General features: G+C 43.1%; 1 protein-coding gene across 1 annotated transcript; it reads right to left on the reverse strand.

Annotated features, from left to right (window-relative positions):
• Nucleotides 1-46,519: 46,519 nt before the first annotated feature.
• LOC147422658 (small ribosomal subunit protein eS4-like) lies at nucleotides 46,520-46,943 on the reverse strand. Its single transcript, XM_086503311.1, has 2 exons — nucleotides 46,918-46,943; nucleotides 46,520-46,748 (listed from the first exon to the last, which is right to left on the reverse strand). Exons 1-2 carry the CDS (start codon nucleotides 46,941-46,943, stop codon nucleotides 46,520-46,522), a joined length of 255 nt encoding a protein of 84 aa, XP_086359437.1.
• Nucleotides 46,944-72,089: the final 25,146 nt, after the last annotated feature.

Raw genomic sequence — 72,089 nt, forward strand, 5'->3', positions numbered from 1 at the left:
GTGTCAAAGTTGGGGTAAAAACTTACAAAATTATAGCTGGAGTAAATAATCTCGATTATTTACATTTGCTTCAAAACTTGATGATTTTGCAAATCTGAGTATACCACAAAGTCAAGCACATCAAGCAGACTTCACAAATCCATTTTGGTGAAATTTGGATCCCAAAAGTGAGACTTAAGCCAGATTCTCAAAATCTGAGTCTACGGACACCAAACAGTTGATACACTTGATCAGATTTTGTCTAAACTTGTTGAAACTTGTCCAGGGACTTGAACAAGTTGTATACTTGCCAAACCACTCAAAAAAGTGCAAAATGTTGACAAAAGTAAATAATCGTGATTATTTATCTCTGCTATCCAGAGACATCAATTTTGACTTTTGAACTTATATAGTGATAGACCAACATAATATAAAGCCACAAGGCAATTTTGGGTTCAATCGGATCAAAATTGATACATGTGCACTTAGTTTTCAGGTTGCAGATCAAACCTTTGATTTTTCGCTAAAGTCGAATTTGAAAGTCAAATTTTTGACTCTCATAGCTCGATTTGAAGTGATACACAGAGACCAATTACGAGAGTTAGCAAAAACTCTACTGTATTTATAGAAGAATAGCTAAGTTGTTCAAATTTGTACAGGAATCAGGTTGCTGACGAGGAATCAGTGGCTTGACAGAAAGTTGCAATTGAATCAAGTGGAAATTGACGACAAGTCAATCTAAAGGTCAGTACTCTATCCAGGGCTTCATAAGTCTATATGAACCTTAGATCTAGTCGTGTACCAGGAAATCAGAGCATACTCGGAGAAACCTCTTGTAGAGTATCCACCTAAGAAAGCGTGAATGAAGGCAATTCCTTGCACACAATTCTTGAAGAAGTCTCAGACACTTTTTCAGATTCAACATCCAAAATGTCTTCTAACTCGACTCACTCGGAAACTGGAACGACTGTCATAACTGTGGTGCTGATGACCATTGGAAAAACGAATGTCTAGAGCCTGACAAAAACCTCAAATCAATTGAAGCCTATTGCATACAATGTTGCAAAAAGGGAGGACACTTTTCGGAAGATTGTCCTGAAAATCCTTTGAACAAGGGTAAAACCATAGTAAACGTAGTCCAAGTGATGCCTAGTAGCTCATCTAAGAGTGAATCGATTGTTCCAATCAAGGTAATCACTAGAGCCTAGGCAAAGAAAAAGAAACACAACTCCTCTGATGATTCGAAAAATACGAAAGTTTCTTCTCAAAGAATAAAAAAGAAGCAGAAGCAAAAGATATGAAATGAGAAAACAAAAACAATGGGTTGAAATCAAGGAGAAAGCAAAGAACCTAGTCCAGGACAAGTTGAAAGAAACTGACAGGGCAGTGAATTCAAGGAAACAACTGTGAAATCTGGGGGATCCATTCTGGTTGATAAAATCTTTGAGCCTATTAATGCCGCCTTGGAAGCCTACCAAGCTGGACTTAAAGCAGGGCAAAGCATGGAAAACAAATGGAAAAATTATCCATCTCCAGATATGGAAGCAGCTAAGCTGGAAGCTTATCAAAATTTGGTAAGAATCACGCAAGAAATGCTGGAAAAACAAAAACCCAAGCTTGAAAGTATTGCAAAACCTGAGGAGCTTGTAATAAAAGAAACGAAAGCAAGATCTGATGTGGTGGCAGAACCCCACCTTGAAACAAACGAACCAGAGCTAATAGTGCCTGACAGTGAAGATGCCTTAGACGGAATTCCATTCGTAGAGGAAGACTGGCTAGGACACTTATGGGAAAAAGTAAGAGAGATCAATGATGGGAGCCTAACTCTAAAGTCAACTCCTATAGAAGAAGTCTGGTTGGATAACCTACCTTCTGATATGAACATGGAGGTACAATCCTTGTATGGGGATTACGGATTGGAAGCTTCAGGAATGTTGAAACCATTGACCTTGAAAACATTACCTTCTTACTTGGGAGATAACGAAGATGAATCCATCGTGTGCAAGACCACTCAATTATAAAGATCTGAACAAACCCTAGAAGTAGACAACATTCATTCAATCATGTCTACACCCATCCAATGCACTCTTACCTTGGGAGAACTGTTAAAACTCAGACCATACTTATGAAATGATTTACGAAAAACCCTAGAGAAGGTGGGGATAACAGGGCTAATCTTGAAGAATTTGGGAAAATTGAAAAAATGAAATGGAAAACAAAGAGATTTGATCAGTTTCCATGAACAAAGTCGGAGAATATTATGAAGGGGAAGAAGAAAACACCACCCTCCCAGTGAAATATAATGACATTGAAACCATGCCAATACTGGATAGTGGAGCTGGCATAGCCATAGCCACTAAAGCAGTATGGGAATCTTGGGGACAGCTAGCCATTAGACAAACTCGAATGAAATTGCAGTTGGCTGATGGACACATTGAGAGACCCTTAGGGCTGCTTGAAAAAGTGATAGTTAATTCCTGTGGAATTGAATATCAACACACTTTTGCCATAGTAGAATTTGGAAAAAAACTCAACTATGAAATCATATTGGAAAGACCTTTCATGCGACAGGTACAACTTATCCAAGATTGGGAAAACAACTATCTTACGTGAAGCAAGTGGGATCTATAACAAGAGTCAATCTAAAAGATCACACTTATAGAGATGTCTTAAAAACACCCATCCAAGAGTTTGATTCTGTCTCTTCGGCTGAAACTAAACTTCTATCCTGGTTAAACAAAGACACTCCTATTTGGATGTGTGGGGCTTCAAAAAACGGAAGCTTAAGACGAGAAGAATGTATCCTAGAAAGGGATTGCACAGACGAAGCCTACGTACCTAAACCCTTTCCAGAGCATTTTTTTGAGCCATTCAAGTGGATTCAAATTTTAGCAACAATGGATGTATATGTGAATACATCTATGCCTACTCAATTTTGCAATGAGGATGGCTATGACAAATTCCCATCCAAATGATTTCACATTGAAAATGAAGATGAGGAACCCAAAGACTCAATGAAAGCTCAACAAGTCTTTTCAGACCTCTATTACGATGCAACTGATGAGTTAGATGAACACTCAACTACCTCAGAAGGTTCGGGGTCAGAAAAAGAGCATATGAGAGCTTAATTACTCTTAAAAGGAGGGGAGGAAACGTTTTTTGACTTCCCAAACCAAAAATCAAGGAGAAAAAAATGGTATAGATGAAAGAGAGACACCGAAATTGTGAAAACACTACCTGTATGATCAGTCTCCAGTAAAACACAATTCCTGATGCAGATAGATGCAAATGATTGTGTCAAGGAAAAAATAACTGGCAGATATCTTTCAAACAAAAATTCAGAAATGTCTTAGACATCGAGAAAAACAAGGAAGGTTACTCAAGAAAAATAACAGGATAAGAAACCACTCATGACCAAAGTCGAGCGGAAAAAGAAATATCAAGAGTTGAAAAAAGCTCTAAAGGAGATATACACAACCGAAATGGAAACCATGAAAGAGGATGGTAAGGATGTAATGCATGTTCCATCCCATTACAAAAAGTATACTTTCCAAGATCGAAAAATCATAGTTGAACAACCTGTTAGGGAACTATGGAAACAAGGCGAGTCTTACGAAGGGCCTGAAAACGCTAAAAGGATAGACTTGGCTGAACCAGGAGAAGAGTCTAGACCTACTTACATTGCGAATGACCTAACAAAAGAAGAAGAAAAGCTTTTTCTGAGCCTGTTAAAAGAATACCGAGATATCTTCGCTTGGTCATACAAGGATCTCAAGGGTGTTGACCCAAAAATCTGTCAACATACCATATCCATGAGAGATGATGCGAAACCAAGTAGACAGAGACCATACACGTATAACGAAACATTTGCCAGGAAGATAAAAGAAGAGATTGAAAAACTAAAGGAAGCCAAATTCATTTACGAAATTGAACACACAGATTGGGTGTCTCCAATAGTGGTAGTACCCAAGAAAAATGGAAAATTACGAGTGTGTGTTAATCTCAAAAAGGTGAATGCAGCTACCATTAGAGACAACTTTCCTCTTTCGATAATTGAGCATGTTTTAGAACGAGTTGCAGGAAAAGAAGCTTAAAGCTTCTTAGACGGCTTTTCGGGATACAATCAACTTTTGGTTGACCCAAAAGATCACCATAAAACTGCTTTTGCAATAGAATGGGGTATATTTGCCTATTGGGTTATGCCGTTTGGGTTAACTAATGCTCCAGCCACGTTTCAAAGGTTGATGAGCCATGCTTTCAAAGAATATCTTCGAAAATTCTTAGAAGTATATATAGATGATCTATGCGTACATTCATCAATCCGGGCTGATCATTTTGAACACCTCAAAAAGGTATTCAAAAAATGTAGACTTCATAGGATTTACTTAAATCCTGAAAAGTGCACATTCATGGGTAGACAAGAAAAAATTATTGGACATATAGTGTCTAAAAATGGCATAGCTATTGATATTGAGAAGATTCATGTCATTGTTGATTTGCTTAGACCAACAACAGTAAAGGGGGTACAAGCCTCCATGGGGCATTGTGGACATTACCAACGGTTCATCTACATGTACGCTATAATTGCAAAACCCATGTATAGCTTGATTACGCACTTTGAATGGACCAAAGCGTGTGAAGAATCCTTCATGAAGCTTAAGCAATCTCTCACCTCAGCTCCAATATTGAAAGCACGAGATTGGGATAAGGTATTCCCTGTACATGTAGATGCTTCTAATTTTGCTATCGGTTGAATACTAGCTCAACCAGGAGATGGGAAAATTGACTTTCCTATTTCTTATGCTAGCCGACAATTGAACATGGTGGAAAAGAATTACACCACCACCGAAAGAGAAGGACTAGGAATGATCTATGCCGTTAAAAAGTATATACATTACCTATTAGCCAACAAGTTTTTGTTCTTTGTGGACCACCAAGCTTTGTTGTATTTGGTTAACAAAACCATGTAGCACAGGGAGAATAGTGAGATGGTTCATCATTATTCTTGAATTTGATTTCACTGTGGTTGTAAAAAAAGGCACTACACATCAACGAGCAGATCATTTGTCAAGGTTTATTTCAAGGGAATTACCTAAAGGGGTAGACGATGATCTACCATATGCCTATTTGTTCTCCGTGGAAATGATACATAGATGGTCGGAAAACATTGTGTCATTAATGACAATAGCTCAAGTGGATTCACAAATACCACTGTTGGGGTATAGGCGTCTGTGCCTTGCCCGGCCGCCCAGAGTCTGGGCGCCCATTGACTTGTATACCTTATACATAGCATAAGTGTATAAGGGGCTGCTCACTCATTGAGTCTCCCCACCCATATCTGTGTCGTGTGTCTCCTTCTCTCGCACACTCTCCATCTGTGGTGCTCCCCGATCCCCTTAAATTGGTATCAGAGCTATGGTGACCGCGGAGAGCACGACGGCTTTGAGAGCTTCGAGGCGATAGCTCGCTCGCTCTCAACGGTAGAGAGATTAAGAAAGCTTGGAAGCTTTGTGAGAATGCAATGGGAGCTTGTGAGCTCAGTTGAGAGTGATGTATGCTCTTGTGGAAGCTCAGAAAGGAGTGTGGAAGATTGCGTGTAAGTGAAGGTGCTGCCCTAAAACTGTGTGCGCAGCAGCACAGTTTTCAGATTCGTTTTTCTCCTTGTAGAATGCAAATCTGAGAATTTTGAATTGTAGGCCCATCCGTTTCGACGTGGTCTACAACTTTGCAGAAGAAACTTTTTGCAAATTCCTCACCGTTTTGCTGATATTCAGCTCAGACTGACTGTATACAGAAATTGCAGATTTTCTGTTGTCGCATTGTGTGCGAGTTTGATGCACTTTTGGAAGCACAGGAGATGCTTGAAGTTGAGTGCATAAATTCTGAGCTGAAGATGCAATTGCAGCTTGTGTTAAGCTTGTGGTTTGAGGGTTTTTGGTAGACTTGGGCAACGAAGTACGGAGGCGTTTACACACCACCGAAGCGGTCTCTTGAGAGACACAGTTTTTTGGAGCACACAGGTGGAGCTTCTTTCACTGGTTTTCACAGGATACTTTGGCAGTGATTTTGTGCTTGGATTCATGGTCTTTACGGATGGTTTGCATATGGTTATGGCGCATGGTTGATGCCCATTATACATGCATTTTGACGAGCACTTTCAAGTGTCGGTAAGCTCTCTTAAGAGCATTGTTTTCGCATTGATCAAGTTTCGGGATTGCAAATCTTTTGGCGTTTGCTTATGCGCAGTCACTCCGTTGATGTACGTTGAGTGCGGATTGCCATTGTATGTGAAAATGTGGAGCCATTTTGGCATTTCTACTCATTGGCATTGAGTAGTGTTATGGTTTATGGTAGAGATTGTACTTGAGTTTTTTGCTCAGTTTTCAGGGGAAATTCTGTCAAATTTTTCCCAAACTCTCGCCATAGTTTGTGATCGAGTGTTTACTCTCACTTTGACAGGTTTTGTCAGTTTGTACACAGTTTTGTGTTTTTGTATCCACTCTCGCAAGAGTGAGGAGTTGTGTATCTTTCTTTGCTTGAGACAGTGGTTTGCTCTCAGGTGGGAGAGTCTTGTGATCTCGAGCATTGTTTGCCATAGTTTTGCAGAGCTTATACATGTATGTTGAGTGGAGTTTGATGCGCATTGATTGCTCATTGTATTGATCTTGCAGGACAATGGTTATTTTGTGTTGACAGCCATTGTGCGTCGAAACTCTGGCCAAATTTTCCAGGAGTTTTATGCGCATCATTTATGCGATCTAGGTAGAGATTGCGGGTTGCACTCAACATTTGCGTGCGGTGTTCTCTGCAGGTGGGAGATTTGTGTGTGTGTATGCACCGATACTGCACAGTGTGATACTACAGCACGCAAGGCTTGGTGATATGTGGATAGTGTTTAAACAAGCTCTCAAGGATGAATATTTTCTTGAGGATAAAGAGCACATTACAAAGAAGAGTTTTTTGAAGTGGGTGCAACAACATAATAATGAGCTATCTGCTCCCAAATTGTTAAGAGAATTTGAAAAGAAATTTTCCCAATTGTCTGCAACCGAACGGACTGCTCTTAATTCAGAGAAAGTGAAACTTTTCTTCCAGGCTGCAGATCCAAAATTGCAAAAAAGCTTAGTGGATCTCCTTGAGGATCCAACAGGGGAGTTGGGGCTGAAATCATATTGGAAAGAAGTGATTGAAGAAATCAATATGGTGGTGAAATGGCAAAAAAGGTTGGATAAGTTAGTTGGAATGAATGCAGATATGGGAGAAAAGGAAGAAGAGGTTCCTGTGCGAAGTGCACTTCCACCTTCTTATGACCACTTAGTCACAATTCTTGAAGAAAAAGAACCAGCACCACCATTTCAAGATTTAATCAACTCAGTCCAAGCAGAAGAAAGAAAGCAAAGAGGTTCACTCACCCCATTAGGAGGAGTTTTCATCGCAACATCTTCAAGGGGAAGATATTCACCATCAACATCAACAAACGGAAGAAAGTGTTATGAATGTGGAAGAATGGGACACGTAGCGAAAGATTGCTACACAAACAAACCTTGCAACAATTGTGGTAGGAAGGGACACCCTCCTTCTCGGTGTGTTAACCCTCGTGGCTCACAAACACCCTATCGCCTACGACGGACGCCGTATTATTTATTTAGTAGAGTTAGGCACCGGGCTTGTCGGTCCAATAGGAAAAGAGTAGAGTGATCGCTGATGAGAGGCGCACTCTAAGTGGAACACGCAAGGGTTAGTTGGCTAAGCATGGGCGCCCAAATGTGAATGGGGCGAGCTCATATAAAAGTCACCTAAACCTAAAATTGACCTATTCTCTCAGTGTGCAATAGAAGAAGTGCTCTTGCCCTATCTCCATCCCCATCTCCATTGTGTGCTCACAGGTGTGTGTGTGTGTGTGTGTGTGTGTGTGTGCGTGCTTGAGGGAGAGAGTGTGTGTCTGATCGAGCATTGTGACGGCACCTGCGGCGGCGAGGCGGTTGAGCGCAGTACGGCGGCGGCTCCCTCTTCTTCGCGGTGAGGAATCCTTCACGGCGATAAGCGCAGGGAGGTGAGTGACACACCCCTGCTCTCTGTGAGCTTGCTAGGCCTGCTAGATATGTGCTTGCAGCCTTCGCGGCTCTCACACGGTGCTCGGCAAGTCCCTAGCTCCGACACGTGCGGCAGACGCGCACATTTTTGGCGCCGCTGCCGGGAAGTTGCCCTGCACCAAGCTCCGGGAAGCACTCTGTGCTGCCCTGTGGAGACACCAAGCTTAAGTAGGAAGGTTGTGCTGTGTCGTGGGTTAGCTCATTTCGTTTTCTGCACAGTTAACTCATTTCTGTTTCTGCACAAAAACAAAGAATATTTGTTCATTTCGTTTTCTGCACAGCTAGTTCATTTCGTTCTCTGCACAGCTAGTCCATTTCGTTTTCTGCACAAAAAAACAGAAAATAAAAAACAAAAATGATAGAAAACATAAAAACAAAAAATAAATTTGATTTATTGGCATGGGAAATATTTTACGTTTGTCCAAAAAGTTAGATCGGGATAGCTTGAGCTTGAGCTTGGGCTTGGTCTTGGTCTTATGATATAAGGTCAATGCTATTCACTATATGTAGGCTAGTGCTCAAGTGAAAGGAGAAAGCATGTGGGGCAAAGCCTTCACCTTTCCCTCCACAAGTCACCCTTTAACTTTCTATTTTAAGCCATGTGCCCAAGTAGAAGCTAGGAGAAATTGACTGTTTTAGGGACTTTCGGAGCTTTCGATAGTCAAACAGTGTTCTGTAAAGTGCGCCTAGATCTCCTAAGCGATATGCTCGTTTTGAGCTATCACACGTCCCAATCCGTTTTTCGAACCTCAAAAAACATCAAAAACAAGAAAAAATCAAGTAGAACACCCACAAAACAAAGCAAGTAACCTTTGAAGGTACTTGCCGACATTTGTAGGGCGCCCAAAGCACATGTATCTACGCTCTGGTCGTGTGCTAGAGTCCGAACAACTAGCTAGTGCTTCGATTTACGGGGGTACTCACTATCCTTCCACGCTAGGGTCTAGGCCCTCGGTGGGGACCCAAGGTAGTGCAGCCCAAGACCCAAATATAGCGGCTAGCGACTCTTCCTTTGACTACGATATTATGGAAGAGCATCTTACACAAAGCCTCGAGGGAACAAATGAAACCATACCTAGCTAGGCCCAACAACCTGGAACTAGTTTTTTAAGCCGTTTGATGGAAACGTTTAGTAGAGCTACGCGCTCTGAACCTGCGGCGGCTAGTGAAGTAAACGAAGGGGGTGGGGAAGTAGAATCACCATTCACATCTCTTGTAGATCCCACACTCCCTCGTAGTGTCCACGTGGACATTCTACCTACCTCATTTAATGAGGGCCCTACCGAGCTACCACCTTCCAAAGTCGCCTCTAAGGTAGCGGTGACTAAAAGTCAAAACACGGGAAGCAACATTGCATCCACCTCATGGCAACCCTCTAGTACACCAAGTTTGGACGGGGTATTTCTCAATGAAAATTGGGAATATGACCTACACACGGATACTTTGACCGACCTATACATGGGCTATACATACCATGTGGGTTGGTTAGAAGTTGTACAATCCACATCTAGTGCCACTAGTCTAGAGGAACAACAACACATGATCTGCAATGTCATCCATAGGATTATCCAGTCCGAGAGGCAAAATCAAGGAATGAACATACCTTCGACGGGTCCTATGTGATTTTTAGACACGCGCAAAGGGAAACAACCCACTCTATCACAAATGGAGACTCCCCAGTGAGTCCCATCGATCCCCCATACGTTGTTTCACCAGGGGTCTCAATGCAATCTGAGCCCACAAGTGATAGATTTACTTTTCCAAGTCTAGCTCATCTTTCCCTGGATGACACCACGGATACCATGCCTACCCCAATGATGGGCATGCCAAGAAACACACCATGGACCTCGTTTGTTAGTAAAGCACCGCTACATGGAAGCTCAATGCCTGCAATAGTACCTACAAGTGCGTACCAATCGTATGCACCTATGGGTCCACGTACTCATGTAGTCCCTACCCCTTCCATTGTTTCAACTACCTATGCTCCACAACCACAATACACAAGTCCTTATTTCCATGGGACTATACCGGCTAGCATTAGCATGTCACATCCGACGTCTGCTATGCCTAGGGCCACTCATATGAACTATGAACCACCACATGGCACAACATCGTACCCAACATGGAACCCAAGGGATTCCTATGTGCCAAGCCCAATGCCAATACCTACTCCACATGTAGTCTCTGGCGCACCTTCACCCACGGTGCCTGCTCACTTAGGTGACTTGGCAACATTTGCTCAAGCTATTGGTCGATCTATTGCTAAGAATATGCGTAACACGCCTGATAGAGAGCCTAGAAGTAAGGCAATACAAATAGCCAAGCTCACACAAAAATTTAGTGGAGACAGGGATGTGAGAAAGCATATCGAAGTGTTTGAACAAATATGCGATTCTCTAGGAGAACACAATGACCTACATAAGAGCAATTCTTTAAGCCTAACCTTAAGTGGAAAGGCTGGGGATTGGTATAGAACCCTAAGGGTGGAAGAAAAAACGATTTACCCTACTCTTAGGAGACTGTTCTTAAAAGAATACATACGAGAGGGAGTGCTTTGGGGTGTAGCCTCTCAGCTCCAGAAAGCCCAACGAGAGGGAGGAGAGTCGGTGAGAGACTTTATAAGTGGCTTGTTGAAACATTTGAATTCTCGTTGTAATACAAATGAGCGCTTCAATAATAACCAATTGCTTGATAGATTCATTAGGGGCTTACGACATGAGGATATCTACAATGGTCTAGTCATTAGAGGTATTACCACTTGGGAAGCAGTCACCACCAATGCGATCCAATTGGAGGATAATTTAATGATTCAAGGAGAAAAAGTGTCTGTTGAGACTAAATCTATTAGCTCGCAAGCATCAGGGCATCAGCCAATGACCCTAAAGCCTATTGCTAAGGAGCCAAAGATATCTGAGATGACTTTAGCAGATGTCACCAAGGCTATTCAAGAGAGTCTTAGAGACAATCGTGCTCCGCAAAACACTCATATGTATCCAAGAAGGGAGCAACAATGGTGCTCAGTATGCTATGGACCGCATAGTATCAGTGAATGCCCTACTTTTAGAATAAAATTCAATGGGAACTGCAATGCATGTGGGAGGTATGGTCATCAAGCTAAGGATTGCATAGTATTTAAGCGTGCAATGGCCAATAGACCAACCTTAGCATGGACAGACCCACCTCGAGTTCCTGCATTGATGCCGGCCCCACCTCTTGAACAAACATCACAACATATGGTCCCTAGGGCCCAAAATATTTTTCAAACAACACCCTTACCACCTCCAGTGCTAGGACTGCAACCACCACATCCGAGAATCACTTCTGTGAATCAAGTGGGTTGTGAATCATCTATTTCTTGTTTGGAAGGCTATGAGGAAGTTATAGATCCTAATATAGCCTATGGGATGGATGTGCTTGAAGAAAGTCCACAATACTACATGGAGGACTATTGGGGACAAGTCAAACCTGTATATCAAGTAGCTGCTCTTGCGGCAAGAGGCCAAAATATCAACTACACTGCTAAGAGACCACCTCTTCAATGCTATGAGTGTGGAGGTCCACATCGTGTAGCCGAGTGTCCTATTAGGCTACAAAAGAACGCCACACTAATGCAAACCAATCAAGCGAGCACGACTACAATGCCGATACTCATGTGTAATCAATGTGGCATAGATCATTTGATTGCCCAATGTCCAAATAATCCAAATGCACCGAAGATCACGCCATTAAACTTGATTGAAGTTACCAAGGAGACATCACCAAGTACACTCGTGGTACCAGTAAACGTACTCACACGATCAATGCTCCAAAAACAAAATTATATTCTTGAGAAAAGAGACACGGCATCAATTGCCCAATCTCAAAAAAAGAAGAAAACACGAAGAAAGAGATCGCAAACAGCAGCGAAGTCAGACCCCAGTTCAAAGACCAACATAGGGACTGGTGATGACCCCGTATATATGAACGACGCTGAAGAAGATTCTGATTCAGGTGAAACCATGGAGACCAAAATGACCACTAACATAGAAACCAACAAGGAAGATCTTCATGAGCCACAATGGCCAGGATCCAAAAAGAAGATAGGAACTTACCCAAACCCTACAGAGGAGATTGAGTGAGTCAAGCAATTAAGGAGTTTGGTAGAAGATACCCAAAGGTATCTAGAACCAGCACCTAGGAAGATCCAGATTATAGACACCATGTTCCCTACGCAACAACAACCTCACCAAGTCCATAGACCCTTGGACATACCTAGTGTCATCCAAGAAGAAAGTGACTTAAAGTCATGGGAAAGTGGGCGTACTCACTTCTTGATGGAAAGAATGTTTACAGAGGGAATACCTGATCCTATCGAAGAAATGGAGATCCCATCTTCCCCACGTCAAGGGACTCAAGGCCAAAAGGTGCCGTTAAACATTGCCAAATTGATGGATTTCATGTCTTCAGAAGTTAGAACCACCATCATGTCCAAACTATATAAAGACCCCGAGCTAGTCTCAGCTCTTCGAGCCTTCCTCAATGGAGAACTAAAGTTTGGGCTACCACAATTTGCACAGATGGATGGAGTTGGGGAGATGCCAATAGAGGAGGATCACTTAGATCCACAACCCAACCTAGATGAGAACCTTGTTATAGAAATACCTGTTAACAATTTGGGACAATACTTTGAGGGTGATGAATCCAATGCGACCATACCAATCACTACTAAGGGATTAGCTGTGAAGGGAATCCTTGAAGGTGGTGCTGGGGTTAGCATTGTGACTAAAAATTGCTGAGAAACTATGGGAAGACCTCACCTTGCGACCACAACCATAGTAGTGAAGATGGCCAATGGGTCTATTGTTAAACCTATTGGGATTCTAGAAGATCTCAAGATCAAGGTCTTTGGACATAAAATAAGGATTACCTTTATTGTTATGGATTTCTCCAAACACATTATGGCATCGGAGATGATCTTAGGACGTCCGTTCATGAGGGAAGCAAAAATGGTGCATGACTGGTCCAAAAACCATGTCTACTTGCAGTTCCAAGATTCTGTCATTCGAGTGGATCTTGTGACGGGTCGAGCACATCCTCTAGGAAACAGGTTTATAATTGATCATAGATCTGACACCACAGTTCACTCAGCCCCATTGCAGCATTGTTACACGTGTAAAGCGGACACTGATGTTGGGGAAGATTCTCCTTATATGGATGTACTACCTGGGATGACTGAGTCGGACAATGTGGATTGGGTCCACCTAGCAGCAACCATAGACACTTGGGGAAATAGGGGGACGACCTGGGTAACACCTGAGGGGGATGAAATACCATCACTTGTACCCTTAAACATGCTAGAATCAAGGCATATAGCTTCTGATGATCTACAAGATGAAAGTTTGAATGGCATTTAAACCAGTAGCGCCTCACAAGACTATAGCCCCCACGATTTGGGGTCAGAATCATTAGTTGAAATTGACTATGAGGATGAAGAATCTGAGTTAAATCTTAGTGCAAATGTGGGGACAAACCATTCAGGGCCCAGTGGTAACCTAGATGACAATCTATCCAAAGGAGCAGAAGACACAAGTAGCGATTCATTTAGTGACTCTTCACTAGAAATCGACCGTAATCAAGAATTAAACAAGAAGATTAAGAGATATAAGAGGCGATGATATCGAGCAAATGTGCGTGCTAGAATAAATGAAAAGAAATCTACCGCAGAATGGCTTAATTATATAGGGGCATGTGATGCTCATCGAAAGTTGGTAGATAACTGGGGTGAATACCTTCAAAGCGTTATGTGGTGTAGTCCACAACCCATTGACATCGCATAACTAGAGGCTACAGAGAAGCCAAGGTTGAGCCGTACCGTAAGAAGACAACAAAATCGAGAGTTAGCTCAACAACAAAGGAATCAGAAGTTAAATCACAGTCCACAGAACAACAGGACCCCACAGACTTACACCTTGCACCTGAACATTTCAAGTCCTATACCACAGAGGAACGTAAGGTTGTGTATACAAAGGCCCAAAGAAAACCTATCGATGGGAGCAATGGAGTCTATGATGGTCTAGCGATAGTTAAGAAAATATAGTTAGCAGACCCAGGAGAAGAGTCTAAACCTGTCTTCATTGCCCAAGATCTGACAGCAACTGAGGAGTGTGTACTTAAAGAACTTCTCAAGGAATTTAGGGATATATTTTCTTGGACATATCATGATATGAAAGGTGTTCCACCTTCCGTGGTGCAGCACACAATCCCCATGAATAGCATGGCTAAACCAGTTTAGCAACGACTCTACCCAATGAATCCTAAATATGCAAAGATCATTCAAGAAGAGATTGAAAAGCTTGTGGAATGCGGATTCATATACCCTATTGAGCACTCAGAATGGGTGTCTCCAATAGTGATTGTGCCAAAAAATAATGGGAAGCTCAGAGTGTGCGTAGATCTCAAGAAGGTCAATGCCGCCACTAGGAGGGACCATTACCCCTTGCCATATTCGGAACATGTGCTTGAAAGAGTTGCAGGGAAGGAAGCTTATAGCTTTTTAGATGGGTACTCTGGCTACAATCAAATCACAATCGCACTAGAGGACCAAGCTAAAACAACCTTTATAACCGAATTTGGAGTGTTTGCATTCCGTGTTATGGCCTTTGGCTTAACCAATGCCCCTGCTACCTTTCAAAGATTAATAAAAAACACTGCTTTTAGAGAATATTTGAGAGAGTTTTGCGAAGATTTCTTAGATGACCTTTGTGTTTATTCCTCTTGGAAAGAACATCAATCATGCTTACGAAAAGTGTTTGAGAAGTGCAGATTGTATCACATCTCCTTAAATCCTTTCAAATGCCAATTTTGGGTTAAACATGGAGTCATTTTAGGGCATATAGTGTCCAAAAATGGGATTTCCACAGATGAGAGCAAAATTAAAGCCATTGCTGAATTGCCACCACCTACAAACTATAAGGGAGTTCAAAGATTCATGGGCCATGTTGGTTATTACCGACGGTTTATTTTAAACTTTGCCGAGATAGCTCGTCCTTTGTACAAGCTTCTTATTGAGTTCCACTGGACTGCGGAGTGTGACTATGCTTATGAGTCATTGAAAAAGACCTTGACTAGCGCTCCTATTCTACGAGTCCTTGATTGGAATGTAATTTTCCATGTGCATATTGATGCATCAAACTTTGCTATTGGGTGTGTTCTAGCTCAACCAGGAGAACATAAATTGGACTACCCCATCAGCTTTTCAAGTCGTCAATTGAATGATGCCGAGAGAAACTACACCACTACAGAGCGAGAAGGTTTAGGTATGATTTATGAAGTGAAGAAATTTTGCTACTACCTTCTGGCCAACAAGTTTGTTTTCTATGTTGATCATCAAGCCTTGTTGTATCTCGTAAAAAAACCTTGTTCCAAGGGAAGAATTACACGATGGTTGCTAATTCTCCTTGAGTTTGATTTTACCATTATGGTGAGACCTGGTAAAAGACATGTCATGGCGGATCATTTGTCTTGCATACCCAATGGTGAAGCCCCTACTGGAGTCGATGATGAATTACCCGATACTTCTCTATTCCTAGTCGAAACCATACCTGAATGGAGTGAGAAGATTGTGAACTTTCTAATTAATGGTTTTCCACCCAAAAAGCTTCGTAAGGACATAGCTCGAAAACTGTTAAAAGAATGTGAACCTTACTCTCTCATTGCAAGAACTCTCTACAGGCTAGGGAAGGACGATATTCTGAGACGTTGTGTCCATGAGGATGAGTATTTGTACATACTGCAAGAAGCCCACATGGGTATAGCCGGAGGACATTTCTCGGGGGGACTAACAACTAGGAAGGTGTTGTAATCGGGCTATTGGTGGCCAACCTTATTTAAGGATGCATCACTTTTTTCAAAAGGATGTGATGAATGCCAATGGTACAAGATCACTCAACGAAAGGATAGGATGCCCTTACATCCTGTTAAAGTGACTCAACCATTTGAAAAATGGGGTTTGGACTTTGTAGGCCCAATTAGTCCGGCAGCTCGTAGCACTCAATATCGATATATTATCGTTGCCACTGACTATGTAACAAAGTGGGCGGAAGCCAGGGCGACACGAAAGGCTGATGCGAGGTCAACTGCCAAGTTTCTCTTTGAGAACATTATTACAAGATTGGTTGTCCCTTTGAGATTGTGAGTGACAATGGTACTCATTTTATAAATGGAGTAATCAAAGAACTCAGTACTAACTTCATGATAGCTCACCATAAGTCCACACCTTATTATCCGCAAGCAAATGGCCAAGCTGAGAGCACCAATAAAACCTTAATCTCTATCTTGACCAAAACGGTGTAAGCTCATCGCACAGATTGGGATTTAAAGTTAACTTCAGCTTTATGGGCTTATCGTACTGCGTACAAAGTTGCCATTAATTGCACACTGTTTAAGATGGTGTATGGCCAAGAAGCGGATATGCCATGGGAGTTTGTCTTCGAGTAGCTTCTCAAGAAGGTTGGGATGGTAACCCTTTAGTTGAGTGATTATATATCCTTGAAAGGCTAGATGAAGAGAGGAAATTAGCTGTGCAAAATGCACATGTGGAGAAAGATAGGAGGAAGAAATGGTTTGACCATCATCTAAAGAAAAAAGATATCAATGTTGGTGATAAATTCCTTATGTATGGAGTACATAACAAAAAGAAAAAGTTGAAATATGCGGTAAAAGGACCATATAGAGTATGTGAGATCACCCCACAAGGAACCATTCGTGTGGAGACTCTTGATGGAGTTGAAACCATTGGATTCCTCAATGGGAGCAAATTTAAAAGATACTACAATCCTTTAAGCCAAGAGGAGCTACATGCCATCCATACAAAAAGACAGCCAAGGCTCAAACAGAATTGAAAAAGATACAAGCTCAAGCTGAGGCGAAAGAGCGCCAACAACGCATAAGACGCCAGTGAGAGGCTAACCTTGGAGTTACACATGCATTCCACGTTGAAACAGAGGATGATTGGTTGGACTCTGACACGCCTCTACGATACCCTATTGAGATAAATAGTGCCTATGGAAAAGTGCTATATAACGCCTTATTGGACACGGGTGCTAAATATAATCTGCTATCATATGGGGTGTGGTGTCAGTTAGGGAAGCCACCTCTATCTGAGAGTATTATCCAAGTCAAGGGTGTCAACAAGAAAAAAACTACGTTTTTTGGAATTATGGGAGAGTACCTTACCACCCTTGCAACTAGATGAAACACATAGGGTGATCGAAAACTATTGGTTAAAGCCTTCACCCATAACAACTTGGAACAATTGGTTTCAAAAGGTGACGACATCATTCCAAAAGGTATGATCTACCCAAGGAAGGGGGGAGTGTTTGCTGACATCCATCATTCACTTGCTTCCCTCTCAACCTTCCTCCCTGACCTCTCAATCTCCAATCCTAGGGAATGTATATATAAAGCCTTATACTAGTTCTAGCAAACAAACAAAAAAAAGATTAAAAAAAAAAGAAGAATAGAGGATGACGGAAGGAGTAGCAAAAATAAACATAAAACACCTTCCAACCTCCATTAACACTTCTCAATTGTCTCGAGGATGAGCACTAAAATTGGAAGGGGGGAATGTTAACTGAGGCAATGTAAGTTAACAAAGCTGCTAAAGGTGTAGGCCTTGTAAATGCACATCAAAGATGAATAAGAATAAGCAGTGAAGATTGGAGTTACAAACATTTTACATTTTTCCAAACATGGTCATGTATTGTGATTTTTTGATATATTTCAAGCCATTGTAGTAATTGTAATGAGATATAGGCTTAATGAGAGTTCAAAACTATAAAGAATGTTGCGATGTCAAGCTCAACATGTACCACTCCTGGATGACTATCATCAATAAACATCATCACTGGCATGCCTTGCTAGATACACATATCTTTGCCAGTGATACTACAGATGGACTACACTGTGATGGTCTACCTACCAGAGTGATGGCACACTTTTCTACTCATCTCACTAGACCGTTACCTTTGGTGCTGGCACTCATTGATAGTGTGCTTTGGTCGACAGCAGTGATGACACTTCATAGCCTTTCCACTTGATGCTCTCAATTTGCAGTTAGAACGAGTAACACGAGATGAGGAGCTTACCTCTTGAATACTGACGACACTACAACCTGGTAGTAGTACTTCAATGAGGGTGGTCAATGCCTCTTCAGTCTCCTCCTCCTCCGTTCCTCAGTTGGAGAATTCTTTCAGCCATTCATCCATGGTTGATGATGTGTGTTATCTTCAACAGTGTAAATTGAAGGTTTCCAATAAGCCCTCCTCAGTGGGGGCACCAATTCACGAGCATAAAGCACTACACGGACCCCAACGGCCGATCGAGGCATGCCTTCGGCGTCTTTTCTTGTTTCGGTGTCGGCGGCATGCGACTTGGACTTCTTTTTTTTTTGTTGATGACGTCAATTCCTTTGGTTTTCTTCTTTTTTCTTTGATGCGTGCATATGGCATGAGTGTTTTTTTTCCAAATATGTGCATGTGTATGTGGGGTTGTGTGAGTGTGTGTAATTGTATGTGTTCGGCGGCAAGAGTGTGTGTGTGTGTGAATAATAGCATAATAAGATATATATATATATATTTAATGGTGCTCTACGCAAGGAAACAAAGAGTGAGAAAATGAGAATGAGAGAGAGGGAGGGAGCACATGCTGGCAGAGGGGAGGGGAGAGTGTGTGTGTGTGTATGTGTGTGTAAGGGGGGTGTGTATTTAGAGAGAGAGAGAGAGAGAGAGAGAGAGAGAGAGAGAGAGAGAGAGAGAGAGAGAGAGCGGCTCTGTTATGTTGCTCTTGCACGGGCCTGTTGAGAGCACGCGAGAGAGAGGGAGAGATGGTGAGAGAGCCAGAGAGGGAGTGTGTGAGGGTGTGTGTGTGGTGTGAATAAGAGAGAGAGAGAGAGAGAGAGAGAGAGAGAGAGAGAGAGAGAGAGAGAGAGAGAGAGAGAGAGAGAGAACGGCTCTGAGTTGCACTTGCACGGGCTACACAAAAAGAGAGAGAGAGCGGGTAGCGGGAGTGTGAGGCCATGGCGATAGAGAGCAAGAGCGGGGGGGGGGGGGTAAGTTCAACGGGGTGGGGAGAGTAGGGGGTGTTGTTTTATGAGAGAGAGAGAGAGAGAGTATTATCATGCACCCGCATGGGCCATCTCCCAGAGAGCAAGAGAGAGAGTAAACAGAGGGAGGGAGAGATAGTGAGAGAGAGAGAGTAAGGAAAAGAGAGAGAGAAAGAGAGAGAGGGAAAATAGGAGGGGAGAGAGGTAGGGGAGAGTGAGGGAGGGGAGAGTAGAGGGTGGGAGGAAAATAGGAGGGGAGAGAGGGAGGGGAGAGTGAGGTCGAGGGAGTGTGGACGAGAGGGAAGAGGGAGGGGTGAGGTATGGTGGCCCGCTAGTGGAGTATGGACGAGCGAGAGGTAAGAGAGAGAGGAAATAAAAAAATGTGAAAGTGTGTGTGTGTGTGTGTGTGTGTATAAATAATGCAAGAGAGAGAGTTTGACTCTTGTCCATGCATGGCGGCACGCCAGTGGAAGAAAGACAACATCAACTTGGTTTATGTGCCCGTAGGGCTAGGTGACAGAGGAGCAGAGATAAGAGAGATGGTGGTGGATTGGCGGAGCGACCAGGAGAGAGAGAGACCTTTGTCTTCTAGTGATAATGGAGAGAGGTGTGTCCAAATTGGTGGCGGTCCACCGGTGGTTAAGCATAGAGGGGTGGTGAATGTTAAAAAACAACTTTTTATCATTTTTTTTGGTAATGTGCTCTCCCCTTCTTGGGGTTGGTTCTTGCGGCCACGGTTTCAAAACTGGCCGTCAACATCATCATCCTAAAGAAAAGTTTGGATTTGGATCGGATTTTCTTTCCTTAAGCTTTTTATCAGACTCAAACATTGATTGGAAAATTTGGATGTGTGATTTGACTCTTTGTGGATGGCTTTCCCCTAGTTCCTTTGTGTAAAGACCAATTTTTGGAGATTTTTTGTTTATGGAGCTCAATTTCTTGGTCTGAAGTTTGATCTACCTAGCCCCCAAGTGTCTGGTCTTGTCTGTTATTTGAGGTTTGATCAGGTGGCTATTGTGATTAATCGGGCACTTGAGTCTGACCCCTCCCTTGATTTTCTTTGGAGCATCTGTAGGATCATCATCATCATCATTGTCTTTTGTCGCTGAATTTGGTTTTCCTTTGAGGTATTATCCTCTTCCTTGTTCTTATTTTGGCTTGCTTTAATGTTCTCTAATAGGGCATTGTTGGCTAATGCACTAGTGGTGGTTTGGTCCTCTAGGTCTTCTTATATGTTTGCGATGAGATTTTGCATGTCTTCCAGGTTGAGTGTGAGTTTGCCTTCTAAATACACAACATACCTAACAAGGACTAGTAGAGATATTTGTCCATAATGGATTTCTTTAGTACAGTGTGAACCTCCTTTAGACTATCATTGATGGCTTGTTTTCATTCCAGCAAAGATTTGTGCTTTGTGATATCTTTGGTGAGTTTCCACTTTTGAGCATTGAGGCTAGAGTTGAGCAACTTCAACTGTTCTATATTCCATTGTTGCAATTCTTTAATGGTTTTTGTATGCTACTCTCTTTCATATTCTTCTTCAATCAAAATTTCTTTTAGTTCAAGAACTTTTGTTCTATAATTATTGCCATTGATTGTCTATGTTAGAAATTAAATATTAGCATGAGACTCCATCCTTTGTCCTTTAGCATTACAATTGTATTCCATCCCGTTTGGATCATGGCTACATAGAAAATTTGTGGTGGTATCTCATGGGTGCTTTAAATTTAATATATGACCATTGGGACATTGTATGGCACCACCATTCATCTAGATGTATCAATACTATAGATCACCCACCATTAGTTTATTGTTTTGAAGGGCCTATAGTCAGCCATGTACACTTTGAACTATTGTTGTGGTAACTATTGTTGCTTGTGTTGTACTAGTGGTGGTCTACCCAGATGTTTCTAGTTCTTCAATTATCTAGTTTGGACTTTTTTACAATTTGATAGTAATTTCCAAGGTAGCAACTTCATAGTACTAAAAACATGGCTATGGATTTTCCTTCAATCTGTGGAATAGGTCATGCTACCTTCTTGGTCTCCCGGGGGATTCACCATCAAAAACTTACCGCACCACCTAAGTGTAGGGGAGGGGGTTTTTTTTACAAGTTACATAAGCGTATAAGTTAGGGGCAAGCCCCCCAAAATTTATCTCCCAAGCTTAAAAATAAGGGAGGGGGGTATCATATTTTTTTCAGGGGGGACCTGATCTGGGTTGATTACTTGTAGTGATTGGTGACCGGTGTGCACTTGAACTTGAATGAATTTTGGGGAAGTTGTTTATCATGTCACACATCAAATTTTGCATCAAGCCAGTCATAAATAAGGGCTAATTACTTGTAGTGATTGGTCACCGGTGTGCACTTGAACTCGAATGAATTTTGGGGAAGTTGTTTATCATGTCACACATCAAATTTTGCATCAAGCCAATCATAAATAAGGGCTGATTTGGAGCAGGTCAAGGGTTGATTTACCCCAGCTTTGTATGCGTCAAAATTGGACAAGTAGCCACATTGCAGGCTGATCGGGCACATAGTTTGAAAGTCAAACTATGACACATTGAAGCTACATATATTTATCAATAGAAGTGGTTCCTAACACGTTGCCATTCACTATGGTACAAACTCTTGGACTAGTTTTACTCAGTCAGATCATGTGAGACCTAAATTTTATATGTAAGATAGGGTATGATAGTTTTCTTCATTGATTGTCGTATAGAAGTAGAAAGGGGGTCATATTCCATAATATGAGTCGTATATAGGGGTTTTATCAAAGGTGTCCGCTTGTAGGTGGCGTATTGTTTTGTATATAGATTGAATCACCCGGGCTTGGTCTTAACATTAAGCTGTTCCCAAAAATCTTTGTTTCTTAGAAGATATTTCAAAAGACTCTGTTGTACTCTTGTCCCCGTCTATGTTTCTTGGTTATGTGTGTTGTTGGTTCAGTTTGTCCTTTTGGACCTTCTAAAGCCAATGTCTAGTTTTTCTCAACTTCTAGCTATGATAGTCTCAAGGTGAAAATTTTGGCATTCACTTGTTGTTCTTATAGACTGGCAGCCTAATAAAAATATTTCGTAGATGTACCAAGCTTTGTACATATGTTGGGTTTATACTTTTGTTGTCTATGTTATGTTTGGTTTTTTTGAGTACATTGTCATGCCTTTTGGCTTGACCAATGCACCAACCACATTCAATCGTCTGATGGAGAAGCTATTTAGGCCTCACCAAAGCTTTACTGGAGTGTTCTTTGATGATATAATCATCTAATATAATTGATGAGACAAACACAAGCAACACCTCCAAATAATATTTCAAGTTTTACAAGAGAATAAGATTTATATAAATCAAAAGGAAAGTGATTTTTCCTTACAAGAGATTCAGTATTTAGGTCACATTATCTCTCAAGATGGCATCCAAATGGATCCAAGTAATCTGCATGAATTAAGAAGCATACTATAGATGCTTCATAGAAAATTTCTCACAAATAGCGGGACCATTACATGACCTTACAAAGAAACATGTTAGGTATATATGGTCCACCAAGGAGAGAAATGCTTTCAAAAATCTTAAAGAGAAGCTTATCTCTCAACCAGTGCTTACATTGTTGGATCTCTCAAAGCCATTTGAGGTCCAATGTGATGCCTATGGTGATTGTCTTGGATTTTGTTTTGCTCCAAGAAGGGCACGCCATAGCCTATGAAAGTCGAAGGCTCGACCCTGTTGAGCAAGCTCTAGGTATATATGAGAAGAAACTCTTAGCAGTTCTACATGCTCTATACTCATGGAGGCACTATTTATTGGGGACTCCTTTCATTCTGCACACGGATCACCAAAGCCTTAATTACTTTATGATGCAGACCAAGCTCTCTGACAAACAAATGAGGCGGGAAAATTTCCTTTCCCACATCCATTTTCATATTGCTCACATTGCTGCCAAGCATAATCAAGTAGCCAATGCACTCTCAAGATGACCAAGAGTGAATGCGGTATCCATAGCAACTCACAATGATCTATCTTCTATGATAGATGAGTATTCTATCAATAGCGATTTTAAAGATGTGATTTCAGCCCTTGCACTAGGGAAGAAGGAAGAACCATTTACCTTACAAGATGGTTATCTTCTCTATGGGAACAGCCTATGTGTTACTAACTCGCTATGTGAGAAAGTAATGTATGAATATACTGATCCTCCTTATATGGGGTATAGAGGGATTCAATCTACCCTAAGAGGGATAGAAACATACTTTTGTTGGCTTGCCATGAAAGCAAACATACAAGAGTATGCTTCAAAATGTGCAGTATGTCAAAAGAAAAAGTTTGGTAGAGGGAAGCAACCTAGATTGCTTCAACATTTGCCAATCCCTAATTCCCCATGGGAGAGCATATCCATGGATTTTATCTTTGTTGTTTGTAGATGAATATAGCCAAGACCTCCAAGAATATTTCCAAAAGATTAAGGATGCTATATCCATCTCTCAAGCGAAGGTAAAAGGCTTCTGTTGATAAGCATAGAAGAACTCTATCCTTTAGACAAAATGATTGGGTCTTGCTTAAGTTTCCCAAGGCTCTATTAAGTCACATGACGAGAAAAAATCCTATGGGACACCAAAACTACTATGCTAAGTTAGCAAATAGGTACTATGATCCCTTTCAAATTCTTAGGAAGATCAATGAGATGGCCTATCAGCTCAAGTTTCCCAACCATTGGATCATACACAATGCTTTCCACGTGATCCTACTAAAGCCTTACAAAGGAGAGCCACCTCAAGAAGCAACCATTGAAGACCCACCAATATCAAGGACCATGAAGAGGTGCTGCAGTTTGAAAAGAATCCTTTTGAAGATGCTAGATGGATGCAAGGAATATGATTAAAGGATACCCTAAACCTTCTCAATGCCTACAAGGATTCCCTAGAGTAAGAAAATGTAAATATGTATAAAAGAACAAAGTTTTGTCTTATAAGACTCTCTTTTTCTTTATTGTGCACAAATGTTAATAAGTATGCATGCTCAGGATCATGTGTGTGGAGATGACGTCTCCCGAACACCAAGTGGAGCTTGTCACTATACTATGGAAGATTTATATGGACTATGTTGCAGACATGCTTGCGGAAGCTAAGTGTGGGATGCATGTCTAACCTTGCCATCCTATCTTATTGCAGTATTAGCGAGAACAACAATTAATTTGTCAAACCATGGGATGAAGCTGACTCGACTAGTGCATAGAGGCTACAAGAGGTTGTCAATCTCTCGGAAAACAACTAACAAATTGCATCTAACTCAAGCTACACTCAAGTGACTAAAATCACCAAAAGACAATCGCTCATCGGCAAACAAATCACATTCGTTACAGCATCAAATGACATCCAAACGTGACGAAACTTCTAAGACAAGTTTATAAGACCTAAGCACACATGCTTATGGTCTACCCACTTTAGGTCAAGTTCTAAAATCACGATTATTAACAGGAGTGGATTTTTGACCTAGTCGTTTTCGACCCAGAATGCATCTAAATGCTTAGCAATGTTGATCCAATACCCCGTCTATGCTTAATTTTTGATTTAAAAGTGTAAATTCCTAGTTATGATGAAATTAGGCCGCGGGTCGACGACGCCAAAAGCTACGAAATACTGTGAACTTCTTACGTCAATGCGTAGAACTCTTACCTGCGGTTGCAATGCAATAAACACAATTGCAATGTGACAACCAAGGAGGGAGTAGGAAGCGCGAGAAGGAGAGGAGTGAGCGCCGTTAGCTCACGCTGTGTATTTCTTATCCAAAAACTTACAAAAATTGGCTTTTATACCTTAGCCAAGGTTTTTGGGTGTTCAAAACTAATAATTTGGAGTTCTACCAAAGCTGGGTAATGACTGGCTGATACAATTTGGAAGCTTGTGGGCCCGACTCATTAATTACAGAGTTTTTTTGAGAAAGTAGGAGTTACAATATTCCCAATTTATCAAAATAATAAAAGTTTTACAAAGAGAACTTAAAAAAATGGTGTCCGTGTTAGCTTGCTGCTAACATTTCCCCCCTCCTCGCCTGTGTCGTCCCTTGACACAGCTTTATGGGCTGAAATAGTCTTTGGGTTGACAACTGGCGAGGCGGTCTTTAAGCGCATCCAGTACCTTCTAGTATCCAATTTTTCTTTCTTTGTTGGGCACTTGCAAAAACTGCATAGTCACTTTATTCTTTAGCTCCACCGTTGAGTAGCCTACAAACCTGGATGTAAGGTTGCTGATCACGGTCGAAAATATCTTCATTCACCAGGTGAAGAATCCAGTGTAGAAAGCTTCTTCAAAGGCCAACATATTATTCAATGGCAAGAGCATGCATCTGGCATAGAAGTCATAAAGAACTTCTTTCGAAGGTTGCCCACTCAGATCATAGCATAAGCCTTTGTTACCTTCTAAAAATGATATCCATGGGGCTCCTCTTTGCTCAGGCTCATTAAAAACTTGGATGCATGTGAGAAACATTTTGCAAATCTTATATAACATGGCACAGGAGAGATCTAGTAGAACCTTGAAGAAAGACATGGCACCCGTGAGGGTTTTCACCACGCTTGTCCTCTCTCTGGAGCTGGCAGCCTGAGGTAGTTAAGACAAGTTGGCCTCTTCTTTGTCAATGCTTCATGCTCTTGCGATGTCCTTACTCTGGGTACAAGACATAAAGTTGGATCTCTTTGAAGGGCTGCGGGTGCTCTTGTGAACAGAATCAGATATCTGGGATTCTTGCTCAACCAGCTTAACCTCCACTTTGGGTGGTCTTTATCTGCACCATCTTCTTGCATATCTTTGTACAACCTCTCTTTCACATGTAGTAATTCCACTTTGATGAGAGGGTATGGTAGGGATTGTTGATGCCATTGCGCATTGATCTGATTGGAAGTGAGTTGAGTGACGTTGACAGAGTGTGAAACTCTCAACTCCTAGTCCATTGCAACTTTCCACTACTCATCCACCTTTTGGGTGATCTTCTCTTTCAGTGCGTCTTCTTCAACTTTTGACAGTTGGAACATTGACATTGTGTTTGCATCTGTGATGTTGATATGAGAATCCTCATCACCACTCAGCTCTGTTGTGGACTATGTCTCAAACTCAACAAATGAGACCGAGGGTATGTCTATCTGTGGCTGTTCTGAAGTGCCTACCTCTTCCTGCGTGTTTGGTTTCCCATCTCTAAGGAGTTGGTTAACTCACTTGAGTTTTGCTATTTTCTTTAGGAGCTCCTCTTCTCTTTGAACCCGCATCAGTGCCAGGTCCTCGCGTTGTGATTTTTCCAGCTTCAATTCCAACTCAAGGTCTTTGTTCTTCTTTTTGAGTGCCTTGTATACTTCGTCAGTTCCTTTGATCGAGGCCACGATTGGATTTTCTCTGATTTGCTGTAAGAAGATTGCCTGATCATTGATCCGCTGTTTAGAGTACTGTGACGAGGCATTTGCAACATCTAACTGCACCTGAATTTTTTGAGCTGATAGGGATGTTGTAAGAAGTTCATTTGTCACTTTTGTCAACTGCTCGTCTTTTGCTTTGCAGGCATCGAATAGTTTGGTGAGCAGATCACCTAACTCCCTCCATTTCTTTTTGCTACCTATCTCTAGCTAGCTAATGCTGTTCAGCTTTTGCTTTCATCTCTTGCACTTGTCTCTGAAGATCGGTGATGACAATCATCCTGTCTTCTAACTCTCCTTGGAGAGCGTTGATCACCATCTCAAGCTCTTTGGCCTTTGTGCTGTAACTTAGTGCTGCTGAATGGAGTCTCTCCATCATTTCTTGCATGTGCCGTGCATATTTTTTTACCTGTAATATAACATCGTCATTTGAATGCCAATCCTCTTGTCTTGCCAGCCGAGATGTGCTTGCAGCCTCATGTGTGTCTTTGTGCTGCGTTGTAGCTCTGCTGGTCTTCTTGTGTGGAGGTAGAGGGTCGGTCTTCTTATTTGTCATCCTGAGGCTTTGATGCCTCGGCCGTTTCATGCTGAGTGTAAGTAGAAGGTGTTTCATCCTTCTCTTGCTGTGCCGCAGTAGAGGGTTCTGGCTCAGATCTTGTTTTCGCTTCTGGTGCCGGACTTGCGTCCTTCTCTAGCTCGAGTTCTTTCTCTTGTGCACTGGTAGCCTCTTTTTCTGGCTCTGCTTCTTTATCTTTCTCTTTCTCTCGGTGGTCAGCCTCTTGTGCAGAGTTTGTTTTTTTGTTGGATTCAGATTCATCAGTTTTCTCTGGCTCCGCTTCTTTATTGGACTCTTTTCCCACCGGTGATGGTGGTGGGCTTGGCATGGGGTGTTCCTGTTGTTCGATAGGTGGTGAGGTTGGTTTGGGAGATCCGTAGCTTTGATCTTGGGCTTCTGCTCTAGCTGTCTCCTTGGATTGTCTTTGTTCTTCCACCTCTTTGGCTTTCCTTGCCACGTCTTCTACCTCCTTCAGCTTGAGGACTTCAGATTCTTGGTACATTCTTTCCAAACGCTTTGTCGGATCTTGAGTCTCTTTTGTTGTGTGATGCTTCGTTCTAGGGCCTTTAAGTCCAGCAGGCACCCATTTCTCTCGGTCCTTCCCTTGTGCTTGTCTACTGCACTTGTAGGCCTATTTTTCTCTTTCAAGTCGTGCTTGTTTTTGGGTGGCTCTTCTTGGTGTGTGGCCACAACTTTTCTTTTCATTTCTTCCTTGCAAGCTCTCTTTTCCTCGTTGTCAAAGCTCTCTCGCTGCTATGCCCTTCCGGCTAGCTATCAACTGACTCTTCATCGGATTTATACGATCTTTTTCTTGACCTTGTAGCTCTTGGAGAGGGTTGTGCTGTCAATATCCAGGTGTTTTGATCAGGAGCAGGCGGTAGATTGTCGGCCATGCCTATGGCATGGTATGCTATTCTTGTCAAGACCTCTGGCACACCCAAGTAAGTGATTTTGCCTTCCTTCTTGGTGCCCTTCAAAGTGGTCAAGACATACTGCACATGGTCCACTGGTTGCCTTGTTGTTGACTTGAGAACTTGAGTGAATGTAGTGGCCACGACGTGATTTGGCGTAGTGTACCTTGGTGGCCTTTTTGCCAAAAAATGGAAGTGCTGATGGTACAAGAGGGCTGGCTCTTCCACTTGTTTGTGAATTAAATCGGCAAATGTAGCCGCATCTGTCTCTTTGGTAAATGTTCCTGCTGTTTTCTTGTCCCTTGATCGCATGGTCATTCCTTCTGTGGGCAATCTGAGTGCCTCTGCCACTATCTCTTTAGCGATCACTACTTTGACCTTGTTTCCTTGGGTGTCAGATATCTGTTCCATCTTCTTTAATTGTGGATAGAAGCTTGTAAGCTTTCTAAAAATCCACTCCGCAAGGCTCTTGTTCGTAGAAATCCCTGAGTCCCAGCCTGCGGTTAGCCTCTTTTGTCTCTAGCTTGGTGGCTACATCATAGAATTCCTTGGGCAGGAGTTGCAACTCCACCTGATGCCCCTCTTCACTTTTGAACCTGCCAGTGAAGACTGTAGTGTGATGCTCTTCTAACTGTTCTCTGGAGAGGTATGATGCCTTGGCTCCTTTGACAGAATCAGGGTCTAGTTGATAAGCGGGTAGTTCCTGTAGCTTTTCCTTTTGGTTGAGCTTCTTCTTGGCCCTTTCCGCTTCTTGCATAGCTCTTGTTCAGTGAATAGAGTGCAAAGTTAGCAGATTTGTCAGAATTTTCTCTGAAATGTCCTTTAGGTTGAAATGCTGACAATTTTGGTCCAATTTTGTTTAAATCAATTTTTGAACAAGCAAAGATGCATAAAAACATGCAAGGAACAAAACTGTGAAGTCAAAACAAATATTTGCAACCGAAGTAAATAATCATGATTATTTATAGCTAAGGAAAATTTTCAACTTTTTGCAAACTTGGCTTCATAGGCTTGAAGTATATACCAAATACATGCTCTAAGTGAAATATGGGCTCATTTGGATACATAGGGTGAAAATGGTACCATATTTTGGCTTTAGGTCTCTGAAACAGTAGATATAAAGGAAATTTGAGATTTTGAGCTCCAAATTCATTCAGAATTGGCTAGTGGGCTTAACATATCAGGTACTTTGGATGTATGATGGCAAAATATCAAAACTCCCCAATTTTGACCAAAAAGTAAATAATCGCGATTATTAACTTTTCTTCCAAAATTGACATTTTTTTCTATAAACTGGTTTTAGGCATTGTATAGACCCTGTATATTTGATATAAGGTGATTTGGATCAAGAAATGTGGTCCATAACCAAGAAATTGGCTTGCAAAGATTTCTTTGCATTTTTTGACAATTTTCCAAGTAATGGGTGGTCATTTTGGCTCATACTTGATTTTTGGCATGTAATAGGTGTGTACAAATGATAGGTGAGGTGAGGTAACAATCTCCAAGCAAAACTGATGCAAAAGTAAATAATCACGTTTATTTATAACAGTGATAATTTCTTTGCAAAACTCACAAATTTTGACCTAGATATGTTCCATACACCTAAAACAAGTCCTAAATTGAATTTGGTCAAGTTTGGTCATGCCAGCATCACTTTGTGCTTTGTCAACTTTGATATCACCATTTTTTGTGACTACACTGCCTGTTGGGTTGGTCGGTCAACTTTGAGGCTTTGGACTTGTCCGCAACATAGTCGTGAAGCAACCTGTCCAATTTTGGCTAATTTGGAGTCAGTTTGACCTTGTATGTCAATTTGATGCTTTGTAACCTTCGAGCTATTTTCTGCTTTTTTTGAGGGTTTTTCTTGATGGCTTTCACCAAACCAATCATATGCATTGTATATAGACCTCATAAGCAAGCCATCTGTGGAGTCAGGTCGGAATTCTCGCATTTGCCAAAAACCTAACTTTTCTACTAGGGACCCCCTCAACCCCTGCCAAATGGTCAACTGATGGTATAGAAAGGTTCTATTATGTTAGGGAATGCTATAGTTCAAATCCCATCTGATTTGGTTGAGCTGGCAGGCCACTATGGTCAGTTTTAGGTCGTAGTTCTTCATGCACTGCTCGATTTCTAGGGTTTTTTCTATGGATTTAGACTAGCTACCGACCGTACAAAATGGATCATTGATGTGTAAAGAACTTACCCCTCATGTCTCGTGTGAGACAGCGCTGAAAATGGTCAACTGTGGCTCCAAAAAACTCGCACGAAAGAGACCGAAATCTCTCTCTACAAAGGCTCCAAGTAGAATGAGGTGGTTTTAGCCTACCTTAGATATCTATACCCAGACTTCCCGAAGAATGTTTACTTTACCTCCAAAGTAAACATTCTACCCATTTTCCTTCCTTGTGCAACCAGCCTTCCATCCTTTTTATGCTCTTTGACAAAGAGACCATCAGAGTTAAAAACTTGACCTGTAAACCATGCTCAACCATTTGCCCAACAAAAACCAGGTTGCTTGTAATGTTGGGTACATGTAGTACATCAACTAGGAAATTCACTTTACCATATGTCCTAGATAGTGGCACATTTCTTGTATTCATAATAGGATGTGTAGTATCATCCCTAGTTTGTACATAGCCAAGAACTTGTAAAGTTAGCATTTTCTTAAACCATTCACCATGGCTGGCCATGTGATTCAATGAACCAGAATCCACATACTAGATATTATCACTTGATTTTGCCACATTTGCAGGCATAGTATTCAGCATGCGGTGCATCCTCGAGGGGTTCACTATATGTAAACCATCTATACAATGTGCACTCAAAGGGTATTTAAAAAACCCCTTATTTGTGAATCTTGAACTAATAAAAGAAACCCCTCTTTCTTTATGAACTTACGGGTTTTTTTCAAAGTGCAATTAAAAACCCCTTATTTACATATATTTATGTAAATTTACCCAAAATTTTTGAATTAAAAAACCCCTCCTGCTTAACTCTCATGGTACTTACATACATAGAGGTGGACCCCCCGATCACAAATAGCCTTTCAAGCTCAACTGTATCCATGCTAGTAGTTGCATAATTGTTTTTTTGCCTTCTGTCTGGATAGTCACACTCAAACTAACCATGTCTTCCACAACCCCAACATACTACATTTTTTTGTTGACCTTCATTATTGTGCTATGCATTTCCACGACCTCTTGGATTACCCCTGCCTCAAAAGTTTCCTTGAACACCACGTGTGCTCTGACCATGATTGTTGATTTTCTATTGTGCTTGGTGGTTGCCTCTTCCTCAATCTCGTCCATGACCTGTGCCACATCCTCTTCCTCTTCCTCTGTTGTTGAAAAGGACCTGTTCACAATTGTTTCCACCCTGACTAGAGGATTCTTCCTCAAGTTCCTTCTCTTCCACAATCAATAAGGACACCAAATCTGTAAACAAGGGAATGTTCTTTCAAAAATGGATGCCAGTTTTGGACTGTTTATACTCAGGACGATAACCTCGCAAACAAAATTCTACTTTGTCACATCATCAATTGTAACACCAATGGATGCAAGTGACTCACATATGTTCTTTATCTTCAAAGAATAGTCATTGATGTACATGCTTTTCTTCTACATAGTATTCAGCTCAATCTTCAATTTCAGCTTCCTTGCGTTTGTGTTGATCACATCCAATGACAACAAAGTGTCCCAAGCCTCTTTAGGAGATTGAGCATCCTGTATATGCCTAATCATAGTGTCTTATACACTGTCAAAAATCCAATACATGAATTTCCAAGATACCTGGTTCCAATCTTTAAATGTCTTGATTTGCACAGCACTCACACTTACCTCTAGCAATAGTGGTGCTACCTCATGCTCTCCATCAATGTACTCCCAATAACCATTGCCCATAAGGAAATTGATCATTCTAAACTTCCAAGCTTCTTGTCTAGCTTCTCACTGACAACATGGTTAAGCCCATCATTGTTGGACGACATGTTTCCAACCCTTCATACAGCCTACAAGGCATGCTAAAAATACATGATTATTACTTGTAACCACAATCTATGTACATACACCTGTTCATTGTACTAAAAAGTGTGTGTGCACACTGTAGCCAAACCAAATATTTCTGCACCACCTATATGTAGATCTGCAAAATCTGGAACCATTGCGTTTTTGCATGCGAACATACTCCACAATGGGGGTCAAAGCATGCCAGTAATGACAATATGGCTACATAATTGTAGTCCAAAGGAACGTATAGAACCATGAGATGCACACTCTCCAAGTGGAATCACCTGAATCGAATATCATTGATGATGGATCTTGAGAATATCGAAGCCGCTTCCTAGGCTACTCCCGCTTGCTGCTCCTCAGACACAACCACGCTCTGATACAATGTCAAGAGATAGAGAAGGAGAGAGCTTGAGATCTTGCAAGCACACACACTCACAAAGATGGAGGCAAAACATCTTACTTCTTCTTTTTCACAAACTCAAGATAAAAGGTCTACAAAATATAAGGGAAAATACAACAAAAAAGGGAAACTAGTACAATAGTCTAGTATGAACCGCTAGTGAGTGAGGTGAGTAGACAAGTGTGCCATCACTTTGGGAGGTAGACTAGCTCATTATAGTCTAGCTGTAGTATCACTGTCAAAGATATGCGAATCCATTAAGGCGGGCTAGTGATGATGGCTGCTGGTGATAGTCATCCACATCAGGGAAATTTTGGCAAATGGGCCCTATAAGGACTTTGGCTTTTTCCCTTTTTTCCAAAATGGGTGCATGATAAAATTCTTACAAATGAAATCAAAATTGGTTAGACCTTTTGGCTTTAAAATATCATTGATATCTATCCATTAATATATAGTGATAGCCGTTTTTCGGCTCTTCATAATTGCCATAGTGAGTTACCTCACCCTACCAAAATCACCAAAACACTGTGGCTATTCTTACCTCTTCATTGTACATAGCCGTGTGTGAATTAGGGGACTTTTCCCATATCTTCTTAAAACCCTCAACTAACTAGTCACTACGCTAGTTGCACCAAAAAAATAAATAACAAAAATCCAAAGTATATTATGGCCCATTGGTCTGTAAATATCTCACTATATATAGGACCTAAATATAGGGAATTTTCATAATTATTTTGGTATTTATTAAAATATTTCACCTAAGTGTGTGCTATTTTCCTATATATGTTATGTACATTTACTCAACATTACCATAATATTTTTTACCTATGTATTCTATAAAAAATCATTTCATGCAAGCTTCTCTTATTTTTTGTGTGAATCCACTCTAAGAAAAACCTCAACAATACCTTTCACATCTAAGTTCCTATTTCCTAGAGGTATTTTTTCTTATCTCATGTAAATAAATATACTTCAATAAAAACAAATGAGGGTGGTCTCCTCATTTGATTCCTTATATTTTCATATATCTCTTTTCCCCATTTTATATTTATATATAGATGACACTATTCTAGATTCCATAATTGGTTATATATATAGCCTATTTTCTCCCATCATATCCATGTATTATATTTTGCATAATCCACAACATGCATATTTTCAAACCCCTAAGAATCAATTAGGTCATGATCTCATGCAAGGAGGGGCTCACCTTTGGAGCCATATGCAAATTCAACAAAAGGGGGCCCACTGAAGACTTTTTTGTGAAGAAAAACATGTATTTTGGTGGGTTTTTTTATATCCATCTCCACTCCAAATTTGAAGCGGTGGTCAAAAGAGAAAATGTGGAACAAGAGCTGAATAATCACCTCAAAACGTTTGGTGATTTTTGGAGCAACCACCAGTGAGCTAAGATGTTTTGAGTGGACCCCAATCTGCCCACTTTTCTCACAAGTAGCCCATAGTCTTCTCTCAACTCTTTCCACACTTCTATTCACACACACACACACACACACACACACACACACACACACGCACGCACGCACGCACGCACGCACGCACGCACGCACACACTCATTCCTCTCAATCCCTACCTCAAACCTGCACCTTCCATGGTTTCCCTCACCTTCTTCACCATTAACCTCCCCTCTTACTTCCGTAGCTCTCATATGAGCTCTACATGTACATACACTATCTCTATGCCTCTCTCTATTACTTCCAAAGTACAATTCCATCTTACCCCTTCTCTATATACATAAAATTCAGCATGTAAACCATGCTTAACCTCTGCAAATTAAGAGATTTCATCAACCGAATTGCCATTTTCATCTCGTGATAATCAACCTTAGCAGCGGTGGCGTAAAGAAGAGAAGACGAAGAAGATGATCGATAGTCATTTTGGGAACCAACACAAGTAAGTACTTCTTCAAGCTTCAATATCACAAGGATTTTCTCACTTTATTCAACCATCCACCCCATTCTATCCATTGTAAATATATCATTAACTTTCTAGTGATTACTAACACTAACCACTCACATACTAACACAAAATAGCCATTGACCTAACCATAAAAGACACCTCACCTCAAGATATGTGCATAGTAACTCTCTCTCTCTCTCTCTCCTTCCTTAAAACTCTACTTTCACCTTATCTACCATCAATAATTCTCTCTTTTGAGCCCACATCCATGACTCAAGCAGACAAATAAGGCCCGCAATGTTTTGATATTAAAAAAAATCATAATCCTAATTTGTTAGCTTGTAAATTAGGATTTCCAATAATCTTAATGAGGGGTCTCCAACCTATAAATAGGCCCCTCTCCTTCTTGTAAAACAACTTGCAATATCTCACGTAGCACCTATAAGACCTAGGGTAACTGAACATAGGATCCTCCTCCCTACCGCCCCTTATATAGGCCTAGCTCCTAGCTCTTGCCCTAAGCGGATCCCCAGTCCGCATTGGTCCAGTCTGCCCCTGGCCTAGGTCCCTGACCCCCTAGGTTGGGCCTTGCCGCGTAGGACCCTTGTCCTGACATTACTCCCCCCTTAAGGAAGATTTTTCGTCCTCGAAAACACAAGTAGTAATATCTTCTTAAGAATACTGATGTTTTCTTTATTGGCATCCCATAAGTGAGCTAGTTGTCTGTATGACTGATAATTGGTGCAGTGAGGAGGTTCAATGAAACCAAGAGCAACATCTTGATTTTCAACATTGTTGTCCGTTTGCAACCACTTGGGTCTAAATGGTAACTCCATTTATAACTCACTTGAGTACTGTAAAGGAGTAGCCACAACTAAGAGTCACTTGGGTCTAAATGGTAACTCCATTTATAACTCACTTGAGTACTGTAAAGGAGTAGACACAACTAAGAGTTGTCCAAAGGCATAACCAATTTTCAGATCTTCTGAAGGTATTGGAATAATGCAAGGAAACCTTGGCGTATATCTCCATGCAGTTGTGAGCCAGATTTCCTACTCGCGTGAGTATCTTGAAAAGTTCATAGAGATAGGGAGTGTCCTCGTGTTAGAATTCTGAATAGTTTGGAACACAAAGAACTACATGTTCATCCCTAATGAAGGTTACTTGCCAACATAATTTGTCAGCACACCTGATAAGTCCTTGATGTATGAAAGTATTGACACAATCTCCAACCCCACCACAACAGGTGTTCAAAGTCAAAAACCGTACTTAAGAAAATTCTAGAATAGGGAGAAAATCATCTATCCAGAAATGCGTTGTGCGAACGTATGCTCTTAGCAGATCCTTTAGCACAAGATTACTCTTTGTAATTTGCCTATCCCCTTGGATAACTAACAGTGCTGAGGTGTGTTTTCCTCACGGTTTACAGACAGTCGTCCCAGATGACTTGTAAACGGGGAATCACAGTAGTGTATAACATTGATGAGAAATCAACAATGTCCGAAATAACCATCGTGGTTCACTTGAAAAACTCCACAAACACCCAAACCGAGCCATGACCTCTATTGGTGATTAGTAGACCCAAAAGTAATCTCATAGTGATAGTGCACATAGAGTGCAAAAATGCTTCATAAGCAACAACTTAAGGAATATGCATGCCGTTCCAAATCAGCCTTTTCTAAACACTAGGGCCCATAACACCTAGTGTGCATGCATTTAGCAAAAACTAACCTGAACCTGTATATCCATAATGATCCTTGCCAATACTTATGGAAAATGTGATGAGCCTAGGACGCATTAAAAGGAATGTAAATATGAAAAGAAACTAAATACTTTTAGTTGCAATCTTTTGCAAGCCTTGCTGAAACGTCTGAATCACAATGGAAGGTGAAACATTGGTCACTGCTAGGTACAGACAATGAAACTTTTTCATTAATAACTTATAGCCTTGCTATATGTATAAACAACCATCTGTAATGTTGTTTAGCAGTACTTGTACCTTAACAAGTCATTCTAAGTATCCGACAATTTCTGGCCACGAAATTGCTCCTTATACGTCGTGCTAAAAATGTTCTAGCAAACAGACGTGACCAGCACCTAGACTTTGTCGTGAGACATAATTGATATAATGGCGCCAGTGTCAGTCCAGAGACTCATATTCTCCACATGTGGAATATGTCTCATGTAAGGATGTGTAAAAAATAACATCCTTCAAGTACAAGATGTACTTGTGTGTGGAGGTAACTGCAAACACTCTACGACGGGAGTGAGAGGGACCCTCATTAGCCTTGCTCCACACTGGATAAACCGAACTCCTTGAGTTCCTAGACCATGTTGTATCCCATGTGACAACATGTGCCAAATTGAACCCTACAAGTAGGTTCGTAACAACATAAGATAGAAAGATAGATTGGACACTTGGCCCAAAATACTTTGTGCCGACATGCCCTTGGCATGGCTCTGTAACATTCAAGCGTACTTATATGTTTTGAAAAACCAAGCAAAGCATACTAAAAATGGAATAACACCAAATCAACAAATGCGTACCTGGATATTTGAACGTAATGTTCACTTACCCGTATTCAAATGGAGAGGAGCACGTCCCCTACCTAAAAAAACAAATAGCATTGCACTGGGAACCCTGGGTGTTGCCTTTGCAATCCAAGCCCTTGGATTTAGAATCTACGTAGTCAAACCCCTTGGCAAGACACCTTGTAGAAACTGCTCAACTAGCAGATAACGGTAACCAACATAGTCAACCATGTACAGAATGATTGGAATCTTATGCCTAAATTGCAGCTTATCCTATCAGCATTCCACAACCTCTCTGTATGACGCTCTCATCGAGAGAGGCAACAGAAAACACAAGTTAAATCTTGACCATCTACCGTGTAGGGTGGTGGCTGTATGAGGATGACTTGAAAGGGGCACCTTGCCGGTGAATCTAGACAAAATTTTAGGTTCTTTTTAGTATTGTTGAGTGTTGATAGTAACCAACAATCCATCCGTACTCTGGCCTTGACAGAGTTGCGAGTGTGTTAGCAGAAGCGTAATGCATGAAGCGGCATAATTGAATTCACGTCACTAGCATGCCTTGCATAAAGAATGGTAAGCCCTTGCGCAGAGTGATGGCCTCAACCGTGAGAACCAAAACTGTAAGTATCTTGAACAATTTAAAGTGGTAGGTATTCTGTGAGCAGATATCCCCTATTTTGCCAGTTCCCTGAAGCTGTGCTTCCTATAAAATTGCCAAAGCACTTTGCTTTGCACAATGGCAGTAATTTCCAAGTAAAGTGTAAATAGGAAGAAACAGGAAAAACTTAAACTTGGCTAACCTGGTCGTTGTTCCTGCAACCAGTTGTCATGAAAGTTGGGAGAAAAACTCATTCCAAAACGGCCCATAGCCATATCTGCACAGACACCCTCGTATGTCCTATACACTCGTCTGGTACATAAGGCCATAACCTGCAAAATTGAATCCACCTGCAAACACCTTCTCTATTTCGTCCCCATTGTGTATGCTCATAGCATATGCCAAACGTGGCCAGCTTCAATACAAGATGTATAAATTGAAGCCTTGCGTCATAGAACTATGTCTGACCTCATTGCCAAAAAATGCTATTGGCAACAGATGTCATAGCAAAGAGACTTGACCTTGTCGATCATACACAAAAAATAGACCTTGTCTACTTGTAGATCTGCTGCAAAAACAAAATTATATGTGCAACGTATGTGCATCTCGTACGTAGTTGAGTCTATGAATGATATCCACAATCCATCGTAGATGCCCCTTGCATACCATAGTTATCAAGCGCATGTGAAATAAACAAATATCAACTGCGTACCTCATGAAGTACTCCTACCGATGAAATGACCGTCGTAAAAATCGAATGAGTTGGAATCAAGGTTCATAGATTGCTGCCAAGGGCTTTGCCCGATTTGCAAGAAAATTGGAAGCTTGTGATCAACTGCCTTGCTCTCATGGAATCCCATTGGATGAATGTATGCCAGCATGCTTTGGACGGTTGTACATGTACACTTACAAAGCGTCAAGATGAAAAATTAAAAGAAGTTACGTGGATTTTGGTCTTCTGGGGAAGTGGTTATCCATTTACCCTAGGAAGACCATGGCTAATGAAATGCGAGCTTTGCAGGATTGGGAGAGTGGAAAATTCCAGGAATGACAATCATAAGAAGGTTGTCTTTGACATGAAGGAGCAACGCCAAGAGGAGCTCCATGAAGAATTATCTCAAAGTGAGACGGAAGAAGATTGGACCGATAACACTTCAGAAGAAGAAAGTAGCGGCAGCATTACTGAAGAGGAGTCTTCCATCGAAGTCATGGGGGTAAGGTTTAAGCCAACCAACCAAGAGACCTCTTGTCAAGGTTTGGAGGAGGTAGGTTCCCAAGAGAACCAAAATGTGAAAGATGAAAGAATGTTAGAAGGTATGTTGTCTACAACACTTACAAAGGATGAAAGAGAGGAGTTCAAAGGCGTGTTAAGGAAATTTCCTAAGATTTTTGCTAAAGACTACACCGACGTGCGTGGAGTAGATGATGTTCAACACAAGATTGAGATAAATCCAAAGGCCAAACCTAAAGCTCAAAAGCTACGAAGGCTAGGAGTCATCAAGGAGCAGGATCTACCGTAAGGAGGTAAGAAAGCTTCTAGCAGCAGATTTCATTTATCCAGTGGAGAATTCAGAGTGGGTCTCTCCCGTTGGTGTCACTCCCAAGAAAAACGGCAAGTGGAGGGTGTGTGTGGATTACCGTCCGCTCAATGAGGCAAAAAAAAGAGATCACTTTCCCCTCCCATTTCAGGATGAGATACTAAATGAGGTAGCTGGTTATGAGAAGTACACTGTGTGTGATGGCTACTCAGGTTACTTTCAAATAGGGATTGCATTGGAGGACCAATTGAAAACAACCTTCATCTCTCCTTGGGGTTGTTATGCTTTTAGAGTCATGCCATTTGGCCTGACAAATGCTCTTGCAACTTTCCAATGTTTCATGAACATGGTGTTTCAAGCATTCTTTGAAAAGTCAATTAGGATGTTCATTGATGATTTCTGCATTTATATTTCAAAATCATTACATCTACAAAGGGTAGAAGAAGGTTTGAAGAAGCTCTATGACATGGGAGGTCAACTCAACCCCGAGAAGTGTCACATAGGTGAGCATGAAGTGATCTTGCTTGGTCACAAAGTTTCTTACAAAGGCATCGAGGTGGATCCTTCAAAGTCAAAGGCTCTTATTGAGTTACCGTCACTGAAGAGTCTTACGGAGGTCATCTAATTCATTCAAAAGGTGAAGTATATGTCACGCTTCATTCACTTAGCCTCGGAGTTACTTCACGCTTTGCAAAATTTGACACAACAAGTCGAGTTTGTTGGCCTGATGAGCTTGAAGAATATTTTTGTAACATCAAAGTCATTCTGTAAAGGCTACCAACACTTATGCCTCCTTGTTGGGAGTACACATTCTTTGTTAGCTCTAGTGTTGGGAAAGAAACAATTGGTGCTATTTTGCTACAACAAGATCCTCACAGTACCAGGATGTGACTCATCTACTTTGCTAGTAGGGCCATGAATGCTTTGGAGAGAGGCTACACGGAGGTAGAACTCATGATGCTTTCTCTCATGTTTGCGGTGAGAAAGTTTAGATCCTACTTGCTACCAAAACCTTCTGTAATTCTCACTGCAGAAAATTTGTTCCCTTGGGTGTCATCTCAAATGAATCTTAGTACTAGGATCTCCAAGTTGATTATGGAGTTGCAAGAGTTTCAATACTGTTTCAAGGTAGAAGATAGTGTGCGTGCACAATTGGCAAGGATTCTCACTTATAGGGTACATGAGAAGGAAATTAAGGTGCCTGAAATAAAGACCCTACCATTGCCACCACCTAAAAATATTCCTAATGATTTTACATTGTTCTTTGATGGAGCTTTTTGACGAGTCACAGGAAAAGCAGGGGGAGGGCTAGTGTTGCTCAACCCAAGTGGAGAGGTGGTCATGAAAGAGAAGGTCAATCTACCAGGTTCAACTAGCAACAATGAAGCAGAATACGACACACTACTTCATGGTTTGAAGATGTGCATTAGTCAAGGTATACAACGTCTCATGGTAAAGGGGGATGCACTTCTCATTGTGAAGCAAATCTTAGGCATTTGGGCATGCAAGAATGAAAGCCTCAGGACAAAGGTTCATGCCATTCATAGGTTGTTTAATCAGTTTGAAGAAGTGCAAGTATATCATATTCCTAGGAAACAAAATGAAGATGCTGATTTACTTACACAACAAGCAGTTACATGTGTTGAGAAAGGAGTGCAGGTCATCATGGTGGCAACAGTTGTTAAGCAACCAAGATACATGGGGTTGGAGTCATTGGCTCCCATTATTGGCTACATTTTGGAGGGTGAGTTTCCACAAGACTTCACTAAAACTAAGAAAAGGAGACTCATGAAGAAGGCAAGTTTCTATCTCTTCCTAGAAGGATCCCTCTATCAAAGAGGGAAGGATTAAGTGTGCAGAAGAGTACCAACTATCGAGGAAATTCGAGCCATTCTAAAAGGTTTGCATGAAGAGGCATGTGGCGGTCATTTGTACTAGTTTTCCTTTTTATGTTGTATTTTTCCTTATGTTTTAGAGATCTTATCTTGAGTTTGTGAAGAAAAATAAGTAAGGAATCTTCTCAAAGCGAAAGCGGGGATGATTGGACCGATGACACCTTGGAAGAAGAAAGCAATGGTAGCACTATGGAGGAGGAGTCATCCATTGAAGTCATGGGTGTAAGTTTTAGGCCAAATAACAAAGAGACATCTTGCCAAGGTTTAGAAGAGGTAGGCCCCTAGGAGAACCAAAGTTTTCATGATTAAGAAATGCTAGATGGTATGTTGTTAAAGACTCTTACTTGGGAGGAAAGAGAGGAGTTCAAAAGTGTGCTAAGAAAGTTTCCTAGGCTTTTTGCTAAAGATTATAGATGTACGTGGAGTGGATGCCGTTCAACATAAGGTCGAGCTAAAGCCAGAGGACAAACCTAAAGCACAAAATCCATGAAGGTTAGGAGTCATCAAAGGGAAAGCACTACTCAAAGAGGCAAGGAAACTTCTAGCAGTGTCCTAGCTTCATTGAGCAGCACAGGGGCCGTGAAGGTGTCTAGAGACCGCTCTTCTTGTTGCCTGCCCCGAACCGTCTCAATAGAAAATAGAAATAACATCATAAACATAGTTAGTATGTGCTTTCTAAGGTTGTCCCAAAAATTATATGCATAACCCTGTCACCACATCAGGCGAAATTTGGACTCACAAAGGGGCCCTTTAAGGAGTTTGACTTTACCTCTCTACCAAAATGGACGCATGGATAAATTTTTGCAAATAAACTTCAAAGTTGGCGGAGGTTTGACAGTTAGAATGTCCATTTCAAGCTCTATCTACTGATATATAGCACGCCATGAGATTCCTCATATTTTAGAAGATTCTTTTTTTGATTCACTTTTTTTGATTCCGACAGAGTTGTCACATCATAGGTGAATCAAAAAAAGAATCTTCTAAAATATGAGGAATCTCATGGCGTGCTATATATCATTAGATAGAGCTTGAAGAGGACATTCTAACTGTCAAACCTCCGCCAACTTTGGAATTTATTTGCAAAAATTTATCCATGCACCAATTTTGGTAGAGAGAGGTAAAGTCAAACTTCTTAAAGGGCCCCTTTGTGAGTCCAAATTTTGCCTAATGTGTGCGGATATGCAAACTGACAATATTCTTTTCCACAACAACCAATGTATGAAACCCTTTGAATTGAATCGGTTGATAGATAAAAGAAAAAATATGACCACGCTCCCTGTTGCTGCTCGCACGCTCTCTCCCCCTTCTTCGCCATCATTGCCTACCCCCCTGCCCCTGCGTAGCACCCCCATCCTCGCCTCCTCGTGCAGCCCTCCCTGCCTGCCCCCTGTGCAGCCTGCCCTGCCCGCCCCCCTGCGCAGCTAACTCCCTGCCCGCCCCGTGCGTTGTCCACCCTGCCCGCCTACTGCCACGCCCGCTTCCCAGTCCGCAACCCCTCCATTCCGCTGCCCTCTCGCTGCCCAGCCCTGCCATGGCCGCCGCTCGCTTCCCAGCAACCCACTTCCTTGCTAGCCCACATTACCCCTCTCTCACCGCCGACAGAGCAAGCGAGCCTAGCCTCAGAGGTAGAGCGCTTACAGGCGACTTTTGTCATCTGCAAGGTTCTCGATACCTAACCCAGCTGAGGAGAGCTGCGTGACCTTCTCCAGGCTCGCCTACTTGTAGAGGTGGGCAAGATCTTGGATGTACATATTCTTGATCGAGGCTACTATGAGATCGAGTTTGAGACCTCTGAGATGGCATCCAAGGTCATCGCCATGAGTCTGTTGACGATCTGAGCAGCTCGAGCCCACTTTTGACAGTGGAGACATGGTTTTGAACCTGCTACGGATGTTCTGGTAGAGGAGGCAGACATCCCCATCTCCATCTCCTTTCCTGGTTTGCAGAGGGAGTACTTACCACTTTTGTCCAAGTTAGGCTCAGCAATTGGGACTATCCTGGAGACACCTGCAAAGGCGGTCGACATTCTCTCAGTTTGCGTTCTAGTTAGGGACACTCACACGCTCTTGAAGGTCATTCTTCTACCTCGGGTGAGTGGGGGTTGGTTCAGACAGAGCGTGGAGTATTTGGGTCTTCTAAACCAGTGCTTCATTTGTCGAAAGATGGGCCATCTTACGAAGGCCCGTCCACGGAGGAGGTCTCAACCTACACCACAGACTCAGCCCCAGCCTTCAAGGGCTGGCCAGTAGCCACATGCCGAGACACAACGCACACATGCAGAGCCTCCCTTTGAGCCTGGGGCTCTAGCAGAGGAGGGATGGTAGCAGGTCCGTGGTCGATGATGGTGGGGGCCATAGAGACATCCTTGCACTCATAATGGTCCTGAGATGCCTGCCCAGAAGCAGTGGGCTCCCACGGGGAACCGTTTCAGTCCTCTTGAGCAGGATGAGGTCCTTGCTCTAGCCCCCACCTCAGCTTCACCCTCAAGAGCCCCTCCCCCCTCAAAGTTTCCCCCTTCCTCATCATCCTCCCCCCACACCCTGCTCCTGCCGCCTCCTCCCCCCGCCCCTCTTCCTCTGCCACTCCCCCCGCCCCTCCTCTCCACCTCTTATCCCTGATCCTACTCCCCCCCCTACTACTCCAGTTCCACAGCCGACCCAGGGATCAGGGCCATCTCCGGCTGCTAGGAGATCTCTTGTCAGTGACTTTGCCATGAGTCGCTTGGCAAGAGAGGGACAGCCTTTCTTGCGACCCCCACTACAGGTACATACGTCTCCTTTTGCAACTATCCCTCGTGGTCTGACGAGCATCAACTTGCGGTGCCGATGGGACTTCTTTCGCTACAACTTCACTCGTTTTCTCGACGACCCATCAACAGACCATGAGGCAACCTGCTTCACGGTCCATGTTCTGTTCCTTGCAGCTAGGGGGATAGAGGCCTTGGACTCAACGCGGTTGGCTTCTATTTTCCCCTTTGCAGCAGGTGCCAGACTGAGTGGACTCTCAACTAAGTGTTGGGGTGGTTACACACACAGGTCCTAGAGTTCTCTCACCACATGAGAGAACTAGGAGTTACAGACATGCTTCAGACTTTGTGGCCACTGGCCAAGTTTGCGATGACCCGTCCAGATATAGCAGGATGTAGACACATTGTGATCTACTTCTTTGCCGATACGCAATGCTTGCCATGCTATGTACACATTCATGAGGACTCTTGGACAGAGGAGGTTGCTTTACGGACCGCTCGCTCTACTTGGGCTTGGGCCAGGCACTCATTGTAGTCACGCCTATCTAGAGGACGCTCGGATGCGAATTACTCCCCATCCAAGCCAGCCTCGAAGATAGCATGTTTAGTTGCTGTGGTAGCACCTGTTCTCTCTCCCTCCCCATGAGGATCGTCTCATGGAATGTGCACGGACTTGGTGGGCCCCAATTTTAGCTTCAGCGGGGCCGACTGTGTCAGGAGCTTCAGTGCTGCCTTGTGGGAGGAGAGATTGATCTCCTTATGCTTTAGGAGCACCATCTGTGTGAGAGCTGCATTAGACGTTGTGGTCAGCTCTTGCGTGGATGATATGATACTTTTTGGTCACTGCTTTTGGACCTAAAGGCATCGAAGGTGGGGTATGCATGACTATTGCGGATTCTTTGCAGCAGGCCATTGTGGGCAGAGGGATTATTGTGCCAGGCAATGCTTAGTGGATTACTATGTACATTTAGGGTTGTGGCTTCGTGAACATCTATGCGCCCAATGTGGTGAGTGCACGAGCAGAGTTTTGGTCACAGATAGTTGAGTCTCTACCGTAGCAGAACACTGGTGCATAGGGGGGACTTCAACATGTTGGAGGACCCTTCTGATAGGATTGGTGGTAGCCATGCTACTGTACATGGAGTTGAGCTAGCAGGTTGGGAGAGGTTTTGTATGACTCTGAGGGTCTCGAATGTATGGCAGCACTCTAGTTTTGTGAGGCCCCCAGATAGACTTGCCTTCTCTCGTTGGGACCACATAGTGGGAGGTGTGAATCTATCGCGGATAGATCGCTTCTACACTAGTGACCATTTCATTGACTTGGGAGGGATCATTGGCATTCTCGCGAGTCTTACCATGCACCGAGCGAGTTTTTCCGAGCAAAGACAAGCTCGAGCAAGTGTTTGTACGCAATTAGTAAATTTTATCATCAACAAAATATTTATTGTTTGTTATATATTGATGCACTACAACAAAAAAAGTTTTTAATGGATAGACTACCTCCTAAATTCCAAAAGATCAAAGTTTACTTTTAAAAAAAGTAACACAATATTTGAAAATATTATCTTCTGGCTCAATCTGTATTTATTTAACTATAATCACCTCTACTTCTACTCTTCTTTGGCTTGGATTTTTCTCACTTGGGCTTCATGTGTTTGAGCAAATTTCTTTGTAAAGAATAGGGATTGGGATTGGCTAGGGTTGAGTGATAGAAGCTGGCACTTGCACGTACAATACCTCATACTATAGAAACAAAGTTGCACGATACAGCCGAGCATTGGACGGCCTGTACCAAAAAGCACCTGGATGGACGAGAAGAGAGAGGTAGAGGTGATATCAAGGCAACTTTACACAGCTTACCGACGAGAGAGACGAGTGAGATGGCTGCAACAAAACACACACAGAAACCCTCACTCTCCTCTCTCTCTCTCTCTCTCTCTCTCTCTTTTAAAAAGAGAAGAAAGCGTCAATGCAAATTTACTAAAAAAGTAGTACATGAGCGAGCTAGCATGAGAGAGAGAGAGAGAGAGAGAGAGAGAGAGAGAGAGAGAGAGAGAGAGAGAGAGAGAGAGAGAGAGAGAGAGAGAGAGAGAGAGAGAGAGAGAGAGAGAGAGGGCTTCTGACAAGCGCATGGTCGCAGTGTTTTTGGTGCTAATGGTGGCGATGGTCAGACTGAGTGGTGCCGCAGCATAGCCGCCTCCTCCGACAGTACATTTCACGCCCCTACTGAATCTGGTGCCGGCTTGCTAGGCTCTGACTCTCTATGTGTGAAGATTACCTTGCCCACCTATCTCTCACCACCTGCCCTGGCCTCAACATCAACATCGCCCGCATCATCTTCGGCAACAACGAAAGCTGCATCTGATCACCATCGCTTGCATCGACCTGCCTCATCATGCACTTCTCTTCATTTATGGTCATTTGTAGTTAGATTCCTACATGCTGAAATCAAATTCTTGTTCTCTATGATACTAACTGCTTTCCCACAAAGATGTCTCTCTCTCTCTCTCTCTCTCTCTCTCTCTCTCTCTCTCTCTCTCTCTCTCTCGGAGTAAAAAGCAGCTCTGAAGACTCTTGCTCACCATAATAGCACAATATAAAACTTAGATACACCTCTTCAAAATTCCTCATTTGAGATATCAAAAGCACAACCTTAATCCTAATAACAAGCTTGGATACACTCATATTAAAATGTCCCAAAAGTAAAAGAAATCATAGCATTCAAAATTAGCTTGAGCTCAAAAATTTCACATGAGCATAAGCCAAGCCTAATTCAAAAGACTCTTTGTGTCAAGAGACCCTAGTGCTATACCTCAAAAGGGAACATCAATCTGCAAAAGAGAAGCCTGCTCAAAAAAGAAACTCAAGCCACAACTCCCTTTAGAGCTCTTGCTTTTTTCTTGGCTTCTTCAACAATAGACAGCTTAATACCCTTGCCTCTTGGTAGTGTCACCCAAGGCTTTATTCCTTTACCAATAGTAAACACATTTCCAAGCTGGGTGGCAAACTCTTGATCGGCAGTATCTTGTACGTGCAAAATTTCAAAACTTCCCTTATGCTTTTCACGGTGCTTGATAATCCCAATCCTGCCTCTGTTGCGACCACAGTAACCATAACAATGTTGCCAATTCAACTTGATGAACTCTACAACCTTTCCAGTCTCAATTTCAATTTTAATGGTGTCATTGGCCTTGATAAGGGGATATAGATAGCCAATGGTGCACCTCTCAAATGTAGTGATGTAGGGAATCCCCTTCTCACCGAAGCAAGCAGCTCAGACCTTGCATAGCTTGTACTTAGACTCTTCAAGGCTGATGGAGTGCAAAGTGAATCTTCCCTTGCTATCCTAAAGCAACCGGAAGTTCCCTCTGGTTTTTGCAATGGACACAACATCCATAAACCCAGCACGGTAACACTTGTCGGTCCTTACTTTCCCATCCATAGAGATGAGTTGCTACATCACAATGGCAACCACTTCTCGATAGGTCAAGGCATACTTCAGCCGATTCCTCAACAAAACAACCATCGCCAGACATTCCCTGGACTTATGTGCTTGCTGCATGGGACGTGGTGAGCCGAAAATTGCTAGCACGTCTCAAAAGTGATGCTCAACAGAGAGGCGACATATCAATATCTTAGCTAGAGTTGGCATCATGTCCAAGAGGTAGAGTTGGCCAAGGAGTGCATGAAGTAGCACTATTGTGCTTGGAAAACGAGAAGCAATGGCAAAGACTGAGAGTCAGCTTGTAGGAATATCCTGTTGATTTGACTCCCTCTCTCAGGTGAATACTATCAAGATGCGCCTGAGTGATATAAATTGAAGCTCCACTTGCGGGGATGCACCCCTAATGGGGTTTTCAAGCCGAGACTAGAAAGCGGCAAGGATCATGAGGGACTCGGGAGAATGGAAAGGCTGGTGCCTTCCCAGGGTTCTGAAGAAAGAAGACCAAGACTAGGTTAGAAGGACAGTTGTCCGAAAGGCAAGGATGGCAAGGACGGTTGTCCGACTTCGAAAGGACATAGCAAACAGGAAGAGCTCTATGAAGTCGTCTAGAGGAGCAGAGTAGCGCGTCCGCAAGGTGTTTCGGAAGCTGAGAGAAAAGGCTATTGCTAACTCTCTTGCCACTTGAAAAACTCTCTCTCTCTCTCTCTCTCTCTCTCTCTCTCTCTCTCTCTCTCTCTCTCTCTCTCTCTCTCTCTCTCTCTCTCTCTCCCCCCCCCCCCCAAGGCGCTGATGGCTAGAGAGAGGCAAAGAAGCCCGAGGGATTTTGAACACCTTCAAAGAGCATGAATGAAAAAAAAACTGTCTGTAGCTGTCCGCGCCGGCACGGGATGGCTAGAGATAGATTTTTTTTTCAACCCTACAGCAGCGTGCGTACCCTTGATCTCTACCCGAACCTAAAGTAGTAATAAGACCTATCACCTATTGGTCCTATCAAGATTTTCTTTGTGCGAGGCTGCCTGAATCGAGGGATGGCAGCGTGCAGAGTCGACACAACGTCTCCGGGTAGAACTGATATCATATAGGCTAGAGTCCTCTAGCTCCTACTGTGCCCCCCCCTCCCCCCCCGCCCCCCACCCTCACATACGAAAGTTGGAACACGAGGGGCCTGCCGCCTACTCTCTCTCTCTCTCTCCTATGTGTGTTAGTACGAGAGAGAGAGAGAGAGCGAGAGAGAGAGAGAGAGAGAGAGAGAGAGAGAGAGAGAGAGAGAGAGAGAGAGAGAGAGAGAGAGAGAGAGAGAGAGAGAGAGAGAGAGAGAGAGAGAGAGAGAGAGAGAGAAAACAAGAAGAAGGCGATAGAGAAGAAGCAATTGTAACAGTGATGTGGGGAATACCCGTCTAGCGCAGCATCTTGGACTGCAGGAGAGGCCGCAGCACACAACTCCGCCTGTGGCCGTCACCATGCCAATGCATGGCCATGCCATTCGATTGATGCGATTGTCCATGAGGCTCGCCTGCGCGGGCTTCATCGTCACTTTTATAGTGAAAAAAAAACTGTCTGTAGCTGTCCGCGCTGGCGCGAATGGCTTGAGACAGATTTTTTTGAAAAAACTTGGTGAGCCAAAGGTTATTTTTCCCCTATCTACAGCCACACACAACCACGTGGCATGGGAAAAATAGTTTTTTAAAATAATAAAAAACGAGCAAAGCTAAAGCAGCGCCATGAAAAGCTTTATAAAGCAGCACCATGCGCTGTCTGCAACACAGAAAAGCATGAAACGCTCTAAATAAAACTCCGTGCAAAAATCTACCAAGTGATCTTCTCCACGAGCAGTTCGCAGGTTCCCCAATAGAGATCATAGCAGCTTTGTGTGCCACAAGACCCAATGGCTAACTGAGTATGACTCAGCTCATTTCCCCATGCCTAATTCTCAAGATTCACACCAATTGTTTTCCACGTAGTTTGCCTTTGCAGCAGTAAGCCAGGTAGAATTGGAAAGGAGTACCAAAGACCTTTCAAACCCTTGTTATATTTTGTATATCATCAAGCTGGAGAGTACTTCGGATGCTTGCCGAAGTGATGAGCATTCTCAAAGATCAGATATTTCGTGCGATCAACCAATTAAATGGTAGAGGTCTGTTCTAGTGCTACTGAAACAAAAGATAATCAGATTTCAATCGATGATCAGTTGGCCTAATCTAGACTCGAACCACCGAAACTCATTGCCTTCGCATGCCCGTTCAACAATTTTTCTATTGATGTTATCAGGGTGTTGGCGATGCAGACAAAAGAGATCAAAGAAATGGAAAGAATAAACATTGAAGTGGACATGTGGGCAGAAAACCTTATGATGGTTATCCTCAAGTAATTAAGCCAGCGGCTTCAATGCTAGATGCTTGCGCTTTTAATTAGCAGAGAGTGTGAGGGGATTAGCGGCGACAGACAACTCACCGTCGAGGGGAAGTCATTGGGGAATATTGCCACTAGTGCAAGTCATGGTCTAATGAGTTGTTCACTTTAGTCGCACTCCTCGTCCAACTCTGTTGATAGCCTATCTAAAAATTTGATGAGGCAAGCATTTCAGAACAATCTGCAAACAAACAGAAACATCTCTCATGACCAACTCAACGCAGAATATGGTGTCCGTGGGAGTTGGTTAATGTGTAGCTCCAAGGAGATGCAGCAACATTGCAGCGGAAGTCAAGTAGTCAATCATACAGGTGCCTACGTTGGCAACCAGGATCAAAAGAATAGTCAAAAGAGTAGAGGAGGAAGCTAGTTCTTTTTTCCACACAAAGAGCTTTGATGTTGGAGAAGCCGAAGAACAAGGACTACGGAGTAATGGTATTTCTAGAGACAAGCACACCAATATGTCAGCACCTATTAGCCTCCAGCAGTAGTTCACTATTGGCCATTCAACATCTGGGTGGGATAGCATAAATTTTACAGACAATATGGCCAATATTGCGGCTTGTAAAGAGATTCCCTTTCTAAACCGCGTGCATGCGGCAACCAATGCTGCCATAGTTGAGATTAGCAACAACAGTATACTGTAGCATTTTTCTTTAGCAGATTCTTATGAAGCAGGTGATGCCGGTCATGTGGATATGAACGCATAGTAGTTATTGTTCGGAGCTCCTTTCTTGCCAATAACTACGATTCGGTGGCGGATCCTATGAGAAAACATCCATGTACGCAACAGTATAAGATCAAGTTCAGATGGTTTGCAAATTCAAACATCAATTTGGTATCGATACATAACACAGGTTAGTTAACAACAAGGAGGCAAGAATACATAATCGCTAACCGTAGTATCTTACAACTCAAAGAGAGAGAGAGAGAGAGAGAGAGAGAGAGAGAGAGAGAGAGAGAGAGAGAGAGAGAGAGAGAGAGAGAGAGAGAGAGAGAGAGAGAGAGAGAGAGAGAGAGAGAGAAGGTAATATTGATTATAGGACATATAGCATAAAGTTACATTTGCATGTATTGTGTATGGCAGGGAGGACATATATTCACAACACTGCACGTTCCAATTGCACAAGCACGACTTGAGCTCGACAACATTGCATGGTCCATTATTTGCATCCAAATTTCTATGCGCATGCGTTTGCTTGGCGCAACACATAAACGCTACGGGGCATGGCACGGCTTCTGTTTCTTATAATTTTTTGGAGAGACCACAATGCCAGCTCTCCACCATACTTTTGTATGGCTCCTCTGTATGACGTGGACAATATACTTTGCACTTTCAGTGTGACGTTTCATTGCAAGACGATATGTTTAACTATTCACATTACTTTGCTTGTAGCTTGACTCACATATCGGCCTGTTGATTGGACAATCAAAAAACAGGAGTACAACATTGCAGGTGAGTAAAGTACCTCATTTATTGTTGTAGTTCATTCATGCTTTATCTGCTTGCTTGTTTTAGAATTTTCCGCATTACTTCCTTTACTGTGGTTTATTTGGATCTCATTTTCAAAACTATACACTCAATGTCGACCAACATCTGCACGTGAGCTACACACAAATTTTTGCATACGGTTGCTTGCAAAATGGATGTGATGTATTACAGTAGTGAATACACAAGTAGTGTGGTGTATCATAGTAGTGAATATACACTCCTTTTGCCCTCACTTCTGTGTTATTGTTGGGCGCTTTGTCATTGGAATGTGTATCGATTTCACGAAATGCCACCCTTCCCAAATTAGCCTTGCTCTTGTTCCCTTCAGTGCTAGCTGTTAAAAGTCAATTTGCACGTCCTGTTATATTCTATAGATGTAATATAGCAAAGCCCACCAAGCAAGATGTTAGGAAATAAGACGTAGCTAAATAGATAATTGAGTAGATTACTTAATGGAGAGAGACAGATTTATATACACGAGATTAGAGAGAGAGAGAGAGAGAGAGAGAGAGTACACACGATATACGTGGTTCACCCAATGTGGGCTACGTCCACGGGAAAGCAGCCACTCAATGGCTTTAGTAATTCAAAACAAGAAGTAGTTTACAAAGGGATTATACCCTTAATGGAGCTCCCGCCTTGCTTCACTCTCACCACCTCACACTCACCTTGTTGCATGAACTTCACACTATGAAATGTGTGTAGAAATGGCCTCCTTTTATAGGCCAAAAGGGCTGCCCTCTCTTATGAAAGACAGCCATGTGTAGCCGCCCTTGTGCGAATAAGTCCAAATCGGACCCTCCAATCCGCCCATGTGTGGCCGCCCTTGAGAAGACAAGTCCGCTTTTGAATTCGGCCACCGGCCACCGGCCATTGACTTCCGACCACCGGCCATTGACTACCGGCCACCGGCCAACCGACCGGTTGTTTTCCGACCACTTTCCGGGCGCCGTCCGGCCATAATATTCCGGCGGAAAAAAAAGTCTCGGGGGCCTCCATCCCCGAGGCCTTTAAAGTTGCCCCTGATTCTTGTCCGTGAAAATTTTGGTTTCCGGTGAGTGATTTTCCTTCATGCACGATGGCTTCTCCTCATAATGGGGGCCTTAAAAATGTGTGCTTTTACCATAGAAAATTACAAGGGTAAATCAGGCTCCATACTTAACAAAAGACTAGTTTTTTTTAAAGTGTTCAAAATTTAAACGTATAAGATTAAAAGGTTGCAACATCTAGAATTTGAACTTGGTCATCATTGTTTCAATATGCATCCAAGCTAGTGCAAATTAGAGAGAGAGAGAGAGAGAGAGAGAGAGAGAGAGAGAGAGAGAGAGAGAGAGAGAGAGAGAGAGAGTATGCCATTTCTCACATATCCTAGTTTACTGCAATGTCGAATTTCTTTGATGAATCTAAAAACTTTCAAATTGTAATCTCAGGCTAGGTTTATACGAGCCGACGGTAGAGAGAGGCACAAGTGTGTGCTTCTTGCATGGCATGCACGGATTGAGCAAAAGAATCATAGGTTTTCTCCAGACCCACCGTTGCTTGGCCGACGACCTCCCTCCCTCCTTGGAAAAACTCGGTTACAAGCCACTTTTCAGTGCAAAACGCGGGCGGCACAAGTCGAACCATGATCTGTGCGTGCTCAACATGTTGCCACTGACGTGTGGCTACTGGGTGAGTATCATTCCCGCAACTACATTGTTGTTTTGTCCTTCTGGCTTGTGTGAATAGACAGCCGGTAGAGGTAGTCAAGAACCATTGAGCTTTGCCGTCGGGTTCATTTGAACCAAGCCTCATTGGAAGGTGAAAATACATTAGATTTTTACATAAGTCCAGATTGTTTGGACAAGTTTGTTATTAAAAAAAATTCCAATTAAAATGGTCTCTTGGAAAGGGTAGGGTCCCAAACAAAGGTAGCTTCCATCTCTTTCTATCTGCACAAGCATGCATGGCTAAAGAGAGGAAGAGTCGCGAGAAAGTTTGAAACACTTAGAGCCGAGTCGCGCATGGGAGGTGTGGGGACACTGGGGTTGGCATATTTCTACTAATAGTCGGTTGCACTCCATCGCCAAGGCAAGTGCCAAGATTTTCATATTTCCACTGCAGTGTATTGAAAAGGTAGGGGTTAAGCAAAGTTTGCATGGATTTGACCTGCGCAGCCATTAGATCTGCTGCGTTCTCCTTCAACTGCACGTACATCTCCACTTGCCACCTCCTCGTCCCGGAATGTCTGCGCTCAAACCCAGCCAACGAGTAGATCTTCAATATCTTCAAGTACTTGGCGTTGGGTGCGACTAGGGGGTTAGTGGGAATAGAGTTAATACTCTGCTATTTATTTACTCAACAGGATGGAGAATTTGTAGTCATGTTCATAACATTTCTTTGAGTGCTCTATTTTTCACTTTGTATTTGAAATAACCACCCTCATTTGGTCACAACGAACGAAGGTAGTAATTAAAGAATGGTATCCATTAAATCATGGGGCCACTATGTCCAAGAATTGTTAATGTTGATGTCGCAATAACCAAGGTCCATAGCATGCAATAGCAATAGCCAAGGTCAATAAAACTACAATATCTTTCATTTGTTGTACCATTATCTATGTGACATGCCCATAAATGGTTCCAACTATTACACCCAAGGGGGATGTTCCCTCAAGGCCATAATCAAGGAGACATGAGAAAAATTCTTCTTTTACACTTGTGGTGGTGTTTCAAAGCAATAGGTAAACCTTGACTGGTTTGCATTTTTTAATGAAGTACCTTGTTTTTTCCTGCTCGGTTTAAAGCTCGCTCAAAAAATCTCGCTTGCAATTTGGAATTCCTCCATTCTCGCAGGACTTCCTTCTCGGAACATGCACCAGTGATCCTCATAATGGCAGACAGGCAGAGGAGAGGGAGCACCATGCTTTGCATCCTAGAGAGGGTCTTGCTGGACTCTGCACTCAGAGAGCGAGTAGAGATTCTCTAGACAGAGAGCTTGGACAGGTAGGACTCTCTTGCTGACAGAGTGGCCTTAGGAATAGCTCAGATTAGTCGTTTCTTTCTCCAGGATTCTTTGACTCGCTGGGCTGCAGTGAGAGAGGAGGAGCAACATCTCAGACGGGGCATTGCTTCATTGGAGAGGATGCAGGAGCAACATCCAGACAATCATTGGTTGGAGGAGCAGCTACAACAGGCTTGTTAGGATCTTGTTAGCACAAAGGAGTGGCGATATGAGTTTGCTTTCCACCATCGACAGGCATCTAAGTGGACATAGGTGGGTGACAGAGTGACTGGTGCTTTCTTTGAGACAGTGGGACCTTGGCATTTGCATGCCAAGGTCAGTCAGTTGAGGAGGCCCGATGGGTCAATTGCTTTTGAGCCCGAGGATATGCGTGCAGTTTCTTACTGACTTTTATCATGAGTTACTGTCTCCAGAGCCTCAGTCAGAGCGTCACGATGCTTGCAGGGAGAAAGTGTGGGCACAGATGCCTTGCCTTGTGATTGAGGAGATGCGTTAGAGGCTTGGGCTTCCACTTCAGCTGGAGGAGTTGCACACGGCACTTAGTGGACTCCCCAGTGGTAGCTTTCCAGGTGAGGATGGGTTAACTCCCAGTTTTTTCTTGGAGTACTGGGACCTGCTTGGCCTAGATCTCTGTAGTGATTTTCAATACATCTTGCACACACGAGTGATGCCTGACAGCATGAGTGAGGGCTTGATCTACCTCATTCCCAAGGAGGGTGGCTCCTTGGATGATTTTTGACAGTGATGCCCCATCACCATCCTCAACTCAGCCTACAAAATTCTTTCCAAGGCTCTGAGTTTGAGGATCCAGCCACTTCTAGAGAGCCTCATACATGGGACTCAGACAAGTTTTGTCAAGGAACGCAGTATCCTTGAAAACATCTTTACTTTTTGGGAGGCTTCTGCCCTAGCGCGGCTCCGTGTGAGGACCTGGTGATTCTTCTTCTCGATTTTGAGAAGGCATAGGACAGAGGTTACTGGGACTTTCTAGAGGGCACACTACGCAGGATGGGCTTCTCAGATGCTTGGATCAGAGGGGTGTTAGCTTTGTACAGACAGGCTCACAGTTAGGTTCTTTTGGCAAGAGGTAGAGGTGATCGATTCATGCTAACACGTTCGGTCAGATAGGGTTGTCCTCTTGCCCCCTTCCTCTTTCTGTTCTATGCGGAGGTGATGAGCAGGTTCTTGGTGTTGCAGCAGGTTGGTCTACGGGGCTTAGCACACCCTATTCGGGTAGATGAGCTACTGGACGCTGAGTTTTCCGACAACTCAGCCTTGTACTTAGATGGCTAGGAGGCTAGCCTTTACAGGTGTGAGCATGCTCTAGAGACCTTTTGTTGTGCATGTGGTGCATTGATCAACTGGAGAAATACAGTGGCTTTCTCAGTTGGTAGTGCTCCTGTGCCCGATTGGATGCCAGGAGAGGGTTTTAGGTGGATACCCCCAGGGGCTGCAGTTCAATACTTGGGTTGTCAGGTTGGCTTGGACTTGTCCCCCAAGCAGCAAATTGATCCCCTCCTCCTGTCTATCAAGAGGAAGTTGTTACACTGGAGCTCAACACGACTTTCTTTGGCAGGTAGAGTAGTAGTTTCCAACCAGGTGTTGTTGGAGACTATGTGGTACATCACTTCTTGCTGGATCTTCTCGAGTTCTTGTATCAACCAGGTAGAGAGGCTGATCAAGAACTTCCTTTGGTCAGGACGTGACACTCAAATAGCTCGAGCCAAAGTGGCTTGGCAGGTCATCACTCTTCCTTGTTCACAGGGAGGGCTTGGGATCATTGACCCCGCACAACAGAGCAGAGCCCTTCTTGCGAAGTTCATAGTCAGAGGACTTCTTCCAGGTGAGGAGCCCTGGAAGGAGTTCATGCTACAACGGCTTCGTACTAGGGTGCTTCAGGTTGGAGGCCCCTAGGAACTTCGACCAGATGGATCTTCACAGAGATGCATAGAGTTGGTTTGAGTAGGAGACTAGAGGAACGCTTCGCTGTGAGTTTGCTTCGATCTTGGGAGCTCTTGCAACAAGGCCTGGAGCAGAGACATCCTACTTGCACGGACGAGTGCCTACGAGAGCCCCTTGTTTGGAACCCCATGGTTAGCACTCAGAGAGGCCACTTGGTTGGTAGTCAGCCTCATGTTTCCTAGGGTCCCATGGCAGTGGGTCCAGCGTGCTCTTTAGGTGACTGGTTAGAGTTTTTAGGCTTGTCAAAGGAGTTGCAGGGTTTCTACAGGGCATGAGAGGTGTGTAGAGCATGTGCCAAAACATCTCAGAGGTAGTTTCAGCCTCGTTCTAGCTGAGTGGCTCACAACTCTCAAGCCAATAGCATGCAGGTGGATGGGAGACTTCACACAACTGGAGGTCCTCATCTCAATCCGGGTGTGCTCAGAGACTATTCCATCCCTTTTCTTTGAGTTACAGGGTGAGGAACGCTTACAGCGAGTTGCAGTAGAGGCCCCGCAGGTGGTAGAGTGCTGTTTTCAGAGGATCCGAGTGGTGGGCATCTGTGGGAGGACTTGTGTCATCAATCCTGACCCAACAGATCTTGAGACTGGACACTAGAGATTGTGGCCTTGGGAGTGCTGTCCACTGGCACGAGTACAGTGGGATCCTGGAGAGTGGCTTTGGAGGGACCCTTTCTCTTCTGCAGACCACCCAGGTGTCCCGTTCTTTCAGTACACTGTTCGACTGGGACGTCACATATTAGCAACACAGAGAGAGGCCCACCCCACTGCAGCACCTCATTGGCAAGGGGAGGGTCTCACAACTGAGTTCTTTTGGCAGCCTTCTGGGAGAGGTTGTGGGACTCCAGATAGGTGAGATGAGTCACCTTGTTTCAATGGCTAGTTGCACACAGAGCTACAACAGTTGGGAGCTGGCTAGTGCATAGTGGTCTTTTGGTCGCATGTGTAGCTTGTGACTATCTTGTGGAGAGTCAGCATCACTGTCTTTGGGACTGTCCTTTGGCACAACAAGTGTGGCTTCATGCTCTTCGGCTGATGCCTGCTCTTTCCACGGCTCGACAGTACACTTAGGGAGCAGCGGATTGGTCCACCCTCATGGGCCCGGCACTTTGGTTTGAGCTATCTTCTACCAGCGGGATGATAGTGATGTAGGAGGGGCGACCTACACTCCAGCCTGCCAGAGAGCTTACTCCATAGGAGTGGTGCAGTGAGAGAGAGGAGTGTTGGGAGCTCATCAGTGGCATGACACTATGGTTCATCTGGCGGGCCCGTTGCCTCCGCATCTTTGAGGCTCGCCTTGTGCCATCAGTAGAGACTGTTCGTGATCTTTGGCTAGAGCTAATCCACACTCTCAGAGGACAGCTGAGGAGACTACAGGGTAGCTCTGACCACATGCGGGAGCGCAGAGAGGCTTTCCTTCGACTATGTCATCCTGGGCCTTTCTACACCATGGTCCAAGGTGTACTCCGATGGCATTACCAACCACCTGTGTGGCTTTTCCCTCCTCCCATTTCTTGATTTAGCCCATTGTACATATGATGGTTTTTCATTAGGAGAGTTTCCCCACCATGGTTGTTGTAGCCCTCTCTTGAAGAGGTGATTGTAGCACTATAGGTAGTTTTATTAACTAATACAAGGATCCTTTTCTCGAAATTTTTTTATATAAAAAATATGGTGCTACTTTTGCTTTTTGAGTCCTGTTGATGAAAGTGTATTGTCTCTTCCTTGACAAAGGGAAAACATTACTCCCACCAATATTTTTTTCAACATTATCATCCTTGGATACATCCTCACATCTAGCATGCATACCATCAATAGGAACAAAGCTTTATAATGGGTTCCCATTCAACATTATTGTCTGCTTGATGGGCCACTAGAGAAAAGTGATTCTATCCACTTCAACCATATTCTCAGTGATTGGGTTTTCGCTTTCAATACCTACACCCACAAAATCATTGCCAAGTTCTTGAAAGTTGACATAATCATGTGGAAATACATATAAGATGGTCCCTTCCTTCATAGTCTACATCATTGTGTCATCCTTTGAATAGAACCCTTTGATTTCTCCAAGATTCTCAAATCAATGTTTCAAATCATGGGCTTGTTATAGGTATTGCATTTGTAACTAGAGGATTTGAATGATTCCCTTGCTCATCACCATTATAGCTATTTTTTTTGTCGAAGATTAAATTATCATTTATTATGAAAGATTACAAGGGAATCTTAGGCCATTGAATGACACTCCATAATGAACTGTGGAGAGATGTAGTATCTATTGTAGGAAAATGTAACCACATTCTTCAAACATTCCTCCAGTAGTATGATACATTCCTCTAGTAGTATAGATACATTTCCTGGTCTTGTCTTTGTACCGCCACAAGTGGAATCTGGATATGTTCTACACACACAACCACATCAAGTATCATATGCACTCCCCAGATTCAAAATACATCCTTTAAATGGAAAAGATGGCCTTGTCAAGCTCATAGCCATAAATAAGTTTCTTTTCAACAAAAAAAATATTATTTCCATTTTACAAAATACATGAGGGTTATAAGCGTTATAACTTCACTTAGTCTCAAAGTGATGAGCCCAATCAAGGCTATCTTAGACAAGTGGTTGAACTTGTTCCTATCCATGCATCAATGGGGATTAGCTTGGGTTGGTGGGGGATCTCAAGTTCAAATACCCCATGTTAAACCATGCAAAATATCTAAGGTACGTTGGACAATTGGCAGCAGATATTGTGACTAAACTACCCTTGATACACCAATAGATGAAAATCTACAATGGAATCAATGTTGAACAAGTGGTGGTCCAACTAGTTTTTCTTGAAACCAAAACCCTCTTTCTTCTTTATACCATAGCTTGCACATGTGGTGGACCTAGTTTTAATGCCACATGTCAAAGGTGACCTATTGTAGGAACTTGCTTGCAATGTCCAAGTAGCCCTTTATTATTTCAATGGAAGCAAGGTTGGACAAGTGGTCTATCTTGAAACCACAACCTCCCACTATATTATAGTGTACCTTGGACAAGTGGTGTACCTATTATTGAGTGCCCAATTCCAAAGAAAACTACTATAGGACCGTGTTTCCCAATGCTTGACTATCCCTTGCTTCTTTTGGTGAAAGCAAGGTTGGAAAATTGGTGGACCAAATGGTGGTTCTTAAAACTAGATACCCTTGCTATATCTAAGTGTAGCTTGCAAAAGTGGTGAACCTAGTTTTACTGGAAAATTCTTGAGATGAGCTGTTGTAGGACGTTGCTTACCAATGTCAATGTAACCCTTCCTTATTTCAATGCAAGCAAGGTTGGATAAATGGTGGATCCTAAAACCACTACCCCTTTTCTTTATTAGAGTGTAGCTTGGAAAAGTGGTGGACCTAGTTTTAATTTCAATACCCAAGGTAGACAACTAGAGGACCTTGCTATTTAATATCTAGCCCTTGCTTCAATGGAAGCAAGATTGGACAAGTGGTGGATCTTGAAACCAAAACACCTTCCTACCAATGTACAAGTAGCCCTTACTTCTTACAATGGAGGCAAGGTTGAACAAGTGTTGGACATTGAAACCAATAGCCCTTTGCTACATTAGATTGTAGCCTAGACAAAGTTGCGGACTTAGTTTTAAGGGCCAATGCCTAAGGCAAGCAAGCTATTGAACATAGTGTTGAAGAAGGGGCTCAACCTGTGATGGATATTGAAATCAAAACCCCCTTGGTATATTAGAATGTATCTTGGGACAAGTGGTGGACCTTGAAACCATTATCCCTTTGCCATATTAGATTGTGGCCTGGACAAAATTTTGGACTTAGTCTTGAGGGACAATGCCTAAGACAAACTATTTGAAATAGTGTTGAATAAGGGTTTGGACCTGTGATGGATATTGAAATCAAAATCCCCTTGGTATATTGGAATGTAGCTTGGACAAGTGGTGGACCTTGAAACCAATAGCCCTTGACTATATTAAACTGTAGCTTAGACAAACTTGTCAACTTAGTTTTAAGGGCCAATGTCTAAAGAAAACTATTGGAAATAGTGTTGAAGAAGGGTTGGACCTCTAATGGGTATTGAAATCAAAATCCCCTTGGTATATTAGAGTGTATCTTGGACAAGTGTTGGACCTTGAAACCAATAGCCCTTTGCTATTTTAAACTGTTTCTTAGACAAAGTTGTGGAATTAGTTTTAATGGACAATGCCTAAGGCAAACTATTGGAAATATTGTTGAAGAAGGGGGTGGACCTCTGATGGATATTAAAATCAAAAGCCCCTTGGTAAATCAGAATGTAGCTTGGACAAGTGGTGGAGAAAGTGGTAGATCTTGAAACCAATAGCCCTTCGCTAGACTGTACAACTAAGACAAATTTGTTAACTTAGTTTTAATGGCCAATGCCTAAGGAAAACTATTGGAAACACTGTTGAAGAAGGGGTTGGACCTATGATGGATATTGAAATTAAAAGACTTGGTATATTAAAATCTAGCATGGACAAGTGGTGGACCTAAACTGCCCATGCCAATGCCTTGCTTGGAGAGCCCCCCCCACCCCCCCACCCCACCCCACAAAAAAAAAAAGAAGAAGAAAAAATACCATAGAATTGGTGGACTTTGAGAATAATTCCTATCAAGAGAATGTTTGTTTTTAAGCTTGGTCATGTGGTGGAACAAAGTTCTAAATGATTGAATGGATCAATGGTCGATATGAAAAAGACAAATTCTCTTGCTAAAAAAGTGCAATGAATTGAAAAATTATCCATGTTAAAACCACACAACTATAATCAATGTATTTTCATTTGCCTTTACCCGAGGAGTTCAGTAAAGTCAATGTAACATAGCACATGGCGTCAACATAAGAGATTTTATTTTCTTGTGGAGTTACAAAAACATGTGTGCATAAGGTGTGTAAGGGGTTCGCGAGCTCGCTGCTGCTGTCCCGCCCACTCCCCCATGCGCTGCCTCTTGGCTGCCTGCCCCCGCATTCCTTCCCCCTCGCTCCAGCCCCGCTTGACGCTACTCCCCTCACCCTATCCCACCCTCGCTGCCCCCTCTAGTTGGCTGCCTCCCCCCCCCCCCCCCCCCCACCCAGCCCCCGCTACCCCCCCTCGCGCTGCCCCTGCCTTTGTCCGTCCGCCCGCCCGCAGTCCCCGCTCTCGCCGCCTGCTGACCTCTCCCCTGTGCCAGCTGCACTACCCTTCCCGCTTGCCCCAGCCTGATGCCCCCCCCCCCCCCCCCCCCCCCTCGGCCCGTTCGCCCACCCGTGTTTTTCTTTCACCTCGAGATCTCCCTCCACTTCGGCCCATTTGGCACTGGTTCAATTCCTTGGGGCAGTTCTCTATGGGCCCAATTGCAGCACCCTCTCGTCGCCCTCTTCTTACGCCACAGTAGTAGACACAGATGGAGGCTCCAGCTTCGCCACAGAGGGACTCGCCAGAATCCCCTTTGCCCGACCCCTCTGAGCCCACCATTTGACTTGCTCTCTCGCCGAGAGAGCAAGCGAGCCTTGCCGCAGAGGGAGAGCGATTGCAGGCGACCTTGGTCATCTGCAAGATTCTCGGCAGCCAACCTAGCAAAAGAGAGTTGCGAGACCTTCTCCAGGCCCGCCTTCTCCCAGAGGTGGGCAAGATCTTGGATGTCCAGATTCTCGAACGGGGTTACTATCAGATCGAGTTTGAGACCTCTGAGATGGCGTCCAAGGTCATAGCTATAAGTCCACTGGCCATCCAAGCATCACGTGCCCACTTTCGACAATGGCAACATGGTTTTGACCCGGATTCGGATGTTCTAGTAGAGGAGGCAGATATCCCCATCTCAGTATGCTTTTCGGGTTTACGGAGGGAGTACTTACCACTTCTTTCCAGGATCGGCTCCGCCGTTGGGACTGTCCTAGAGACTCCTCGTACGGCAACATTAGTAGCTGCCAAGGCGGCTGGCATTCCCTCAGTTTGAGTTTTGGTCAGAGTTACCTACACGCTCCCGAAGGTTATCCTTTTTCCTCGGGTGAGTGGGGATTGGTTTAGACAGAGTGTGGAGTACTCGGGCCTCCCGAACTAGTGCTTCATTGGCCGACAGATGGGCCATCTAGCGAAGGCCTGTCCACGGAGGAGGCCGCGACCTGCACCATAGCCTCAGCCCCAACCTTCCAGAGCTGGCATGCAGCCACAGTCAACGGCACAGTGCACACATGCAGAGACACCCTCCGAGCCTGGGTCTCCTCGGAGGAGGGGTGGCAGCAGGCCCGTGGTCGACGACACCAGGGGCCACAATGTCAGCCTGGCACTAGAGTGGACCTCAGGTACCTCCTCAACAGCAGTGGGTTTCCACGGGGAATCGCTTTGGTCCTCTTGAGCAGGAGGAGATCCCTGCACCAGCCCCCACCTCCGCTTCACTCTCGACAGCCTCTCCCCCCCCAAAGTTCCCCCCCTCTTCCTCATCCTCCCCCCCCCCCCCCGACTTCTGCTCCCATTGTCTCTCCACCTCGCCCCTCTACCTCTGTCGCCCCATCCCGCCCCTCTTCTCCTTTGCTCCCCCAAGCTCCTTCTTCCCCCCCTCCTGCTCTAGTTCCACAGTCGACTCAAGAGACAGGTCCTTCTCCGACGGCTAGGAGATCTCTTGGCAGCGCCTTTGCCACGAGTCGCCTAGCGAGAGAGGGTCAGCCCTTCTTACGGCCCCCTTTGTAGATTCAGACATCTTCCCTTGCAGTTATCCCTCGTGGTCTGACGAGCATTGTCATCCGATGCTGCTGGGACTTCTTCGACTAAGGGTTCACTCGTTTTCTCGGCGATTCCGCAACAGACCATGAGGCAGCCTGCTTCAGGGTCCATGCTTTATTCCTTACCGCTAGGGGGACAGAGGCCTTGGACTCAGCAGTTGGTTTCTCCTTCCCCCTCTGTGGTAGGGCCAAGACAGAGTGGTCCCTCGACTCAGTGTTGGGATGGTTGCATACACAGGTCCTAGAGTTCTCTCACCACATGGGAGAACTTGGAGTTACAGATATGCTGCAGATTTTGTGGCCATTGACCAAGTTTGTGGTGACACCCCCAGAATCAGCAGTATGTAGGCACATTGTGGTGTACTTCTTTGCTGATACGGAGTGTTTGCCTTGCTATGTATACATTCATGAGGACTCCTGGACAGAGGAGGTTGCTTTATGCACGGCTCACTCTGTTTGGGCTTGGGCTAGGCACTCACTGTAGTCACGCCTATCTAGAGAATGCTCGGATGGGGATTACTCCCCATCCAAGCCAGCCTCCAAGATAGCCCATCTTGCTGCTGCGGCAACATCTGTTCTCTCTCACTCCCCATGAGGATCGTCTCATCGAACGTGCAGGGACTAGGTGGGCCCCAGTTTTAGCAACTGCGGGGCCGATTGCGTTAGGAGCTTCAGCATTGCCTTGTGGAAGGAGAGATTGATCTCCTCCCGATATCCTTATGCTTCAGGAGCACCATGTGTGTGAGAGCCGCATTCGGCAATGTGGTCAGATTTTGCGTAGATGATATGATACCTTTTGGTCAGCTGCTTTTGGACCTGTGGGAGGCATACAAGATGGGGTATGTATGACTATTGTGGACTCATTGCAGCAGGCCATGGTGGCCATAGGGATTATTGTGCCAGGCTGGGCTTAGTGGATTACTATGTAGGTTCAGGGTGGCCTTATGGGTTTCCTGAACATCTATGCGCCCAATGTGGCGAGTGCTCGTGCAGAGTTTTGGTCATAGATTGTTGAGTCTTTGCTGCAGATCGATCATTGGTGTATAGGAGGGGACTTCAACATGTTGGAGGACCCTTCTGACAGGATTGGTGTCAACCATGTTACTGTGCATGGAGTCGAGTTGGCAACTTGGGAGAGGCTGTGTATGACTATGAGGGTCTCGGATACATGGAAGCACTCTTGTTTTGTGAGGCCCCCAGACAGTCTTGCCTTCTCTAGGTTGGACCGCAGAGTGGGAGGAGTGAATCTATCGTGGATAGATCGCTTCTACACTAGTGACCACTTCAGTGACTTGAGGGGATCAATGGGCATCCTGGCAGGGACCTTCTTCTCGGACCATGCACCAGTGATCCTCACACTGGCAGATAGGCAGAGGAGTGGGAGCAAGATGCTTTGTATCCTAGAGAGGGTCTTGTTGGACTCAGCACTCAGAGAGAGGGTAGAGGCTCTCTGGACAGAGGGCATGGACAGCCAGGATTCACCTGCAGACAGAGTGGCCTTGGGCCTAGCTCAGCTTAGCCACTTTTTTCTTCAGGAGTCTCTGGCTCGCCGGGCTGTAGAGCGAGAGAGGTGGAGCAGCATCTCAAACGAGGCATTGCTTCACTACAGAGGATGCAAGAGAATCATCCAGATAGTCCATGGTTGGAGGAGCAGTTACAACAGGCTTGTCAGGAGCTTGCTAGCACAGAGGAGAGGCGTCATGAGTTTGCCTTCCACCGACAGGCATCTCAGTGGACTCAGGTGGGTGACAGAGTGACTGGTGCTTTTTTTGAGACAGTGGGACCTCGACACTCGCATGCGAAGGTCAGTCAGTTGAGGAGGCCCGATGGGTCAGTTTCTTGTGATCCCGAGGATATGTGTGCAGTTGCTACTGACTTTTATCGTGAGTTACTATTGGGGCTGAGCCCCAGTCAGAGCGGCAGGATGCATGCAGGGAGCAGGTTTGGGCACAGATGCCATGTCTTGTGACTGAGGAGATCCGCCAAAGGAGGCTAGAGATGCCACTCGAGTTGGAGGAACTTCACACGGCTCTTAGGGCCCTCCCCCGTGGTAGCTGTCTAGGTGAGGATGGATTGACTCCCAGGTTTTTCTTAGAGTACTGGGACCTGCTTGGCCCAGATCTCTGTAGTGCTTTTTAGTACATTTTACACACAGGAGTGATGCCTGACAGCATGAGTGAGGGCCTGATCTACCTCATTCCCAAGGAGGGTGGCTCCTTGGATGAGATTCGATAGTGGCGCCCCATCACCATCCTCAACTCAACCTACAAAATTCTTGCCAAGGCTTTGAGTTTGAGGATTTAGCCACTTTTAGAGTGCCTTATACATGGGACTCAGACAGGTTTTGTCAAGGAACGCAGTATACTTGACAATATCTTTACTTTCAGGGAGGCTTCTACCTTGGCACGGGTGAGGCTAGAGTTCACAGGTTTGTCTGAGGAGGTGCAGGGTCTCCAGCTACAGGGCATGAGAGGGATGCAGAGCATGTGTCAAGACATTTCAGAGTCAGTTCCAGCTGGGAGCCTTCACACGACTTGAGGTTCTCATTTCAGTCAGGGTATGCTCAACGATTGTCCCAGCCCTTTTCTTTGAGCTTCAGTGTGGGGGACAACTACAACGAGTTGCAGTAGAGGCCCCGTAGAGTTCTGTTTCTAGAGGATCCGAGTTGTGGGCATCTGTGGGAGGACTTGCGTCATAGACCCTGACCCAGTAGCTCTTGAGACTGGACACTGGAGGCTTTGGGCTTGGGAGTGTTGTCCACTAGCACGAGTGCAGTGGGATCCTAGTGACTGGCTATGGAGGGACCCCTTCTCTTCTGCAGACCACCCAGGAGTCCCTTTCTTTCAGTACACTGTTCGGCTTTGGCGTCATATACTTACAACACAGAGAGAGGCCCGCCCCGCTGCAGCACGTCATTGGCAGGAGGAGGGCCTCACAGTCGAGTTCTTGGCAGCCTTTTGGGAGAGGCTTTGGGACTCCAGACAGCCGAGGCGCGTCACCTTGTTTCAGTGGCTGGTCGCACATAGAGCTACAGCAGTAGGAAGCTGGCTAGTGCATAGTGGTCTCTTGGTCGCATGTGTAGCCTGTGACCACTTGTTGGAGAGTCAGCGTCACTGTCTTTGGGACTGTACTTCGGCCCAGCAGGTGTGGCTACGAGTTCTTCAGCTGATGCCTACTCTCTCCAGGGCTAGACAGTACACTTGGGGGCCAGCAGCTTGGTCCACTCTCACGGGCCTGGCACTTCAGTTTGAGCTATCTTCCACTAGCAGGATGATAGTGATACAGGGGCGGCGACCTACACTCCAGCCTGCTACAGAGCTTACTCCACAAGAGTGGTGCAGTGAGAGAGAGGAGTGTTGGGAGCTCATCAAAGGTGTGAGATTCTGGTTCATTTGGCGGGCCCGTTGTTTCCGCATCTTTGAAGCTCGGCCTGTGCCACCAACAGCGACTGTCTCGTGACTTTTGGCTAGAGCTGATCCATACTCTCAGAGGATAGCTTGAGGGACTACAGGGCAGCTCCGACCGCATGCGGGAGTGCTGCGAGGCTTTCCTTCGACTCTGGCACACTGGGCCTTTCTACACCATTGTCCAGGGTGTGCTCAGATGGCACTACCGTCCACCTATGTGGCTCTTCCCTCCTCCCATCTCTTGATTTAGCCTCATTGTATATATGCTGTTCTTTCATTGGGAGAGTTTCCCCATCATGTTTGTTGTAGCCCTCTCTTGCAGAGGTGGTTGTAGTCCTTATGGCTAGTTTTCATTAACTAATAGAAGGATCTTTTTCTCGGGAAAAAAAAAGGTGTGTAAGGGGTACATATAATTTGTTTTGGTGAACAAGGCTCTTGGGGGTAGTTTTCGATAATGAAATTTTTGTTTTAAGTGCATGTAGTAGTAGATGTTTAAAAGTGGGTTTTAGGTCACTTTTAACACATGGAAAAATTAAAGTTTTTATATTTTTTAATACTCTCTCTCTAAAGCTCTTCAAGTGTGCCTTTTTGTGTGCCAATTTTTGAGCTAATTTATGAAAGAAATTAAAAATGTTTTGTATGTACAAAATATAGTCCAGCTAATTAGAACAACTTTGTCTCTTTGAGCGTCGAAGGAATTTTTATTTTGGGCTCCGTTTAATGCTCTAAAGTTTAGTGAAAGCAAAAAAATGCTTGTATTTTCTTCTCTCTCTAGACTTTTAAAAATTACGGGCTAATTTTGGAGAAAAGGAAGTCAAAACTAAAAAATTTTGATGTCTCAAAGATCGTAGAACTTTTCAAGACGAACGTTGTAAGTTCTCACAAGCTTCTCCATATTCTTGTTAAAATTTGAGTTACGAGCTCTGGGAAAATATTTTTTGTCGAGATTAAAATGTGATTTGTTCCTTTTTAAATCGTCGATCAAAAAATAGAAGCTATCAATATCAATATTACTATAAAATTGGTTTTTTAGTTTACATGGCATTCTAGTAAGTAAACCCTACAAACAAAGAAATGTGTGCGGACACAAAACACAAAAACACAGAAGAAGCACACAAACATCGCACACAGGTACAACATTCATGCGCACATAGGGATCAATAGTATAGACCGTGTACAACGCAAGTACATGATGATCATCCCACACAAGGTATAAAATTGCCATCGTGGATGGGAGGCCATCAACGTACAGATTTGTGCTAACGCGTGCAATGAAGAAGACGCAATAGCTTCCTTAGAGGTCCATCTCTCTCTCTCTCTCTCTCTCTCTCTCTCTCTCTCTCTCTCTCTCTCTCTCTCTCTCTCTCCCCATGTATACCTAAAGGTTCTCTATCATTCTTTCTTGTGTATAAAGATACAAAGTTTCTAAGCAGAATTTCTAAATGGTGTTTGCATCCTAAGTAACTCCCATGTACAAAGACACACAAATCAATCATTCTTGCTTGATATTTCTCTCAAAAATAGGAAAATTACACAGTCATAATATTACTCTCTTGCTATTTTCATCCTCTTTCCTCTTGCATATATTCATCAACATGCAGATGTGTGTTTTCTCATCATAATAGTCATGCATAATTTTTCATAGACATTTACATATAACCCACGTAGTAGACATAGGTATCTACATAAATAGCAAAGATAATAAAACTATTATAGTATTGAAAACTAGAATGGACGGATGACTTACTTGTGAGATTTGTTGAGATCGATTGTTGTCTCCAGTGATGGAGACCTCTTGAGTTTCATTTCCTCTAGATAATCCATTTGTAAATCTGATTGTTGTTAAACCCTAATGTATACAATGCACTATTCCCTAGGCTTTAGACTAGAAGACCATATTAGGTAAAGTGGGAAAATCCCAATTCCCAGGTTGGACAACTTTCAATATATCATGTACAAAATATAGAGATTTTGTCAAAAAATTGAGTTTTCTTAAGGTCTCATTCCACTTTATGCACATACAATACACAATGAAAACAACTAAAATACCATGGTTTCAATCAATTGGATTATTAGGAGACGAGTATATTGCATCCATTATCGTTGTCTATGTTCTACTGTCCTACCTACAACTTATCTCAGCATGGAGAGCTTGGTTTCTAGGTCCACCACTTGTCCACGTTAATGTAAAAGTGACTCAAGGTTCACAACTTGTGAAAGCAAGGATCCATTGAGGAATACAATCCACTTGGCTATTTTTCCTTAATTTATTGCATGTGACATTCAAGCAAGGTCCACTTCTAATCTATAACTTCTTAATTTGAGGCATGGGGCATACATAAAATATGTAGCATATGCTCTATTGCCTCATAGGAAGGTTGGTTTCAAGGTGCACTTATCCATGCTAGCCTATCTTGGAGAAATGATGGAGCTTGCTTCTCACCTTGTTTCAATGGAGACTAGCTTGGACAAGTGGTGGACCTTTGCTTCTCTCTATGTTTCAATAGAGTTAGCTTGGACAAGTGGTGATCTTGGAACAAAACCCCCATGTAAAACATATCATGGGTATTCCAAGTGATTAGAAAGATTACCATTTAAGATATAACCTTATAGGTTGGACAAATGGAGCTTGGCTTGGAGAAATGGTGGACCTTTGATTCCCTCCATGTTTCAATGGAGCCTATCTTGGAGAAATGGTGGAGCTTGCTTCTGTCCATGTTTCGATGGAGCCTAGCTTGAACAGTTGGTGGACCTTTGCTTCTCTCTATGTTTCAATAGAGTTAGCTTAGACACATGGTGGATCTTCAAACTAAGCCAACTACTATCAATTTTTCCTAGCTTGGACAAGTGGTGGAGTGTTTCTCTACTCCATGTTTCAATGGATCTTAGCTTGGACAAGTGTTGGACCTTAAAACAAAAACCCCATGTACAACATAGAATGGATTTTCTAGATTTCAATGGAGTCTAGATTTAACAAATGGTGGAGCTTGTCTTCATCCATGTTTCAATGAAACTAGCTTGGACAAGTGGTGGACCTTGTAACAAACCCCCCCATGTACAACATATCATTGGTTTTCTAAGTGATGGGAAGGAATACCATTCAAGATATAAACTTATAGCTTGGATAAGTAGTTGACTTTAAAACCAAATTCATCATAATACAATGAAATACAGGTTAGCCAATTCCTAAATCTTGAGACCAAACCTCCCATGCTATTAGAGATAATATATTGGATAAGTGGTGGACCTTCTATTATTTTCCCATGCCTAGTTTAGACTACCGGTACACTTTGCAGCTATAAAGGTTGGACGAGTTGTGGAGCCTTGTTTCTATCCATGTTTTAATGGATCCTAGCTTGGACAAGTGGTGGACCTTGGAAAAAAGCTTCCATGTACAACATATATGAGGTTTTCCATGTTTTAATGGAACCTATCTTGGACAAATGGTGAAGCTTGCTTCTCTCCATGTTGATTTTGGAACTACCTTAGACAAGTGGTGGAGCTTTGCTTTTCTACTCTTCATAATACAATGAAGTATAGGTTGGTTACATGGTGAATCTTAAGGCCAAACCTCCCATTTTACTAGAGATGATAGGTTGGACAAGTGGATCAACCTTCTATTATTTCTCCATGACTATATTGGACAATTAGTAGACCTAACATCTCTCTATGTTAGGTTGGTTACATGGTGAATCTTAAGGCCAAACCTCCCATTTTACTAGAGATGATAGGTTGGACAAGTGGATCAACCTTCTATTCTTTCTCCATGACTATATTGGACAATTAGTAGACCTAACATCTCTCTATGTTGTCTAGAGATAAGCTTGGACAAGTGATGGACCCTGCTTCTCTCTTCCCTTGGTTTACTAGTTTGAAGACTCAGTATATATACTTTCTTAGATCTAGCTTGAAAAAGTGATGGACCTTGTATCCACAATCTTAATTCATTACAAAAAAGTATATGAAAAAATAACATAGGAATCTTGGTTTGAAGGTCAAGCAATTAGGTTCCAAATGCACATAATAATATATTTTCCACCCATAATAAAAGAAAGTTAAATATGTTATTACCAAATTGACAAAGGTAACGTCCAAGAATTCTAGCTTTGCATCTTGTCAGATCTAAATCTTCATCAAGGCGACATGCATGTATACATCAACTTTCAAGCCATTCAAGAATACATGCACTTAGATTCCATAGTTTTGTTTTCAAAGTCTTTTAGGTTCTAAAACTCTTTCACGTAAAGTATGTAATGACAAAATTCTTGAAGCAAACATTTGTGCCCAAGCAAAAGATCCCTCTCACATATTTAAAGTCCATGAATTCTCTGATCCATACTTACAAGTTTTATTTTGACATCAAACATCAATTCTCTCATAGTTACAAATAAATGCAACCTCGATATGAATTGACAAAAAATGAATTTCTTTTACTATATGACCCAACATAGGCCCCAATCAAATAAAAAATGAGTCTCCAAAAATTTGGGTGCACTCTAGCAATACATCAGAGTCCCCTTACAATAGGATGCACTCCAATAGTACATTGAAGTCCCCTTAGAGTAGGGTGCACTCCATTCAAGTGTTCATAAAATTGACACACCTTTGTTTTTTTTATAAAAAAGACTATATCAAATTATACAAATGTTGAAAGATACACACTAGAATAAAAAAAGCATCTTATGGCCATATTTATTCAATTCTTTCGTGTTGACAAGTACACACCAAGGACATAATTTGTCTCAGAATCACTATACTGATTTACAATTGTGTTGTATGTATAGACTCTCTTATCTCTTGCATACAACCATCCTACCAACCATGGAATTATGGTTCTCTGCAAGAAGTTTTGAAGTTGCTCGGAAGTTTGCCTCCACATCTTTGGAAATATAAGATATGTCCCTGGCATGTTCCACATCACCCTATATGGAGTGTCATAAAAAATTAAGGTATTGTTTGCATCCAAATCCTCAAATATCTTCCAAATATCACTCAAATTTTTGTGATAAACCCTTGTAAATCCTAACATAATATTTGGATTTTGGTAATTTTTGTTACTCATAAACACCTTGAACTTGGTATACTGCTCAGGAAAACATTTTTGTGTGATGCGTTGCACCCTTGTTAAGTTATAGCAACTCCATATCCATAGCTCAAAGTATTCAACAAAAAAATCCAAAAAACTTTGTGCGTCTGGTCGCACCACATGATAAAATTCATCTTTATCCTCCACAAGTCGCATGTGTTGAGCCCAAGATGGCATAGAATCTCCATGTTTCATTTCAATTGTCTTGAGAAGTAACCCCTCTAGATCCAAGATAAGTACTCTTTTGATGTCCTTGAAAGCAAGTGGTAGGTGATAAGGAGGTGATTCATTCCTTGGACAAGGTCTTGGAGGAGGTTGGATGGGTAATTCAATAGTTTTCTTCAATTTATGCAAGCATATAGCCAATCCATTTTTCTATAATGGTTCTGAAATTAAAGAACAAGAACACTTAATGAAAACACAACAATAGACATGAGTTTTACATTGTCTACCCTAAGGTTTTATTAGATACCAAAATCCATCTATGATCTACTCATTAATAGAAAGAAAGTCAAATTAAAATCCTGACTCTTTTTTATGCTACACTCTCTCTTAGTCTCAATACCATGGAGGTCAACTAGACTTAAGTCAACTAATAACTACTACTTGTTGTTAAAGGTATGCTTGAAGTGCATAAGGCTTAACCAATGCTCTAGTGTAGAATGGGTATTTAGGTCTCAAGGTCTACCACTTATCCAAGCAAAGATCCATTTAGATATGGAAACCCAAATTTTCTTAATATAATGATATAGAGTGGACAAGTGGTGAATCTTGAGACCAAACCACTCATGCTACTAGGGATAATAGGTTGGACAAGTGGTGGACCTTGAATGTAAACCCCCCATGTACAAAGTATCAGGGGTTTTGGGTATTTCAATCGACTCTAGCATCTTCGAGACATGGTGGAGCTTACTTCTCT

The sequence above is a fragment of the Adiantum capillus-veneris genome, chromosome 27, assembly GCF_014529385.1.
Source record: "Adiantum capillus-veneris isolate H3 chromosome 27, ASM1452938v2, whole genome shotgun sequence".
In the NCBI taxonomy this organism is placed as follows: Eukaryota; Viridiplantae; Streptophyta; class Polypodiopsida; order Polypodiales; family Pteridaceae; genus Adiantum; species Adiantum capillus-veneris.

What these genes read in the sequence shown, in the direction of transcription:
- LOC147422658 (XM_086503311.1), bottom strand. Translation starts at nt 46,943, where the DNA reads ATGCAAGGTCTGAGCTGCTTGCTTCG. An exon ending in GGTCTGAGCTGCTTGCTTCG is followed by an intron (nt 46,749 to 46,917) that starts GTGAGAAGGGGA and finishes TGGTCGCAACAG; the next exon opens with AGGCAGGATTGGGATTATCA.